This window comes from Spinacia oleracea, chromosome 1 (assembly GCF_020520425.1).
Source record: "Spinacia oleracea cultivar Varoflay chromosome 1, BTI_SOV_V1, whole genome shotgun sequence".
NCBI lineage: Eukaryota > Viridiplantae > Streptophyta > Magnoliopsida > Caryophyllales > Amaranthaceae > Spinacia > Spinacia oleracea.
The window spans coordinates 133,071,060-133,142,025 of NC_079487.1; the positions used below are offsets into that span (position 1 = coordinate 133,071,060).

General features: G+C 35.3%; 8 protein-coding genes, 2 long non-coding RNA genes and 1 other non-coding gene across 15 annotated transcripts in view; 3 read left to right on the forward strand and 8 right to left on the reverse strand.

Moving 5' to 3' along the window:
* Positions 1-298: 298 nt before the first annotated feature.
* Positions 299-1,628, reverse strand: LOC130461518 (uncharacterized). The gene is made up of 2 exons (XR_008921757.1): positions 980-1,628; positions 299-885 (listed from the first exon to the last, which is right to left on the reverse strand). It is a non-coding gene; the product is annotated as an uncharacterized lncRNA (long non-coding RNA).
* Positions 1,629-6,274: 4,646 nt separating this feature from the next.
* On the forward strand, positions 6,275-25,285 carry LOC110785541 (polygalacturonase At1g48100). 4 transcript variants are annotated; one of them, XR_008921754.1, is made up of 16 exons: positions 6,275-6,938; positions 7,130-7,258; positions 7,504-7,671; positions 7,819-7,860; positions 8,020-8,227; positions 9,509-9,590; positions 9,866-9,974; positions 10,078-10,122; positions 11,418-11,680; positions 11,774-11,938; positions 15,058-15,197; positions 16,549-16,637; positions 18,522-18,578; positions 18,652-18,767; positions 19,651-19,693; positions 24,906-25,285. XR_008921754.1 is itself a non-coding variant. In XM_021989993.2 (8 exons), exons 1-8 carry the CDS (start codon positions 6,639-6,641, stop codon positions 10,492-10,494), a joined length of 1,455 nt encoding a protein of 484 aa, XP_021845685.1. In that variant the 5' UTR covers positions 6,394-6,638; the 3' UTR covers positions 10,495-10,712. The 4 variants fall into 4 exon arrangements, 1 of the variants encoding a protein (XP_021845685.1); XR_008921756.1 differs by lacking the exons at positions 19,651-19,693; positions 24,906-25,285 and having other exon boundaries at positions 6,278-6,938; positions 11,451-11,680; positions 18,652-18,889; XR_008921755.1 differs by lacking the exons at positions 18,522-18,578; positions 18,652-18,767; positions 19,651-19,693 and having other exon boundaries at positions 24,906-25,280.
* On the reverse strand, positions 11,962-14,150 carry LOC110785542 (high affinity nitrate transporter 2.5-like). Its single transcript, XM_021989994.2, has 2 exons — positions 12,739-14,150; positions 11,962-12,617 (listed from the first exon to the last, which is right to left on the reverse strand). The coding sequence occupies exons 1-2, from the start codon at positions 13,875-13,877 to the stop codon at positions 12,254-12,256; spliced, it is 1,503 nt and encodes a 500-aa protein (XP_021845686.1). The 5' UTR covers positions 13,878-14,150; the 3' UTR covers positions 11,962-12,253.
* On the reverse strand, positions 16,291-18,512 carry LOC110785543 (high affinity nitrate transporter 2.5-like). The gene is made up of 2 exons (XM_021989995.2): positions 17,054-18,512; positions 16,291-16,969 (listed from the first exon to the last, which is right to left on the reverse strand). The coding sequence occupies exons 1-2, from the start codon at positions 18,190-18,192 to the stop codon at positions 16,606-16,608; spliced, it is 1,503 nt and encodes a 500-aa protein (XP_021845687.1). The 5' UTR covers positions 18,193-18,512; the 3' UTR covers positions 16,291-16,605.
* On the reverse strand, positions 21,773-24,053 carry LOC110785545 (high affinity nitrate transporter 2.5). The gene is made up of 2 exons (XM_021989996.2): positions 22,909-24,053; positions 21,773-22,157 (listed from the first exon to the last, which is right to left on the reverse strand). Exons 1-2 carry the CDS (start codon positions 24,051-24,053, stop codon positions 21,794-21,796), a joined length of 1,509 nt encoding a protein of 502 aa, XP_021845688.1. The 3' UTR covers positions 21,773-21,793.
* A 1,104-nt stretch (positions 25,286-26,389) lies between the features above and the next one.
* On the forward strand, positions 26,390-30,530 carry LOC130461522 (uncharacterized). The gene is made up of 4 exons (XR_008921758.1): positions 26,390-26,756; positions 28,996-29,424; positions 29,507-30,135; positions 30,391-30,530. It is a non-coding gene; the product is annotated as an uncharacterized lncRNA (long non-coding RNA).
* LOC110785626 (high affinity nitrate transporter 2.5) lies at positions 27,778-30,397 on the reverse strand. 2 transcript variants are annotated; one of them, XM_021990114.2, is made up of 2 exons: positions 29,038-30,397; positions 27,778-28,352 (listed from the first exon to the last, which is right to left on the reverse strand). In XM_021990114.2, the coding sequence occupies exons 1-2, from the start codon at positions 30,183-30,185 to the stop codon at positions 27,989-27,991; spliced, it is 1,512 nt and encodes a 503-aa protein (XP_021845806.1). In that variant the 5' UTR covers positions 30,186-30,397; the 3' UTR covers positions 27,778-27,988. The 2 variants fall into 2 exon arrangements, with proteins under 2 accessions (XP_021845806.1, XP_056685633.1); XM_056829655.1 differs by having other exon boundaries at positions 28,004-28,323.
* Positions 30,531-33,546: 3,016 nt separating the features above from the next.
* On the forward strand, positions 33,547-33,620 carry TRNAN-GUU (transfer RNA asparagine (anticodon GUU)). The gene has a single exon. It is a non-coding gene; the product is annotated as a tRNA-Asn (tRNA).
* Positions 33,621-37,882: 4,262 nt separating this feature from the next.
* On the reverse strand, positions 37,883-38,982 carry LOC110785642 (21 kDa seed protein-like). Its single transcript, XM_021990129.2, has one exon. The coding sequence runs from the start codon at positions 38,921-38,923 to the stop codon at positions 38,204-38,206; it is 720 nt and encodes a 239-aa protein (XP_021845821.1). The 5' UTR covers positions 38,924-38,982; the 3' UTR covers positions 37,883-38,203.
* A 13,363-nt stretch (positions 38,983-52,345) lies between these two features.
* LOC110785627 (21 kDa seed protein-like) lies at positions 52,346-53,104 on the reverse strand. Its single transcript, XM_021990115.2, has one exon. The coding sequence runs from the start codon at positions 53,102-53,104 to the stop codon at positions 52,346-52,348; it is 759 nt and encodes a 252-aa protein (XP_021845807.2).
* A 17,743-nt stretch (positions 53,105-70,847) lies between these two features.
* LOC110799226 (21 kDa seed protein-like) overlaps positions 70,848-70,966 on the reverse strand; it is a 687-nt gene continuing 568 nt past the window's right edge. The window contains exon 1 of the mRNA XM_022004444.2: positions 70,848-70,966. This exon is cut by the window's right edge and continues 568 nt beyond it. Coding sequence (XP_021860136.2) covers positions 70,848-70,966 — 119 coding nt within the window.

Genomic DNA, 70,966 nt, shown 5'->3' on the forward strand with positions numbered 1-70,966 from the left:
GCATTTAATTCTACACAGAGGGAGCTGGGAGTTATCGCTACACCTGATTATATAGCTTTGAATTACTTATAGTGTGCCTGCAATGGAAGTACTGATGTGGCTTTTATCTTCTTCAGAAGTTCTGGCCAACCCAAAATAAGCAATTTTTGCTGTAAATCATGCTTTTATGTCTCTGTGGATAGTTCTTGTAGTTGCATTTTAGTGAAGATATGCCAAACCTTCAGCAGTTCCAATACCAGTTCAGTGTTTTACATAATAAGGGTTCTGGTGATGTACATTCAAGAATTTAAACATGAGATAAAAGAGAAAGACAAGTCTAAGTTCATGTAAGTTGAAAAGATCATAGTGATGACAAAAGACGAAGTGATCAGGACTCTTGTTGGGAAAACACTCATAGACAAGCAGATGTTCAGGTCCTGAGTAGCTGCAACCCAACAATATGACCAAATTATTTTGTTGCAGGCTGCTGATTATGTTATCTTCATTATACAAGTCTGCTACTTCATGTTTATTGTTGAGGAAGAATCTCGTAACAGCAATTCCCCTTCCATCAGCAAGGACTCTTTGAAGAGACACCTTTAGTCATTTAGATTAAATATTTAGATAAACATAGAGCTGCGTTAAGAATTTTGATCAAAATGAGGCAGCTTCTTTCAGACATTTGAGAAGAGTTTCTTTGTTGCCTTATGTTTTCCTTGAGAGATTGTTTAAAGAACTATGGTTGGGCTAGAATAACCATGTAGGTTTGTACACTGTTCCAAATCCTCCTTGCCCGAGCTTATTTGCTTCTGCAAAAGACTCAGTGGCCTTCTCAAGGTGTTGAGTACTTGAACTCCAAGCTAATATCATGAAGGATCTGTACTAAATCTTCTGCATTGTTTGATCCTGTTTGGCAAGGAGAAAAACAATGAGGACAGTGGAGACTTGCAAAACTCTGTTTTTATCTTAAAATGCCATATTTGTCAATTCATTATTGTACCTCTTTGTTTCTTCTTTATTCTCTTAAGCTTCCTGAAATGAATTCCAGCAGCTATCCCAATTGCAAGAAGAATAATGGAGCTCCAGTATTGTCTAGTGTCTACACTCTACAATCACTATGACAGTACCTGAAGAACACAAATGCAATCGGATTATTAAGCTGATTCACTGCACAACTGTAAGTTTCATTTGTTTATGATCTTCAAGATTTGCTGTCTCTGACTCTCGGTGCTATTACTATATGAAAGCAATTTGCACCAAGAAAACAACTTCAGAGCAAAATTACTACTGCCTCCATCCCTTAATATCTTCCTGTTTGCTTTTATTTTTATTTTATTTATTGGAGGTGAAGAACAGTGGTCAAATGAAAAAACTGGAATATATAGTGTTGGAGTTGTGAGAGAAAAAGCGTTGATGTGATGAATATATGTTTTTTCGCTTCAAAGGGAAACCGGAAGATTGTTTTGGGACAGCCAATAAAGACAAACAAAAATATTATGTAGGGGCGTAGAGGGTAACAGAGTATTGTGTTACCTTTTGAAACTCCCCTCTCGGAGTCTCAGGTTCATGGATTAAAAAAATTGATGTTTGAATACCTTATGAGTTATTAAGCACCTCGTACTCAAAGCTCGCCCCTCAGACAAGTGTTATAGTTCTCCTTACCATTGCTTGCGCATTTGTGCAAGGCCATAATTGGTGTAAGGAGTTGAGCCTGAGACTGATTCTCCAAATCTGATTCCTCCAGTTGATTTGACTGTCTGTATTCTTCAAAATCTGTTTCCCAGAGTCTTCTAAAACGTAAGGACTTGCATCATTTGATAACTAGAAGATTTGTAACAATGAAAAAGAAACTCAGGATGCCTCTTCTACTGAAGATTTTATTTTGTTTGTAATTTTAGGTTGTATCTATATCTATATTCACCCAGTAGAACTTGACAGCAACACACCTTGTTTCACATGAAGCTTCCTGGAGTTTTCTGCTAATAAGCAAGTAGTAAATACGAAGTAGTTATCCAACCTTGTGCAGTGCATGTCTTCACGAGTAGTGAAGATTCTTGGCACATGTAGCTTATTTTTTTACTGATTATTGTGCAACACACAAGAACTCTAATTTGGATAGTGCAGGTATGATAAACTGCTAAATGGTTTAACGATTTCCACAAACTGTTCTTTCAAGATGGAGCTATGTAATTATGTATCCTCTTGGTTGTTGCTACTATAATCCAAAATTTCTTACATCCACTAAAAATGCTCATTAATATTGGGGGTATTTTAATTTTTTATTTCATCCTCCACTAATATCTTCTTTGTGTCTCTCTGTATAATGTGTATTTGGTTGGTGTGTGAACTTTGAAGGGGGTTTCAACTAATAATTCTGTACTGAGCTTTTGTTGATCCAGTTACGGACTTACGGGTATGATGTATATATCATAAAGAAAGATTTAAGGTTCTAAATTCAGCATTTCTAGAAGTTTTCTTTAAATTCATAAATTGATCCTATTTGACATAAAGTTTTCATTTATAAACATTCAAGTAAATTTCTGCCTGCAGTAACGTGGCTAGAATCGTCTTGTCTTTCGAAATCAAGCTAGTAAGCCCAATATCAGTAGTCTTAGGTTTCAGGGCATGGTCTAGCATAATGCTGCACATTTTATCTCTCTGTGTATGATCCTCAGCTTTGCTTCTTCATGTAGATTGCTAGCCCCACTACCCAGATTTCTGGGCTAGAATCGTCTTGTCTTGCGAAATCAAGCTAATAAGCCCAATATCAGCAGTCTTAGGTTTCAGGGCACGGTCTAGCATAATACTGCTCAGTTTATCTTTCTGTGTATGATCCTCAGCTTTGCTTCTTCATGTAGATTGCTAGCCCTACTACCCCGATTTCTGCACTCATGGATGAAATCGTTGCATCTTTGAGAGTTTTATACGAGCAGTTCAGCAAGGAATTTGTTGACAACGTAAAAGCGTCCCTAGTTTTTATCCTTCTGCTAGCCATGATCACAGCAATGTTGTTTTAATCTCTGTATATAGGGGGTTGAGTGATTTATAACATATTTACCCTGCAGGCTCTTAAATTGTTTGAATATTATTTCTTCGCCTCTTAACATACCTCTTTCTTTCTACATAAATAGCAGCTGCAAGAAGAATTCCAAGAGATAGAACTAACAGGATTGCAGCAAGGACTCATGCTCTTGTTGAAAATGTACAGAATTGTCATAACAGTTCAAAATTAAACCATTTCTTAAACCTCCAGGTATTTTCTTGTCCTTGAAACTCAATACTTGTATACTACACCAAAATAAATTCCCATCCCTTAGCTGATGCCATTATTTGAAGTTCATATCTCTTGGAAAATATTATGTATCTGCAACAGTATGTTATACACAGCCGGGTGTATCTATATGGGCTATACCTAGGTACACTCATACACAAATTTTAGATGTCTCATTCACCTTTTAGAACATAGTTGTTATTAAGTCTGCGTCTTCAAGCTAAATTTTTAAATGTGAGTGTACGGATTTATGTTAAGAAGTTGCGATATTAGGCACACTACTAAAAACTAACTAGAGCAAAGTTTGGACTACTGTCATATTGTTAAGTTTCTCATCATCCACCTTCCAGTATATATTTCCATTCAGTAGGATAAATAATTCTTTAGCAGTAGACCAATTGTAGCATAATTTGCATCAGCAGCACCGTCCCATTTTAAAAATGGGCCCATGGCGTGCAAGGCATAAAGTGAGGCCTAATTTCAGGCATCATAATTCATAAACCCTTTCACTTTATTTTCACTATCCTTTAAACCCTTTTTACAACTCTATTGAAGTTGTATTTTAACATGCAAGCCACCTTCTGTTGAAATATTCTCTCATAAAGGTCCTCAAATGAAGGGTACCCCACCAACAAAGTAAAACTTGAGGGTATTGCTTACCAATTTTCACAGAGCTTAGGGTCCTATCTTGCTTGAATTTCTAGGAAGCTCATGTTGATACTTTTGCCTCTTTAACTTCATGCCCTTTGAGGACTTGTTTGTCAGAGTTTGTTCATTCTATCACGATGGGTAGCATAGCAATATAGCATAACTAGAAACCTCTCTCTTTGAAATTTGATTGTCGCATTGTCCCAAATCCTTATAGTTAAGGACATGACCAAATTTACGTACTAAATATATCCTTATACTCCGTAGTTAAGGACATGACCAAATTTACGTACTAAATATTATTTTATTAATAGTTGAACCTTTTTACCTCTCTCTTTTCTTCATGTGGCCTCTTGCTTGAAGTTCTATGAAGTTTATGTGACCCTTTTGCTTCTTTAGGGTGAGATTATTGCAAGTCTTGATGAGAGTCTTGAGGGAGTCCCATACTTTAATCTCAAGGAAATTTTTGCAAAGCCTGAAGTGGGGTTTTTGATACGAAAACCCGACTCAAGACTTGCAAGTGGAGGGAAGTTATTTGAACTTATTATTATCGCATATGTGAATTGAACTTTTGAAAACATATAGTATTAATTTATCAGCCTTAAACTTAACTTATTTAAACTAATATGAATTTAGCTTTTCTTGAAACAAATGAAAATAAGGTGAGAAGAACAAAGTCTTAGTATTTTGAATAATGCCTACTCATAACTACCCCCGTTCATCCGAGTTGGTCAAACTCTCTGCTGCTTTCATCCGTTCCTTTGAGTTGGTTATGCTTTCTGTTTTCGTTTGTTCCTCTGCTACTTTATCCTTTCGTTTGAGTTTTGTTCATGTGATTTTTTGTTACGTTCCTCTCTCAGCCATCTGATAGTTTTACCCCTACTTACCCCACATATAACACTCTACTTCCTATTTTTCCTTACGCAATCTCACTTGCAACATTCTCATTCATAATTACAACAATCTCTCTACATCAAATAAAAATAAAGAACAGCTATTCTCTCTCTTATTTTTCCTTGCACATGATCCAGTTGTTACCCCCTCCCTCCTCTTGCCATAATATGCACGCAAATAGTATCTTTAAGTCTGTAACCAAGTCAAAGGAACGGAGGGAGTATTATTTATTTATCAGCCTTTGAAACTCCTTTCTTAGTTACACCATGACCGGTTCTCTAAAGCCTCGGACAATTAATCACATCCCCATTTTTTGAATAATCAGTCAATGTAATTTTCAGAAAGGGGGACATTTTCTTTACTGTTTCCCTTCTAAAACCAGAGAAATAATGTATATCCAGCCCTAATATTGGACCATTTTACCCATTATTATATTAACATTCATAAAACTTTGTTCTATGTTACTCGGACTAGGGTACCATGTCGGACACGGGTAGTACGTGTCCAAGTGTCTGACTTGGCTATTTTGTGATTTTTTTTTCATGATTTTGGTCCAAAATGGCAGTATCCATACCCATGTTCGAGTGTCGATGATTTGACACGGGTATTTGAGATAAAATGAATAGTCCAAGTAATGTAGACTATCTGACTATGTCAGTGAATGTGAGAATTGGCTAAAAAATATGTAAAAATATTCTACAAATGAAAGCACTTTTTATGGTCAGCTAGCTTTGTTCATTTATTCTTTTCAACCTATTAATTTCAATAATAAAAGGTTGGATTAGGGCTGAGTTTTTCAATCTGTATAAAGAAGGTTAGGTTTTTGCTGCGGAATTTTTAATCGACACGAACATGAATCAATACATTTTATTTGATAGCTCTACTTTTTTCAAAGGCCAATTCGTCATTTCTAGTGGAGAAATTAAATGGTTATGTTGCATGGTGAAGTATTTGTTTTTCCTCGTTGTACTTGAGCTTTATCCTAAGAGACATTATGATTACTGATTAGTCGAAATTTATGTAAAATAGTTGAAGTGATTGCCCAATCATACACCAAGTCTTGTCTTAGTTAGGCTTAAAGAGCTGTGTTACTTCATAAATTAGGTTTGCATGCCATTATTGTTAATAATTAACCAATTAGTACAACTAAAGATGCATGCACCTTTTATCTTAGTTTACATGTTTTATCCTGGCTCAAAAAGTAGCAAATTTAAGCACCCAAATTCCACTAACTGTATTATCTAATAATTTTGCCCATCAACATTCATTTGTAGTATTATGTTTGACACAATACCAGCAAAGGTAACTACCAACTCATAAATTAAGACATAATTATGCTGCTTAATAACATATTATAGAGGCATATTATACTACTATGGCAATTTTGTGGTGTGTGTGGTTGGAGCGGAATGGTCGTATTTTTTAATGGTGTTGTTGCCCCACGTGATCTATTGTGGGATAAAGTAACTTTATTAGCTTCTTTGTGGGCTAACGCAGTGGGGGCTTTCCCACATTACTGCATTGGAGCTATACAAAGGAATTGGGCTAACTTTTAGTTCTGATTTTCGGTCTCTTTTAAGGACCCCTTGCCCTCTTGGTGTACTTATAATTTCGGTTGAGCAGTTTTAATAATACTTTTCTTCTTATAAAAAAATATTGTAGAAGACATAATCTTCTTTAAGTTTCTGGAATTAAGATATTAAACTAACTTAGGATAGCATTTATAAACTGTCCTCAACAACCAGTTGCTCCCCAGCCTCATGTTATAAGTCTTATAACCAGTGAAATACCAACCAAACTTACTCCAAAGTCCAAAACAAAAATATTCTGAAGAGAAGAAGAGAAAATGAAGGGTAACCAGTGCTTGTCAATTCTCTACTTGTTTCTTTTCTTAGCAAGTTTTTATGTCACATTTTTAGTCAGCTCAGTTGAGGCTAGGAAGAGCAGTGCTCTAAGTCATAAGAAACATCATAAACAAAAACACGGCAAAGGAAAATCTGGACGTTATTGTCCACCCCCAGCTACACCAACACCAACACCAACACCAACTACACCTCCTTCAGGTTCGACTTACCCAGTAATGTCAAATAACTTTAATGTCCTTTCCTTCGGGGCCAAAGGCAATGGAGCTACTGATGATTCCAAGGTATATTAACCTTTATTTGCTTCTTATAGAGAACGATTATGTTATCCAAGATGTTTTTATACGCTGTGTCATATAATGTAGTGGGTATACAGGCTAAATTTGGTTTGGTTTACTGATAATTGTTGATATCCTTTGATAATTTTATTTCTCTTGGTACATTTGTAGCTAAAATATTGTTGGTTGAATAATAGGCATTGCTAGAAGCATGGGAAGCTGCATGCAAAGTCCAAGGGGCAACAGTAGAAATTCCTTCAGGATACAAGTTCTTTATTAAACCAATAACCCTCCAAGGGCCTTGTATGCCACACCTTGTTCTTCAGGTTTGTCTCTTCCATAACTTTTTCCAGATAAAACTTATAGAAGAAGACTGAGGAACTTGTAATAAAACTTCTCTAATGGCCATAACCCTTTAAAAATAATTTCTTCATGATGGTATTACGTTGAGAATTCGTGACAAAGTAACGCTTTTCTTAGTATTTCTGTTATTAACTTCTTATTTGTAGCCTATGCGGCTTAACATTAATACTTCATGTTGCTGAACTTGTCACAAATTTGATGATCACAGATAGATGGGACGGTATTAGCTCCCCCAAAAGTAAGTTCCTGGCCAGAGTCTGGTCTTTTTCAATGGATTAATTTCAAATGGGTGCAAAACTTCACCATCCAAGGCAGTGGAACTGTTGATGGCCAGGGCTCGGAATGGTGGGTTTCCTCTCAGTCCACTACAAATAAGGTTAGTTGCGTGTTGCATATATAATAATTTCACATATTACTACGTTCTATATGTGTTTTTCTTCTATAACTCCGTGGTAATGTGGTATGTATTTCGCTCTAAAAGTCTAAACTAACAATTATTTTAATTCTCTTTTTGATTTTGCAGAAGAGTTATCAGCCTGCAAAAATTCCAAATATGAAACCAAGTGTAAGACTTTTTTCCGCTTATGCTCTCTTTTCAGCTTCTGCTATAGTGCTATCTACTTCATTTGCTTTTTTTTTTTTCTTGTTACTAAGTTTCATGTCACAAAATTTCTGTTTTCTACATACCATTGATATTTGCTTCTAAATAATGTTATGCATGCAGGCATTAAGATTCTACGGCAGCAATAGCATAACAGTTCGTGATATTACAATAACAAACAGTCCATTGTGCCATCTGAAATTCGATAATTCTATCGGTGTTCAGGTCCATAATGTTACCATTTCATCTCCAGAAGATAGTCCTAATACTGATGGCATTCATCTCCAGAACAGTAGAGATGTTGAAATACATCACTCCAATATTGGCTGTGGTAAGTCCAATCCCATATTTGTCTAAGGATTTTGCAGCTTTAATAAGGTTACAATTTCCATCTTTGGTCGAAATTCCACCAATTGATTTGCTTTGTTAAACCCATTTACTATTAATGATATCTTTCACTAAAAATTCTAAAAAAGACTACATGGCATGTTATGGACGTAAAAAGTCACTTAGGGACTAATGTAAATTATGATTTCAATGTAAATCCTTAAACATAACCCTCCAGTCAAATGTGACCTTTATATTGGATAGGTATAAATATTTTCCCTTTATGTCTACTCAGAAATATGTTAATACACCCTATGTCCCGCAAAAGAACTCTCATTATTTCTAAATGTTTGTCCCACAAAAACCTTCTCATTTTCCTTTGAGTTAGGTCCGCTTAATAAAATATCCTTTATATATTCTACTTTTTCTTTTTGTTATTCTATACTCCTTTAAGGCATTATGGTCCCCAAATTCTAAACTCGATTGTAAACTCATTACATCATTTTTATTCACTTACATTCAACAGAACCTACCACCAATCCATACTATTTTAAAACTATGTGTCCAACTGTCCATAGGAAATAAGAAGTTTATGTTGGATGGAGGGAGTAGCTGAAAAACCTTACAACTTACCAGTGAAAAAAAAAAACTAGAGCCTAAATGTAAGCCCTTTCCGATTTACCTAAATTTCATTTAACTTTTCTCCCCTAAATAAAGCCTCAATTTTAAATAGAATGTGTCAGATCTTTTTCTAGTTGCTCATAAAAAAGGCCATATTTACTAGAATATTATTGTTTTACTAGTTGTTAATACCCTAATTTATCTATTCAATCTTTATGGATAAATGAACTTGACAGTGATTCAACTTCCTTTTTGTTGTGGACCTAAATTGACCATCCTTATTTGTATGGAGTGATTTACCTTTTGTCATTTATAAGCTTCCACTGAATCCTCAACTTTCTTGAAAAACGGTTAGCGGTTTGTTTAAAAACGGTCACCTTTAACTAACTTTTAAAAAGTGGGCGCTGAAAAAGAAACCACCAACAACTCCAGCTACTTTACGTTTACCCCCACTAACTTCTAAAAATATTCTGTTATAAGTGTGTGGATTCCTCAGACTGGAACCTTAAAACTAAACTACAATTTGCAAGTTTAACTACAATATTTCTGATCGGAATCTAAACTATACTATAATAATGGTTTATGTCATATGTAGACCAGCTTTCATTGTTTGCCTTTGGTTATTAACTTTTAGTATTGGTGGTTAATTCTTTTATACGAGCAGGAGATGACTGTGTATCCATTCAAACTGGTTGCTCTAACATTCATCTACACCACATAACCTGCGGTCCTGGTCATGGTATAAGGTAACGTCCTATATATATCTTCGTCTGAAAGTAGTTGTCACATTTTAACAATCTGTCATATTGAAATGCCGTAATTGCTTTGTTGTCCTGGCCTTTTGATTAAACGTACATATGACAAGATTTCACTAACAAGGCCTTTATATTAATTGTGTCATTCTCATGCACTCACCATCATCATGACTAGAAAGATCATTACCACTAAATCTGTAAATCATTCTCTGGAAAAAATAAGTTTTGGAGAACTTTTTGTTGATTAAACACCATTTTTGTTGTAGTTTGGGAGGATTAGGAAAAGATAGAAGTGTCGCTTGTGTCTCAGATATCGTCGTTGAGAACATCATCATGCAAAACACGTTGTTTGGAGCGAGGATCAAGACATGGCCGGTAAGAAATCAAAACATCGATTTATTACAACTACCACCAAATAAACATGCTATAATATGATCAATCAGTTATATGACTTGAATCTTTGTAAATCTATTTCCAGGGTGGTATTGGATCAGTGAAGAACGTATCATTTTCCAACATACAAGTGAGTGATGTTAAGGTCCCTCTTATAATTGATCAATTCTACTGCGAAAGTCATGTTCATTGCAAAAATCAGACAGGGGCAATAGCAATCTCCAATATCCAGTATAGTAAAATAGTAGGGACTTACTCTGCTCAACCTATTCATCTTGCTTGTAGCAATGATATTCCTTGTTCTGATGTTGATCTAATTGACATTCAACTGACACCATCACCAAGAAATCGAGGTCTTCAACAAGCTTTGTGTTTGAACTCTTATGGAACAACAAAAGCTCCTTTAGTTCCTCGAAGCATAGATTATTGCTTAAGGGAGAGTCATAGATTGGTCCGTAGGGTGCAAAGCTCACATGAGAGGATATGCCAGCTAGGGTACTGAAGTGTAGTTTTTCCTTCATTTTTCATATTTTTACTTTTTTTCCACCTGTAAATTTTTCGTAGTTTGCTGCTTTGCTCATCCATTTTTTTTTTACCATTTTTGAGTAATGCTCATCTTAAGAACTAGTAAAAAAAATTGAGTTGTAAATGGTGAATAAACTTTTGCCTGGGTGTACTTTTTCTTTTATCTCAGTAGTGAAAGGGATACAGGTTTTGTTAGTTTTGTTTTCAAACGCTATTAACTTGGAAGTAGTAGGATTCCGTATGGCAGCTAGTAGGCATCCAAGTCTTGATTTTCTGTACCCCTTCCCGGCTTCCATACGATTCTCTTTTTCTCAGAGCTTGTTGTTGTATACTTTATGTTGTGTGGCTGATTCAGGCATACAAAGAGTAAATATATGAAGCTCAAATCTTCATAAAGCACCCGTTCCCTTAAGACCTCTTGTTGTATTCACTTGCCTTAATTGCTCTGCAGAATCCTGTTTAGTTCTCCTGTAGTCCTGTATCTGTAGAGGTGTCTGTTGCAGAGTGTAAAATTTGCTGCTTTTTCATAGGTAAATAGCGCTTGCTATGTACGTGCTTAAAATCAACATATCATTGTTCAGTGCAAACATAGATACAACTTTGATTTAATGGTATGTTTTTTCAGATGGTGTTCAAGTTTTCATGTAAACATAGATCACAGTCTCACATCCAAACTTATCTAAAAAGCTTCACCAGAATTTTCAGAACTCTGAGTTTAGAGCTTATGAGAAGTAAAAAAAAAAAGAAAAACAAGTAATACAGACAGAAAGCCAGTACAGAATTTTCAGAACTCTGAGTTTAGAGCTTATATCTTTTTGTCCGTTTGATTGTCTGTTTCTTAGGCTATGACTTGGCAAGTTGTGTCTCAATCATATTTACTTTTTGTTTATGTACAAGCAGCTCAATGACTTTTTCACAATGTCGCAATCACAGTCCTATGTTATGATGCCAAGGTTTCCGTACAACGTTGATTCCTTGTCAGAAAATCCGGAATTATACAGATCATTCTGCGAGCAAGTTCCTTTCAGGTTATGCGAGTAAGTTATTTATCAGTCTATGACTTGGAGGATCACGTGTGTTCTTTGCATGGCTCTTTGTCAATAAAAAGCTCAATGAATATTCACAATCTCGCCGCCCAACAACATATGCAGAGTATTCTTCAAGTAAGTTGCAATTCTATAATCCTTTTTTAATTTCCTGCTGATTGAGGTGGTTTAATTGGAGATCACTTGTTAATGCAAGTAATGATGGTATAGGTGGTGGATACTGGAAACGGAAGCCTGACTTAGTATCTTTCCAAGATGGTGGATGAGGTACCTAGTACCTTCAGTTGTTTGTTTCCAACAAATCATCCCATGAACATTTCTTATGAAGATGCAACAAAGAATTCCATGAATGTTTCTTTCGAAGATCTATCAAAAGTAAGTGCAAATCTGACGATGAATTTAAGACGCTTTGATAGGAGTATATAATTTTTTTTGTCCGAAAAACCCACAAGAGCATTACAAATTACAAATTAGACTAAGTACACAGGCCCTCAGTCCGTGCCACTAGGCCAAGACCTCATTGGTAGTATAATTGTATATAAACAAGTATGTGAACAGCTGCATAGAGGCAGAAGGATACTGCCAGGGGTTTGGGAAGATACTGTGAGAAAAAAATTCCCCCCTTTTGACAGAAAATTCTGAACAGGGAAATATAAGAAAAGACAGTAGTAATTTGGAGACTGATGGCGATCAGACACGAGTTTCAGTCATTTCTGCTTCTGGTACCGACTTTCCTTTGTTGCATCTCTCGTTCCTGCTGCCTTCTGCAAATTTCATGCTTACATGATGGAGTCCTTGCTCTTGCTCCTTTGAATCCCATTCCCTTAAGTAGTAGTCTTCTTCTGTAAAATCCGCTTTAGGACCCCAAAACATACCTCCCCATTGTGGGAAGTATATGGAAGTTATGCCAAAGCTGCATGCTATGATCATAATACCCATGTATTGTATTCCCTTCTCTGTCGTGTACTGAGATCCTCTGAAGAAAAGCACTTGGGTTATGACTGCACCCACATTACCTCCGGCTCCAGTCATACCAGAAACCACTCCCAAAGATCTGAAGAAAAAAAATGCATGACATATATCAGAAGTTAATAACATATTGCTAGCATATATAAAGATTTATTTGGTTTTTGAATGGGTTAGTTTAAGCGAAAGAAACATGTTCTAAGTATTACCTTCTGGAGACGAAGGGGACAACTCCAAATGTGAGACCTTCGGCTGCTTGCACAAACACAGAGAAGATGATCATTACTGCAATTGATGCGCCTAAGGTGTCTATCAGCCCTAGACAAATACACAGTACACCACTAAGGGCTTGCACAATCCACCAGCTCCATATTCTTCCTCTCATTCCAAACTTTTTGGCCATGAAATCTGATAAGCCACCACCTATAGGCCTGGAGAAAAGATTGACCATCCCAAAACTGGCAGCAACCATTCCTGAAATATATAGGTTTAGATTAAACCTGTCATAGAAGTAGTACGCGATGATGTTATTTACTGCTAGCTCCACCCCAAAACAGAACCCATAACCCAGAGCAGTGATCCAGCTCCTATAATTGGTGACTCCATGATACAAAACCTTGGACGCGCTGTCCTTGTACATATCACCTGACTTCTGCAGCTGGTGGAAATTTCCATCAGGCAGATCTTGGCCGAAAAGCATTACTGCAAATGCTGAGGACATTTGGAATAGTGCAGGAATAAAGAATGCAATCCTCCAAGCTGCAAATGGTGTAGCTCCTATCTTAAGGATGACACTGTACACAAGGGGCATTACGAGCTGAGCTACACCGCCTCCTAGATTTCCCCACCCTGCTGCTTGGCCATTGGCTTGGCCAACAACTCTTGGGGCGAACATGGAGCTCATCCAGTACTGAGTTGAGACAAAGGTGGCCAAAGCAAAGCCAGTGAAAAACCTCATAAGAAAGAAGCCTGTTGCCGAGTCTGCAACAGCAGATAGGTAGACTGCAGGTGCAGTGAGGAGTGTGAGGGTGGCAGAGGCTAGTCGAGGACCAACTATGTCACATGCAGCACCCATTGCAACACGGGCAAAGATCGCCCCTGAAACTGATGCAATCCCTGCATTACCAATGTCATTGGCTGTCAGGTTAAGGTTATCACGAATGATAGGAAGCAGAGGTGGTGCTGCGAATGTGGATAAAAAACAGGCGAAAAATTGTATCCAGCATAGATGAAATGCTCGCATATGAGGCTTTGCCACTGAAAACAGAGGAAAGTCTATGGACTTATTCTCTGCATCAACTGGAAGAGCAAACTTTTTTGATTGAAACTCTCCATCTCTTGGTGCCATTACTCTTTTTTTTAAGGTGTTTGTATTACATTACGGTTCACGGACTACGCTTATATACTGCGAAATGCTATCAAGGTGAAATTCAAAAGTAACTTCTCTGAGGATTTTAGAGGCCATTTATTTTATGGCGTCTCTTTGACTTTGTTTGGTATGTGACTTGGTGAATCCACGAATGTGTATGCTGTTTGCATAATTGCATTGCTCATATTAGTCATATGTTTATGATTTGTTAAGGATTTGGAGTTCATGGTTAGAAGTTCCTAGTATTTTTGTTGTTGTTAATTGGTGGTTATGTTGCTGCTTGTATGATACTAAAGAGCAAGTTTATATGATTTTATATGAATATTTTCTTGCTGGCTGTTAGCTACTTTGATTGCGAAAGCCTGTTTCTGTGATTGTGGAGATGGGGCCGGGGATTGAATTTGTGTAACTTTAAGTATATTCATAGAATCCAGCTACTTCCCTTTTTGACTTTGTCAATTACAAATTTACAAGTAATATTTTATTTAGATGACTGTCTTGTGCCTCTTCATGAAATTGAATATACTTAAAAGTTAGTCAATGTCAATGGAACTTCACCCGTATCCATCAGTCATCCACTTAACCCATCACCTGCATCCATCTATCCTTTATAAGCGGATGAAACCGGTGGGTTGGAGGACGAATGTATCAAAAGGTAATTTATGATTTTTATGTCAACCCTTTTTTTTTCTTGGTAAACAAATTTTTTGTATTCCTCAAACAAATAGCATGTACAACGTAAGCATAAGGTGCCAAGACGAACCTTATAGGAAGGACCCCTAAAACATCTTATCTTTAGCTACAAACTAGGCCTAACAAAGGCCAAAAGCAACAAGAACTACTCAAAAGAACAGAAAATTATAAAGCACATAACCATTGTCTATCTTGTGCTCTTACATTTTCTCCCATTATGCTAAGTATTCTATTTTTTTACAATGAATTTTGATGTCCTTACAGTTTTACATCCTTGTATTAGACAGAGCATGATCTATTTCGTACAAAAAGAGAAATTAGATAAAGTTTATTAGTATTACTACAGTTGAATATATTTTTCCCTCTGATTCTTTTATGTTATACTCGTACATTGGTTGCATTTGATTTCTACTAACTTAATGGTTCATATATTATGAGAATAACATACGTGTTTTTCTTGACACAGAGAGAGACACCCGTATTTCGGCACGAATGTCAGTGTAATGCTCTTAGGTAAGCAGCTATTTATATTGTATATTTTCCAGATACAACACTAATGAAGACGGATCATAAACCCCAAGTGAGCTTTTGCAAGGCAACCAAAAGGTATCTACTTAATTTGACCCTCTAAATTCATTTTGATACTACGACTTTTATTAGGTCAACAGTACAATGTCAGTCACAAATCCAATTGCTCTTCTTTTTTCCTAAAAAATTGCTCATGTTTAATTTTTTTTTAAATTAAACTGATTAATGAGATAAATTGATTGTGTCAATGAGCAATACCGGAAATAATTTACAATAAGATGATTGAATTCATAATAATTTGTTTAGTATGTGTAGTGTTTTACTAAAATTAATCAACGGAATATGAAACCAATTTATAAATGTCATGTACATAATTAGTACTACCTCCATTTCAAAAAGTTCTTTACAGTTACTATTTGCACGGCCTCCAATGCAGTATTTAACTACTAATATATTCAATTTCGTATGTGGAAATATTATAAAAAGTTGATATTTTGAAAATACATACCGAGACCAATCTAACAATATCTTACCTGTAACATTTTGATGTATATAATAGTAAGAATTTACGGTCAAAATTTTTATATTTTGGACACATATTCCAAAGCGTAAAGAAATTTCAGAAACGGAGAAAGTATGAATCTAATGAATAATATACTTCGTTTTATAGTGTAATCACACATCACGATCAAAATAAACCTAGTGGTCGGTCACTCTTAGCTAGCTTTGCCCAAGCATTGGGCCGTGCTTGTCTGGTGCTAACACGGTCTCACTTTTCGGCTCAACCCATGTGTGCTTATTCGGTTTGATCTATACTTATGTGTGCAACAAATAGGATTAGTTTAGATCGATCTTGCTAATAGATAGCAGTTTCAACCTGAGTTAAACATATCGATTACTTAACTAATTAATCGTCAATATGTGACCAAAAAGAGTAAATGTTTAGGTTATTACATTTATTCTATTTTAAATTAAATTGTATGTGAACTTTCTCTGTTCACTTCTTCACATAGTATTAAAAAAACGAAGGAAGTGTAGTTTAGAGCAATGCACCATGATTGAAGGCATACTTTCAACAATCTCCCACTTATGCCTTAATACAAGTGTGCATTTCAATTGCTTTATCAGTTAGTGTGTTCAGTTGAATATAAAGTAAGATTAGACTCATCCTTATCAAGTTCAAATGTATTTCTCAAATTCATGAGTTCAATCGTCAAGACAAATGATTATTTCATAATCCATTTGAGCAAGACAACGGTCCTAAAATAGGAGGACAATCATGATCTTGTACATGCAATTCTATCTACTTAATCTACTAGATTCATACAGCACCCTGAAGCGCCCTTATTCTCTCCTTTTCCGGTGTGGTGTTTAAAATGTCAAAGCATTACTATAATCCAATAGTTTAATGACATTTTCTTATGAACAGAAATATACGACTGAAGACACTCAAGACAGTACTAATTTTGGAGTCTAAGATGGCGGTTCAGACGTGAGTTTCGGTCATCTCTGCTTCTGGTACGGACTTTCCTTTGTTGCTTCTTTCGTTCCTGCTGCCTGCTGCAAATTTCATGCTTACATGATGAAGTCCTTGCTCTTGTTCTTTCGAATCCCATTCCCTTAAATAGTAGTCTTCTTCTGTAAAATCTTCTTTAGGACCCCAAAACATACCTCCCCATTGTGGAAAGTATATGGAAGTTATGCCAAAGCTGCATGCTATGATCATAAAACCCATGTATGTTATTCCCTTTTCTGTCGAGTATTGCGATCCTCTGAAGAAAAGGACTTGAGTAATGACTGCACCTACATTACCTCCTGCTCCAGTCATACCAGAAACCACTCCCAAAGATCTGAAGAAAAAGATGCATCACATCAGAACTCAGAGTTAATAACATAATGCTAGAAAGAAATACTGAGTATGCTCAAAGTATTACCTTCTTGAGACGAATGGGACAACCCCAAATGTGAGCCCCTCGGCTGCTTGCACAAACAAAGAGAAGATGATCATCACTGCAATTGCTGCGCCTAAGGTGTCAATCAGTCCCAGACCGATACACAGTACACCACTTAGGGCTTGCACAATCCACCAGCCCCATAATCTTCCTCTCATTCCAAACTTTTTTGCCATAAGATCTGACAGACCACCACCTATAGGCCTGGAGAAAATATTGACCATACCAAAACTGGCAGCAATCATTCCTGAAATATATAGGTTTAGATTAAACCTGTCATAGAAGTAGTAGGCAATGATATTATTTACTGTCAGCTCTACTCCTAAACAGAACCCATAACCCAGAGTAGTGATCCAGCTCCTGTAATTGGTCATTCCATGGTACAAAACCTTTGACGCGGTATCCTTGTACATATCACCTGACTTCTGCAGCTGGTGAAAATTCCCATCAGGCAAGTCTTGCCCGAAGAGCATTACTGCAAATGCTGAGGTCATCTGGAAAAAAGCAGGGATGAAGAATGCAAGCCTCCAAGCTGCAAATGGTGTAGCTCCTATCTTAAGGATTACGCTATATACAAGGGGCATTACTAGCTGAGCTACACCGCCTCCTAAGTTCCCCCACCCGGCTGCCTGCCCGTTGGCCATACCCACAACTCTTGGAGAAAACATGGAGCTCATCCAGTACTGAGTTGAGACAAAGGTGGCCAAACCAAAGCCAGTGAAAAACCTTATAAGGAAAAACCCTGTTGCTGAGTCTGCAACAGCAGATAGGTACACTGCAGGTGCAGTGAGGAGGGTGAGGGTGGCAGAGGCTAGTCGAGGACCAACTATGTCACATGCCGTACCCATGGCAACACGGGCAAAGATTGCCCCTGAAACTGATGCAATCCCTGCATTACCAATGTCATTGGCGGTCAAGTTAAGGTTATCACGAATGATTGGAAGCAGAGGTGGAGCTGCGAATGTGGACAGAAAGCATGAAAAGAACTGTATCCAGCATAAATGAAATGCTCGCATATGAGGCTTTGCTACTGAAAAGAGTGGGAAATTTATAGACTTATTCTCTGCATCAACAGGAAGAGCAAACTTTTTTGTTTGAAACTCTCCATTTCTTGATGCCATTATTACTCCTTTTAAGTTATTTGTGTTACTTATTTGTGCTGCATTACGTCTCGTTGAAGTGTGCTTATATAGTGCTAAATCCTATGAAGGTGATATCAAGATTATCTTCTTTGAGGATTCGAGAGGCCGTTTATTTTTGGTGTCTCTTTGACTTTGTTTGGTCTGTTACCTGGTGAATCTTGTATGCTGATTGCATTGCTCTTAATTATGTTATGATTTGTTAAGGATGTTGAGTTGATGGTCAGAAGTTCCTAGGTTTTTATTGCTGTTAATTGGTTGGTAAGTTGCTGTTTGTAAGATACATCGTACTGAAGAGTATTTTGTTGCAGGCTGATGCGCTAGTTTGATTGAGATTGTTTCTGCTATTGTGTAGGAGATGGGGCCAGGTGGTTGACATTCTGAAACTTTTTAAATATTCATAGTGTCCAACTACTTATGTTTTGACTTTGTTAATTGCAGAATATTGTGTTTAGATGACTGTGTTCTGCCCCTGCAACACACAGAGTATATTTTCGGGTGAGTAGTTGTAGACATGGTTATTGGACGGGTTGGGTACGGCCAGATTATATTTCCGGGTGAGTAGTTGTAGACCTACTTATTTTTTGACTTTGTTAGCTATGTAGGGGAAAATATGAGGACCATTGCACTCCCGTAAAGATGGTTGTGGGCCGGGCCAACCCCTTATGGTGGGGGGGGGGGGGGGGGTCGTAGCATGCTTAGGCCATAATAATAATGCCTCACCTCAGCACAAGGGCATTACAAGTGAATTATAAAGTTGAGTACTTTTCCCCTTAAAAAATCAGTTCTATGTCTAATAAGTTCAGATAAGGTGTAATTAGGTCCTATAAGTTATTCTCTTAAGTTTACTCTTTTGTAATCATGTATGATCAATCTGGTTTAATTAGGTCCTATAAATTTAAATAAGTTTAGATTTTATAAGATGAAGACTAAAAAGAATGGCAAAATACGCCTTAAATATAGAGGAAGGGAGACTAAAATGTACGGAGTATGATCCATCATAATAAGTCCTCAAACTACTCCCTCTGTCCCTTAATACTCGCACCGGTTTGACCGGTGCGGAGTTTAAGACACTTGAATTGACTTATTAATTTAATTGGTGATAGTTGATAGTGAGTTATTTTTTTAATATAGTTAGTGGGAAATGTGTAAGATGGTAGTGGGTGTGAATTTTTAAATGATTGTTTGTATGGAGTGGGTTAGTAGTGATGTTTGAGAAATAATATAATATTGGTAAAAAAAAATTCATTTATAGAAGCGATGCAAGTATTAAGGGACAACTCGAAAAAAAAGCGGTGCAAGTATTAAGGGACGGAGGGAGTATATCATTAGGCCAAAACATCGTTGATAAACGCCCACGCAACGATGAAACATCATGAATGTACGTACTTCCTATTTCTTAATAGAGTCATAGTCCCTCATTTGAAATTTTAATTGTAGATTCTCCACATACTCACCTGAGCTCTTGCAAGGCAACCAAAAGGTATCAACTTAATTCGACCTCTGAATTTCATTTAATTTAGATACCACGATTTATCAGACCAACAGTACACGTTAGTTGTTACAATTTGATTGGTTTGCAATAAATACTTTAATCAAAGTAATTAATGACGTACTGTAATTTGATTGGTGAATGATGGAAAATGATTTATAATGCTATTATCGCATTCATAAGAAGTATATTTAATCCAATTACTCCTGTGTATTTGGTTGGTCTAAAATTTTAATCAGAAGTTAATTAATTAAGGACATAATAATTTGATTGGGTCAATGAAGAAAATAAGAAATAATTTGTAGTTCTATGATTGAATTCATAATAGTTAGACTATGATAATCATTTAAAATGATTTTTTAATAGGTTTCTCATTCTCCTCTAGTACGGACGTACTCTCATAAATGTTACGGAGTAGTCTTTTACGCTTATTATCATAGGATGTTTTTGAAGAGTCGAAAAGACATTTTTTGTATGAGAGTCGAAGATATAATTGTAGTCTGTCTTCAAATTATACAAGACTTTTGAATAAAACAATTTATGCACTTTTAATTTATAAGATTATTAAGACTCAATCGTTGTCTACCTCTTCGATTTTCAAGTTTAAGATCACAAGGTCGGGTAAATTCCGATCAAACAAGTTCAAAAAATTAAGGTCATCCAAGTTATGTTTACAACTAAAATTTAATAAAGTATGATGCGTTGAGATAAGTGAAAATCAGGTGAATGAATAAAACACACTATTATGATTTATGACCTTATTCTCCCCCTCTTAGATTAGGCCTTCTCCATGTAAAAGTAATAAAACAATTTTTATTAGGCTAATTTAAGATTTATAAAATTGGAAGTAGAATCATTACCATTATATAAACATAAATAAAAATGATAAACTTTTTCATGTTCGGTAAATTAATAAGAAATTTCATTTGAGAACACAATTTAAATGTTATGGTGTACTACATCCGTTTTAAAATGACCTTTACAATTTTTTGTTTCATTCGTTTCATAATGTTTTTTACACTTTGCTTTATTTTATTTTTAGACATGAAAATTTACTACCTTGCCCTTATTACCCCACGATATTTATAATTTTTCACTCATTTTTTCTTACTTTATTAATTTTGTTCTTACACTCACCCACCTTCTTACACATTTATATTATTTTATTCATATTTTTAATATATCCAACCAACTTTCCTACTTTTATCTTAATGTTTGTGCAAAATAGTAACCTTAAAAATCTTTATGATACGGAGATAGTAATAGTTATCTCCAGTGTTGTACCCTTATACATCCAAAAGTTGTACTTTTCCCCTTAAAATTGTAATTCAACCTCTGTGAGGGGTCTAGTGACGGGTATAAACCGAATTTATTTGCGTCCAAATAGATACACACTATAAAGACCATATTGCCACACTGCTTCATATGGAGTCTGCATGGATTGTGTGAATGTGTGATCATGTTTGGTTCGTCGGGTATTTTGGTTGGACTGAAAGTTCGTTTAGGGTGACATTCTTCAGACGTTTCCCCTCAACTTTATTACAAACAGAACCATAGAAGGGGCTTTTCATGTACGATTCTCGTGTAGTCGTGTATTATTGATTGCATTTTTAATTCTACTTGTTGTCCACTATTGGATTTTGGCTTTTGCTTGGTGAATTATCTAATGAAATATTTGTGGTGAATTGTTGTTGTATTATTCGGTTGATTGTCTTGGATTAATCCTCGTGGGTACTGTTACTCGCGTCTTACACACCCTACACTTAAAAATCCCGTCTCTCATTTGTGTCGTCATTTTTACTGTATTAAGTACTTGCGTTGTTTTATGAACTCATCTATATCTATCAAAGGTTATGTTCCGTTTGTCCAACCTTAGAACACAAGAGAACAAAAAATTGATACTTTACATTAAAAAAAAAGACTAAATGAATGGCATATATGCAGAACGAAACCATTTAGGAAAAGGAAAATGCTGGGAGTTGCTGCAGGAAACAATTGTGCTCCGTAGCTCGATCATTTTACATGATTCAAAGTGTAAACTATGACATGATCTGATATTCTGATGTGTTCTCTTCTGTTATTTAATTGCAATTAGGCATGAACTGGTGTGTTCTCTTCTGTTGGTACTGACTTTGTCTTTCTACTTCTTTCATTTCTGCTACCTTCAGCGAATTTCATGCTCGCCTCGTGGAGTCCTTGCTCTTGTTCCTTTGAATCCCATTCCCTTAAGTAGTACTCTTCTTCTGTAAAGTTTTCTTTAGGGCCGCAGAAGAGACCTCCCCATTGTGGGAAATATATGGAAGTTATGCCAAGGCTGCATGCTATGATCATAATTCCCATGTATGTTATTCCCTTCTCTGTTGTGTATTCTGAGCCTCTGAAGAAAATTACTTGGGTTATGAGCGCGCCCACGTTTCCACCAGCTCCTGTCATGCCAGAAACAACTCCCATTGATCTGAAAATGAAATGAAAAATCACTTGAGTTATAACTTATAAGTGGGTAACTTGTAACTGGTAAGTAGAGATGGCCAATGAGTGGGATCGGGTGGGTAATGGGTGAATTTGGTGAGTCGTGGGTCGAGGATAGTAGACAAACGATATGAACAATATAGGTTAGGATGGGTCGGGTTATGGGTTGTGTCGAGGAAAATGGACACAATACATGTTGGGTCATGGGTTGATCGAGTTGGGTTGAATTGGTGGGTTTAGATGACGGGTATGGGGGGGGGGGGTTGATGTTGGTTGAGCGGGTTGGGTGGGTTTGAAGCTTTGTTTTTGGGGATAATGTGGGTTGTGCGGATCTAGTGGGCTTGAACGGGTCAGATGGATTTTGATGATTATTTAAGCGTACAAAAATTTACAACATTCACATGAACTAAATATTATTTTTATATTATTGATCTACTCACCTAAATATAGTTAATGTATAATTTAAATTATGATGGTAGGTTGGGTGGGTCAAAGGGTCTGATGGCTTGTATTTTGTGGATTCAGTTGGGTTTGGTGGGTCAGGTGTGCCGTAGCGGGTTATATCTGGTGGAAATGGGTTGTGTTGGAAAAAAAGATATTCAGGTTGGGCGGGTTGTATCATGGTTCTGAGTGAGACCGACCCATGTGATCTGCTGTGTCAGACTCGGCCTACTTGCCATCTCTACTTGTAAGGAGTAGTCAGAAATTTAAAATTATAAAGCTAAGTGAAAGTTTACCTTCTGGAGATAAAAGGAACAACCCCAAATGTAAGTCCTTCAGACGCTTGAACAAACACAGAGAAGATAATCATCACTGCAATCGACGCACTTAATGTATCAATCAATCCCAGAGCAATGCACAATACACCACTTAAAGTCTGCACAATCCACCAACTCCACAATCTTCCCCTCATCCCGAACTTTGTAGCCATGAAATCTGATAACCCACCACCTATAGGCCTAGAGAATAGATTCACCATCCCAAAACTAGCCGCAATAATTCCTGAAATATTAAGGTTCAGATTAAACCTGTCATAGAAGTAGTACGCAATGATGTTGTTTACTGCTAACTCCACCCCGAAACAGAACCCATAACCCAAAGCAGTGATCCAGCTCCTGTAATTGGTCATTCCATGGTACAAAACCTTTGACGCGCTATCCTTGTACATGTCACCAGACTTCTGCAACTGGTGGAAATTCCCGTCTGGCAAATCTTGCCCGAAAAGCATCACTGCAAATGCTGATGTCATTTGGAGTATAGCAGGTATAAAGAAAGCAATCCTCCATGCCGAGAACGGTGTTGCCCTTGTTTTAAGTATAATGCTGTAAACAAGAGGCATAACAAACTGGGCAACACCGCCGCCTAGGTTCCCCCACCCGGCCGCCTGCCCGTTAGCCATACCCACAACTCGTGGAGAAAACATGGAGCTCATCCAGTACTGAGTTGACACAAAAGTAGCCAAAGCAAACCCGGTGAAAAACCGCATAAGAAAAAACCCTGTTGCTGAGTCTGCAACAGCAGATAAGTACACTGCAGGTGCAGTGAGGAGGGTGAGGGTTGCAGAGGCTAGTCGAGGACCGACTAAGTCACAGGCGGCACCCATTGCAACACGTGCGAATACTGCACCGGAAACTGATGCAACCCCTGCATTACCAATATCATTTGCTGTCAGGTTAAGGTTGTCACGAATGATGGGAAGCAGAGGTGGTGCTGCAAATGTGGATAAAAAACAGGCGAAAAATTGTATCCAACATAGATGAAATGCTCGCATATGAGGCTTTGCTACTGAAAATAGTGGAAAGTTTATGGATTTATTCTCTGAATCCACTGGTAGAGCGAACTTTTTTTGTTTACACTCACTCTCTATGTCTAGTGATTCCATCACTCAACTTTTTCTTTGTTTCTGCTAATGTTTGGCGACTTCTTTGTAGCTAAATATACAGTGCCACTATACTTAGCTAATTAGAGTAGATGCAAAATTATTTTTATGTTATGGAGTGTTCTTCTACTGAGGTTTTATAGTGCGAAACTGCCTACCGAAAAATAATGTTAAGGACATGGATGTAGCTGTTCTTGTGACTCTTATCTAGTTCGAAGGGGAAAGAATCCTCAAAAAAAATTCGCCGAGTCTCATTATTCCCGATCGTGAATCCGAGATTTATTGAGATTTTTTTAATATATAGTATATTCTGGTATGATGTTTCTTGTAGGGTGGTTAGATTAATTAATTATCTGTCTGTATTTTTGTGGAAGGCTAATTATATCATACAGCTTAAGTTTAGGGGTTCGACTTCTATCATTTAAATATGTTCATAGAATATTCCAATTGTGAGGTTAAAGTAAAGTAATTAGCGGTTTTAAATAGAGTAATTTTGTTAGATTTGGTTCATGTTAATATCAATGTCTAATTGTCTGTGGAATGTTCTTCAATGCCACAAGTTTCCATTTCTAGTTATGTAAATGGAGTTGTGAAAGACCCTTGATTGGGGAACAAGCGTAAATATTTATTTTCCTTTGATTCCAAATTACACATTTGATTAGAGCGTGCCTCATTCTCTAACGGGCCATGTTTAGAACGGGCCAAGAGAAAGTCGTGTTGGGCTAGTACCTCTCTTCCATAAATGAGGCATGTGAACAACTCGTCCTATGTGTTGCGTTGGGCTGGATCACGCTGCTCTAGCGGGCTACACAAGTTTTTATGTTAATTACTCACAAAATATCTGTCGACGTGCAGGTCAGCCCGTTGTGCTCGTACCAAATTTCTAACATGACATCAATACATGCACAACCTATGGCCATCGACATGCTCATGCCATGTTGGGTTTACAGCAAGCTTGTTTCATGTAGTACCAACTTCGTTTCCAAGCCCGTATGCTGACCAGACCCCTGCACTTCTACATTTGATTATTAATATCTTACAAAATAAATTATGAGTTATCCTTGAGGTTTGAAATAACACAAGTAATGTGTTTGTTGTTCGTCCTTCTTCCTAACAAATGTTCATTGTATTTGGTGTTCATCGTGGTGACTCGTGAGATATATATCCGTCCATATTAACCAGAAATTACTTAATTTTATCATTAAAGAATTACTGTAACATTGTAGTAAGTGATTTATGAAATTTCACGATCAATAGTACATTTTTTTTTTTTGAGTTGAAACGACTCCCCATTTCTTGTAGATAAATGTACGTCTACAAACAATTAGATCATTAAGAAGACTTGAAAGTTAGACGTGTTTAGAGGTTGCTATATTAGTATATTCTTAAATAAATTACTTGGTTGGAATATTTCCATCATTCATGGCATGTGCTGAAATTGAGAACCCGAATGTTCTGCAATCAAGCTAACCTGGAGGAATCAATTTCATAAGATTCAAGTAATCATGGAGAAGCTAGGTCAATAAACCATGTTACTTATCACTAAATCACTAATCCCTTATCAGTTGACTTTTTAACAGGTGTGTTTAGGTTGTTGTTTCGGATAATACACTTCACTCTATATGTTACGGAGTATATCGAAGTTTCCTTATCCATTTTCAGGTTGAATTTAATCAATAATTCTTATCAAAACTTCAAAAGTGACGTATTGAAAGAATTTAAAGTACGATTCTAACAATATGAACTAATTTTAAATTTTTAATCCAAATTTAAGCATTATGGAGAATGATTTCAAATATCAATCATTAGGTTCTCTAAATGGGTGCATTAGTAGAAAAATTAAAGGAGCTTTGTGTTTTGGGATTTGCCACCTCATCATGGAAGGTAATAATTTGTGCGTCATCAATGTAATAGGCAATGGAAAATTCATTCTTATACTTCCGTCTTCATTAACCATTGTTATTATAAAGCAAATCAAACTGCGGATTTTAGGCCCAATCTTGCTCGCTTTGGCTTCTCCAATAACATCCATTTGGCCAACTTCTTGTAACAATGAGTTACTTATGTTGCTCCTCAGTTAAAGAAAGGTCTAGTTTTGATTTGAAATAACAACTTTGTGAAAGATGAGGTATTTAACAAATACATTAGATACCCGTAATTTTCCAAGTTATAAAAAGATATGCATAGTATTAAACTTATTTTTCTAACTTGGTCGGAACTTTTCTAATGTAATTTGGTTTAGTTGATCCTAAATCAGCAGAATAAAACATAACTATTCCTTTTTTTTTTAGGAGGAAAGATATATTGCCTCAACCATCACGATTTCTTCATTCCATTATTTACGGGTTAGACACTTAAGAGTAGAGGGGAGCCGGGATGGGTGTGGGGATCTTTCATCCCTTGGGCTAAGCCACCTCACTTTGGGGTAAGGGTACTCTTGGAAATGAAATTTAAAGTGTCTAGTCTGCTAATTAATCCGGATTTAGTGAACTTGATATGGGTTTAGGCCTAGTTAGGACAGTTTGTCACTTTATCTTGCCCAAAAAAACCCGGCAAAATTGTGTTTCAGTAATTTCCCATTTTCAATCGTGCATGTTCTCATCAATCACCTGCACAGTGCAGTAGTGCACACAGAGAGTCCCAGCTGCAGCCACGACGTGCCCACGTCTGACTCTGAGCCGGTAACCAGTCATCTTGTCATGTCAGGTATTAAATTCTTGGTTTTTCCTTTAATTTTGAACATCAATTGAATTTGATTAATGTGTTTTTCTTGTTTCATGTTTGCTTTATGTGTGGTTTATTTTCCTCTTCAAAATCGACCAAGTGTTGTAATCTGTGGAACCTAAAACTAAAGAACACATTGCAATGATTGATTTTATGTACAGTTTATTTTTCTCTTCAAAATCGACCAAGTGTTGTAATCTGTGGAACCTAAAACTCAAGAACACATTGCAAAGAATTTGACAAGTTGAAATTCATAGAAATTGAATGAATTTATGGATCTTTTATTGATATGAAATACAATACTGTAGTATTAGCGGTTTTAAATTCTGAATTTGGAAGATTTTGAGTTGAAATTAAAGGGTCCGGAAATTTGGAAGATTTTTATTTGGATTTCAATTAGATTGTGTGGATTTAAAATGGGGATTTTTTTGGGTAGGGAAGGAGCCTACCGCACCGGAACCTCACAACTCACAAGGATCAACCCAGTCAAAGGGTTTAACTGAATTTTGAGTTCTGAACTTTAGTTGCCTGGTGAGTTGTGATTAAAGATTGGAATTATAACTGTATCATTGCAAATTTGCAAAGTCACCATGTGTATAGATGAGAAGATGACATACATTAGGTTTTGGCTGAATTCTGATTACCTCTAATAATGTAATGTCATTACTCTTGGGTATTGTGGAAGCTAATCTCAAAAAATGTTGCAATTTACTCTAAATACTTCTTTACATGTGGCTTTACAAGTACATATATGCACATTTGCTTGTTAAAACTCCTAACTCGAACCCATTTGTAAGAATACATCCCACACCTCTCTCCCCTACCAAAATACCGAGTATGGTTCAAGATTATTGAGTTGTGGAGACGAAAATTGACGTGTTGCATAAGGATTTCAGATCCTTGTGCGAATTTGTACTGCTCGGCATGGGTATTTAACAATAGGCGAAAAGTATAAGTAGCATAGGAAGATACTAAGATAGGCTTTCATTATATTACCAAATAGTGTAACTAATTAAGAGGATAAGAGGCTAAATGACTGTTCTTGCCTGGAGGCGAAATTGATCTGTATTGCATAAGGATTTCAGACCCTTATGTGAGTGTCAAACTATTTGACATGGTATTTTACATAATACGAAGAGTATAAGTACCGTAGACTTTCAACACATCATCAGATAGTGTAACAAATAAAGAAGCTAAGGGCAGTATATTAGACATTACACAGGCTTGCTTGCTGGGGGTGCAGAGACTGCACATTGATCTTTTTTGCTTCTTTCACTCTTGCTACTTTCCGCAAACCTCAAACTTGCCTGATGATGTCCTTCCTGCTTCTCCTTTGAATCCCATTCCTCTTTATAATAGTCATCTTCTGAAAATTCTGATTTAGGACCACAAAACATACCTCCCCACTGTGGGAAGTATATGGCAGATATGGGAAGAGTACATGCTACAATCATAGCGCCCATATAAGTTATTCCCCTTTCTGTTGTGTATTGAGATCCTTTGAAGAATATCAATTGAGTTAAGACCGCACCCACATTTCCACCGGCTCCTGTCATACCAGAAATCACACCCAATGCTCTGACATTGATAAAACAGACAGTGTTTAGGTTCAAAAACATATTTTCCTGTAAGCCTACTGGTATGCATTATAAACTCATTTTACCTACTTTTTTTCTTGAGAACGATCTCGAATATCTTTCCCCCCTATCCTGAACTTATAAAGCTTCAAATGTCTTGGCTTAGTAGTTTATTACCCATCATGTTCAAGATTGCATATATCTTTATGTTATTCTCTCATATGTGTTCTTGGATACTGTGGCTTATGATTGATTTATCCATGTGATGTTTTGGTGAGAATTATTCAAAAATCCTTTCTAAATTACCTCTTTGTAGAGCTTCATGCTTGATAAAAAAATGATTATGACTGATTTTTCGTTCTACTCGATCTTATTCTGCATGCTTTCCCTCGATCTTGTATCTTAGGAAGAGCCAAAATGTGTTTCGTTTAATGCAGGATGTTCTACTTTCTATCATTTGCGTAGGGGGACTAGGTAAATTAACTAGGATAACTACTTCCTACATCGGTTCCATTTTGTGGCAAGTTATTGTTAACCAAACAACTGCATATGTTTCTACTGTGGCCGAACTTTAACCTCCTATGTTAGCTGTGTATTTACATGCACATGCCAACCAAACAACCACTAAGATAAATGGTTTGCAGGAAACAATGATAAACTGCAAGACATAAGTTGGAAAAAACTACCTTCTGGAGACAAAAGGAACAACCCCAAATGCAAGGCCACAGGCTGCTTGAACAAACACAGAGAAGACAAGCATCACTGCAATTGATCCACTTAAAGAGTTCATCAATCCAAGAAGAATGCATAATAATCCACCTACAGTCTGGATAATCCACCAGCCCCAGAGTCTTCCCCTCATTCCGAACTTCTTTGCTAGAAGATCTGACACCAATCCACCTCCTGGCCTGGCAAAAAAATTAGCCAGACCAAAACAAGCTGCTATAAGCCCTGCTGTATGAAGATTGAGATTGAATCGATCAAAAAAGTACTCAGCAATGATATTATCCACTGTTAACTCCACCCCGAAACAGTACCCGTAACACAGAGCAGTAATCCATCCCCTGTAATTGGTGAGTCCATGATATACAACCTTTGAAAACTTATCTTTATGCTTTGTACCTGACTTATGCAACTGCTGGAAATTACCGTCAGGCATGTCTTGTCCGAATATCAACACTGCAAATGCCAACACAGTCTGTAAAACAGCAGGAATGAAGAATGCTATTCTCCATGCTGTAAAATTTGCAGATCCCATCCTAAGAATGATAGTGTACACAAGAGGCATGATCATCTGGGTTGCTCCACCTCCAAGGTTGCCCCACCCGGCTGCAATACCGTTAGCCCGGCCAACTACTGGTGAAGAAAACATGGAACTCATCCAGAATTGGGTTGATACAAAAGTGGCTAAAGAAAAGCCTGTGAAAAACCGGACTAGCAAAAAGGCGGTGGGTGACTCTGCTATAGCAGATAGGTAAACTGCTGGTGCAGTGAGGAGGGTGAGTGCTGCAGAAGCAACTCGAGGCCCAACTAAATCACAGGCGGTTCCCATGGCTAACCGAGCAAACACAGCACCGGAAACTGATGCAATTCCTGCATTACCAATATCAGTAGCAGTAAGATTAAGATTGTCGCGGATGATAGGAAGAAGAGGTGGAGCAGCAAAGGTTGAAAGAAAGCAGGCAAAGAATTGAAGCCAAGATAGATGAAATGCGCGCATATGAGGCTTTGCTACTGATAATAAGTGAATGGTTGTAGCCTTGTGCTCTGCATCAACTGGAAGAGTAAAGTTTTTTGTTTCAAACTCTTTCATAGTTTCAGTTGATGCCATCATAATTTTTGATACTTTCGCCAATTTAATTTATTACTCCGTAAAATGTTTGATAAGATACGAACAAATTCCCCTAGGGATTGATTAAACAGGTTGAGTGACTGGAGAGAATCTTGATTCGTGTTATAGCCGTCAAGGAATGAATATTCTCATTTGAAGTGAATCTTTCATCCGGAGAATTTTGGCTGAGTGTGGATTTTTCTTGCAGGATGAGCTGGTTGGGAGGACTTTGAAGCAGTGAACTTGGAAAAAATAGGTGGAGGATTGACTGATCTATAAAGTGTGTTTATACTCCACAATCAAACTTCTACTTGAATTTTGACTTTATCAAACATTTTGTACCCTATAATTATAGCTGTGACAATAATCAGCTAAAATCTAGGGAAGGATCCAGAATTTTAAGGCTGCTAAAACAAAAAAAAACTACTTTCATAAAAAAATGTATTGATAATTATCCTTTACAAAGTTACTAAGTACGGTCCTTAAAACAAAAGAAAACAAAAAAAATTACTCCCTCCATCTTTTTTTTTTTTTTCTTTGCGTTTGGTATTGTACACGCGTTTTAACGACTAATTAATGTGAATTAGATTCCTCTATTTTTTTTAACAAAGGCAAATTACGTTTATTTATAATGATTTCACTTTTATCAAAATTATGATATTGGAAAAATGAGAAAAATTTAATGTTCCAATGGAAAGGTGTGAGAGATTAAATGACCCAATAAATTTAATTGGTTAAAATAATCATTATTTTGATAGAATATTAAAATATTTATGTGGTTATATAAAAGGAAATGTAAATAACATTTTAGGACACCCAACAAGGAAAACGTGAAGAACAAAAGGAGACAGAGGGAGTGTATATCTTTGTAATTTCCAAATAATTTCATGGTGTGATTGATCGGAAAAGTGCAAAACTTGCGAGGACGGTAGAGTATTTTATGTACTACAATTGAAGTTATCAAAGTGAAAATTAATACAATTTTTTTGGTGTGAATGAGCCATAATGGCAGGCCAATATATTATTGGTAAATTACGTTGTATTATAAAAGCGACAATTATTTAGGAATGAAGGAAGTTAGTTAAAGGTTTAGTTGTTTAAAGCGACAATTATTTAGCAACGGAGGAGCTAGTTGTAGTTTTCAAAAGTTTTTATATTGAGATTAATGAACAAATAAAATCCAAACTATATTACATCAATACCAATATATTAAAAAGCGTTTGAATAATGTCTATGTGCCACGTAGTACCATTTTCTTTACGCCACGTCATCCACTCACCAAGTGTTACGTTACGTTACGTTACGTTACGTTACGTTATGTCATAGACCACCAAAATCAATACAATGAGGTTCGAACACCAAACCTCGTGCATAGAAGATAACTCTCATTACCATTTTAACCAACCACCAATTTTGGTTTATCTCTTCACATTAATTTATAAATGAATGCATGTTAAAATGAAGTCTAAAACAACTAAATTTTTATGTAACTTTATTTTCTATGATTATTTTGAAATAAAAATAATAATGAAAGCATTAGGACAACCATGAAGAAACATGATGTCATAAGTCTCATAAGCATCAATTATAGAAATGTCTTGCATATATCTAATTTGGGGTACCAATTGTGTGTTGGTTCAGTGGTGATTAGGGCTGAACTTGGTAGGGAGGACCCGTGTTCGATCTCCTGCAACAACAATTGGGAGGGGACTGGAACCTATCCACCCAGAACTCACCCCGAATCCGGATTAGGCCTAAGGGTGAACCGAGTGCTAACACCAAAAAATATATCTAATTTGGGTTTATTTATTACGCTTAGTTACACTAGAAAAATGAATGTACAAACCTAATTGAAAGATTGCTTGGTATAACAAATGATGTAGTGTGTTTGTGCAGTTGACAAATTTAATGAATCTTTTTCACTTTGTGGAATACACGTATTTTGGACAAATATTAAGCTTAAGAAGAATCTATAATTTTGCTATTCAATGTAGCAAACGGAGCATCGTCTGGACCATACACTAGTTATATTTAAAATATGTTTATAAAGAAGTTATGCCCCACGTGGCACTTTGTTTATGAGTATTGATCTATTCCATGTAAACTTCATATACAAAGTAGTTAAATTTTAGAAATGGAGCATGTATAAGACTTGAATCCGTAACCTCACATTTAAACAATAAATTGTTTATCTTTAAGTTATAACACATTACATGTCGTCATTGAAAAAACAAAAAAAATTATTCATAAATGTAAAGTAAGGGAATTGAATTTTATTATAAAAATAATACGGAGTATAAATGTTACTGATGAGTTATGCTGTAAAACGGGGTGTCACTTTGGAGTAGTGTGGATAATATATCCCGTTTAAAAAGCGATGGGATACTGAAAACTATGTACAAGGAAACAAATTTGGGAGTTTGTGAGCATTAATTGTATTTGCATTTATTTTGACATCTTGGGATTCAGCAGTTTGCGTTTGCTAAAAACATGAACAAGAGGAAATAGATAAGGAGAAAATCGAATATTTGATTAAATAATAAGTTCATTTAATTACAAATTTACAATCATTGAATCAGCCCTCTTAGAGTCTTAGGTAGACCAATATTCTGTTTTTTCTTTTTTTTTTTAAGTTTTTGCCTTCAGTTTAATTCCAATAACCTAAGTAAGCTTTGTTTGATTCAATTTAACATTACAACTTATTTTATTTTAGGTCCAATAAAATAATTTCACTTCAAATTCATTCAGTTCAAATTAAAGAACATATTACGAGAATAAAGTCCGGTTTTAAGGGTAAAAGAAAGTCAGGCAAACAATATATGTACTAATTTCAATTCAAAATGTGAAAATACTTGTTCAATACATTGTTGTTGTTTTTTTTAGTTCAACTGATTTAGTGCATGTAGTCACACTTGCCCCAATAATCCTTACTGTCTTACGGAGTACTAATTTCTATTCAAAATGTGAAAATACTTGTTTAATACATTGATGTTGTTTTTTTAGTTCAACGCTTCAACTGATTTAGTGCATGTAGTCGCACTTGCCCCAAGTTAAATGATAGTTTGACCTCTTTCCAACTTGTAACACTAAAAGCTCTTATTAACAAGGAAAAAGAAATTCATATACGACTAACATCGATAAAATAACATGAAAAGTAAATTACTTTTTCAGGAGAATATAATCATCATATGAAGTACGTGGAGTAATAATACTTTGTAAATAACAACCGATAAAGTTAACAACTACAGATTACTATCTATGGAACAGTTTGTTTTGAAATTTTTGATGAAGAAGTGATTTAGATTTATAGAAATCACATTTTTCGTAAAATGTGATACCGTCTATGCAGTCATTGGACATCGTTGCTGGAATAGCTCAGTTGGTTAGAGCGTGTGGCTGTTAACCACAAGGTCGGAGGTTCGACCCCTCCTTCTAGCGACTGTTGAAACATTTTTTTTCCGGTATGATCTTTCCCTCTTACAAAGTCGGAGGTTCGATTCCTCCTTCTAGCGAATATTGAACTCCTTTTTTTTTTTTTTTTTTTCCGCTATGGTCATTCCCTCTTAACTTTCTATTACACTTGTTCATTTTTCACAATAAAATCTCTCATAAGTCATAACAGAGAAATTAGAGCACAAACGATAGTCAGTCACAAAGTTAGTGTTTTCAATTTCCACAAAACTTGCTTGGTTAATAGAGTATATTGTTAGGTGTAGCTCATATTTTTCTTTTCTTTTTTATTTAAATGACAAGGATATGTAGTAATTAGACCTGGTTATTTGACAGGGTAGTCCAATGGATATAGGGTTAGGGTCAAGTTAATAGGGCTTTTATTGGGCATGACTCTTATTGGACAGGGCATTTATTGGACAGGGTCATTATAGGGTCAAATTTATACTACAATTATTTTGAAAATTAAAATAGTAATGATACAAAAAATTACGTGTATAGCTTCGTATTCACTTGTACTTGCGCATGACTCTTTTGTTTTTCATTTTTCATTGCTCGTTTATTGACCCGCCCACTAATGACCCACTATTGACCCCGACCCGCTTTTGACCCGCCTATTATCGACCCGCTAAAAATGACCCTTTCAATACCCGACCCTTTTTTGACCCGCACCGACCCTGATTCGACCCGCCCGATAACCAGGTCTAGTAGTAATATAGCCCGTAATTTGATATTGACCTGATCAGAATACGAGTCGGGTCGAGTTGTGGACTGGTCATGGCTTAAAAATTATGTCATTATGTCAGGATGGGCCAAATCTTGGGCCGAATTTTCATGCCCAAAACCTATTTTGGGCCAAAATAGCAGGATATAATACTTATATTTATTAAACTTTCTTAAATTATCCTTAACAATACATTAATAATTTAATTCAATAGGTACTAATTGTACCACTACTAGTAGTGGTAACTAGTAATACGTACTAGTAACCTTCTTGAATACAAAGCCAGAGAAGGAGAGAGGATTATGAATGGGTACAAGAGTTAACCACTTTAAGTCCAAACCCGGCGGCCCGGGTGCAACAGCATCTAACTGTCGACACTCCTCACCGCCGCTCCGACGGTTGCTAGCACTAGCAGGAACAGGCGGTAAGACGGAACAATACACAAATTTGTATGATCCCGGTCTAGACGACGACACTTGCTCAATCTTGAACCAGTTGTTGAAGGTGGCGGCGTCACCCGGTTTTCCGATAACTCCATTGGTAGTTACGTAGAATATTAAGCCAGTTGTAGTACCCAACTGCCACACCCCTTGGTTTCCGCAATCGGGATTTGGGCCGAAAAGCAATGTTGACGTCTGAACCTTGAGTGATGTTTCTCTGTGAAGTGTCTGCAGGGTAGAAATTTACAGGGCTGCCTTGTTCAATCCAGCTCTTGTATTGACCTACGTAGAAAGGACAAATGCCGTCGTATAGATCGGGCCCAGACATTAACCCGCCACGGCCCGCTGACCCACTGACCGAGGTGAGGACGTAGTATTGTGAGCCTGCTTCAACTGGGTTCCCATCCACGTCTAGGACTACCGAGTCCGCGGCCGTGACGGTGGAAAGAGAGAGAATGAGGAGGATGATTGCTGCGGCTGATGGAAAGAGAATGTGATGTCCCATTGTTGCTCTTTGCAGATCTATATTACTCGGTATATACTGAGTGGATTTGTACTGTTCTTGAATTGATCGATAGATAAAATGAGTGGTATGGGACTATAGGTGAGATTTGCAATGGATAACTACTTCTTGACTTCTTGTAATACGTGTTTAGGGGGCGTTTGATTGGGGTAATAATCAAAGGGAAAGGGAATCAAATGATATCATTCTCTTTGTTGTTGTTTGTTAGACCTATTTAATCATTCCCTTTACCTTTTTCATTTTTGAGTTTACCCTAAAACCCTCTACACTCATTCCCCACCCCCCAGACTTTTCCATTCCCTTTACCCCTTTCACTTCTCCAGCCCCTATCTCCCTCCTCTTAACACTAGATCTTCAACCCACAACCATTCTTGCCACCTGCAAAACCGTCCATCGCCACTCATTCTTCGCCACCTGCTCCGGCTTCCTCCACCACCTCCGTCCATCGACCCTCTCTCCGCCATCCACCGGAAAGAATTGACTCTGATTCTCCGGCGAATCTATCCGACAGTGTTGATGATTTCGTCAACATTCAAAATCCGGCGAATGAGGTATCACATTCGTCAATTCACGGCAAAAGGCTCTAATTTGATCGCAATTGGTGGTGATGAATTGATGATAGGTCTGCTGATGGAGGAGAAAGAATTAGTGGAAGGGAAAGGGAGAGTGAAGGTGACGGTAAAATCCAATTCAAGAAATGTTGTTGTTTTGTCATGCAACAATGACAACCACGAAATTTATCTGTGCACGGAATTGGAGTTGCTAATTCAATGGGATGATAACCCAAACAATATTTTAAATCAAAGGGAATTATTCCCATTCTCTTAAGAAAATTCCTAAAGAAAATTCTTTTTATTCTTTAGGTTTGATTCCTAAAGAAAATTTGATTCCTTTATTTTTTTTATATTTTAAATAAATAATAAACATTTTGGTTTTTGATTCCTTTTTTTTTTTTTTATGTTTTAAATAAATACGAAGTAATAAACATTTTGGTTCTCTAATAAAATAAGAAACCTAAAAGGTTAAAACAAAATACGTTGTACATGGAAAGTAAAAAGGCACGGAGGGAACAATATCACGGGCTTTGGGCTGCACATACATCTCAATTGTTTCTTTGGGCCGAACTGTGTAGGAAATTACATGCACAATTGCACATGCACCTTTAATATTATCATGGGCTTTATGTCAAAAAAAATATACGAAGTATATATTATCAGGGGCTCCCAGCTTAATTCCATGCTCTCTTTTGGTATTAAGTTATTAACAACTACCCAAATTCTTATATGAGACTATCCTCACCATCAACTAATGGTGAGATCAGTTCACACTTACTTCTATAATTTAGACATGTTATTTTTTTTTATAATTTTAGAGGAGGTATTTTTTTTAGTTTAGGTATGTTACTTCTATAGTTTATACATGTTACTTTTTTTATACGGAGTAGTTTTAGGGGAGATACCTTCTTAACTTAGATATGTTACTTCTATATTTTAGACATGTTACTTTTTTTTATATAATTTTAGAGGAAGTACTTTTTTTAGTTTAGGTATGTTACTTCTATAGTTTAGACATGTTACTTTTTTTTATATATAATTTTAGAGGAGGTACTTTTTTAGTTTAGTTATGTTACTTCTATAGTTTAGATCTGTTACTTTTTTTTATATAGTTTTAGAGGAGGTACGCTATTGGTTTCGCGCTCGTCACACCATCAAGTTGATGGTGTGACTGGTCTCACAGGAGACGCGCTGTAACAACTAATGTCACTCGAATATTTTGCGGGGAACTATTATCATTTATAAATAGTGATTTTGAAAATAATTATTTTTTTTATTAAGTTTATTTGGAAGGGTGATGATAAAGGTGTCAAGTTGTGAAAATATTTAGTTCTCGTAATCTTACGTGTCGGATTCTAAATGGTATATATGGGCACCATATAGGGTATGCGTCATCAAAATATTTTTACTATCAACGCAATATTTTTTACAAAGAAAATATGTAAATAAGTTAGTCGATACAAAGAGGAAACAAATTAATATTTCCTATACAAATCATAAATTTTTTAAAAAAATAAAAAATTACATTATTCAATTTGTAAATTTAAATATGAATATTTTTCTACCTTTTATATAACATGCATGTATAATAAGGTATATAAGTTAAATATTTTAATTAGTTTCCAATTTAAATTAATCATGACACATAAGTATGTCATATCATCGTTGTGACACAGTTTAAAGCTTATAAGGGGAGTTGATAAATCCAAGGAAATTTTTATTTCGTCAAAGGAAATCAACATTTTTTCAAAGTTGATTTCCTTGGAAGAAGTGAATTCTTCCTTAGATTTATCATTTCCCCTTGTAAGTTGCGACCTTTATCATTTTCGTATTTGAAAAACTATCCATTATCTTCATTTTTTAATTGTTGGCGGCTCTACCATTTTTCATCCAAAATTCAGTCCAAGGGGCCTACCAATAATGATTTACTTTCAATTATAGGTAATTTATGACTACAATGTGATAATATGGGGTCAACTAGCATTAACGTACATGGAAACGAACGTAAATTTACATACAAATTAAAGCATCTTCATTGACACCCTTTATGACCAGCTACCAAACGAACAATAATACATACTACTGCTCTAAACAAAGAAAACTACCCCATAATACAAAAGGAGAGAGAGATAGAACCATTATTAATTACTCCGTATATGAGTAGATAAAACTCAATAATTGGATAAAAGAAACTCTCCATAATAATGGAGATTTATTGTACTTAAACATAAAATAAAAACACATAAAACGAAAAGAAAATAGGGCTTACCACCTGTTGGTGGTAGCCCTACAACAGAGGAAATTTTAGGGCATCAGGACATAAGGGATCTCTAGTAGCTATGATTGGCAGTAGTGTTAACCTTCTTGAATACAAAGCCAAAGAAGGGTAGAGGATTATCAATGGGTACCGGAGTTAACAACGACAAACCCATCGGCGGCACGGGTACAGTAGCATCCAACTGTTCACAATACTCAGTATCAGGTTCAGGACCAGTACGACGACGACTATCAGGAACAACAGGTTCAGGACCAGTACTTGGTACGGCGAAACAATACACTATCTTGTATGCTCCTGGTAACCCTCCTGCTTGTTCGATCTTGAACCAATTGGCGAATGTGTCGACATCTTCTTGCTTTCCAATAACTCCATTTGTGGTTATGTAGAATGAAATGCCATTGTAACCCAGCTGCCAAACCCCTTGGTTTCTGCAGATTGGGTTTGGGGCGAAAGCAATGTTGACGTCTGAACTTTGTGTGATGTGTTTTTGTGAAGGGTTGGAAGGGTAGAATGTTACTGGGCTGCCCTTTTGAACCCATAGCCTATATTGACCTACGTATAAAGGGCACGGGCCACCGAGTGATGCAGCGGTTAGGCCACCACGGCCTGCTCCACCCCATCCAGAAGTGAGGACGTAGTATTGTGAGCCTGCTTCTACTGGGTTCCCGTCCACGTCTAGGACTACCGAGTCCTTGGCCGTGGCCGTGGGAGGAGAGAGAAAGAGGAGGGTTAAGAGGAGGGTTGCAGCTGGAAGAAGAAGGTGGTGAGCCATTATTATTGTTTGGTTTATATTTAGGGTTGTTGGTTTTTGAGTTGGTGCATGGAAATGGTTTGGGTAGGATGGCCTTTTATAGTACAACAACTGTGTACGTGTCTAGTAATATGATGGAAATGATGTAAAAAAAAGTTCTCTAATATGGACAAGTAGGATAAGAAAATATTTTTACGGTTGCCAAAGAAACCATTCATCTAATGAGGAAGTCTTTGTCACAAGTGACTTGTGTCCATATTGGACACAAGTGAGTACCAATACAGAATTTGGAGTACCAATACAGAATAAGTTAGTACTAATACAAATTATGTGAATACCAATAATAACACATATGACTTATATTGGTGGTATTTCTAAGTAATTTTGCATTTTGGTACTGATATATTATGTGTTGGTACTCAAGATGATTGTATTTGGATCACTTGTGTCCATGTGGACACAAGTCACTTGAGGTTTAGAAACCCTCTTCATCTAATATACTACGTAAATGGTTATTTATAAAATGAGCATATTCGAAGAATACTTAAAGATACCTTTTTTCGAAAACCCTATATTCCAATAAAGAAAATCAATTTTTTAAGATAATTAGTTTTTTTATTACCTCTTATTTTATAAAAGATGTCTATTAATTATATTACAAAAAGGTCTCTTATTAGTGATTCTTTTGGCAGATTTTGAGGTTGTATTAGGTTATTGTATGTCCTTCGCTCATTCATTATTTCATCATCGTAGCAAGGTATACATATATTGTTTAATTATGGAGTACTGTTTAAGATTCATATTTATAATTATAGATATTAATGTTTAAAGTATGGTATTGATAACCGCATAAAATGCAATAATATGAAGAATTGAAGACCATTATTATGAAATTGAGAGAGTGCATAAAATTTTCAAAATGTTCTTACCTACAGAGTATATGGTTATTTGAGATGTTTATATATAATTGTAACTCTTCTCAATTTGAGATGTTGTTGATGTTAAAAGCAAACAAGCTAGCTAGCAACAACACCTTATATATCTTGTAGGCTGATTAATATGCTTAGGGGTATGCCTTTAGGGATGGCTGACTTTTTTACGATTGAAGGTCTTGCTCATAGTAATTTTAGAAACATTACCGATTGAACCAAGCGAGTAATGAAGATTGGAATGAAATACGTAGGATTAACAACAAACAAATTTCACAAAAATATATCTCATTGATTGATAGAAAAATAAACTGGACAAATATTAAATCACGAGAATGTTAACTCTATGGTTAAATGTTTGGACAGTACAATACCGCTTAAACTCATGACGCTTCAATACATGTACATGATTACGGACTAATTTGTTCTACACTACAAAAAATTGTACCATTAACGACGGGAAATCCCATCACTAAAGGCCAATAATCGTTGATTAACGACGGTATTTCCTGTCGCGAACTCGTCATAAAAGGGGGTCATCATTAATGGAAAATCTCTTCGTTAACACATCGTAAAAGACATTTGTGACGGTTGTTCCCGTCTTTGTTTGGTTGTTAGCTCCGTCACAAAAGGCTTTTGCTACGCGATTTTTGACCCATCGTTATTAGGTTGTCATTAAAGATACAAATTCTTATAGTGCTACTATCAAGCTACTAAGCCTAGTACTATACTATATTACGCACTTAGTCTAAGAGAAAACTAGAAAATGATTTACTCCATATGTTTGTTGATGGATCTCTTTTGCTCGATTTATTGTTTGCTATTTACAGCGCTTCCAGCCCCTTTGTCTGTTGGAGGGAAATAGAGATGGGGTTATCGAAAGATGGACGTGGACCGGGCCGATCCGAGGCCTGATCCGACCCGCTATGAAAAAAGCCCTATCTGACACGGGCACGAAAAAAGCACGGTTTAGCACGAGCACGAGTAGGCGTGGGCCATGGGTCGGGCTCGGACCATTTTTTTGGAAATGTACGGTAAGGCACGACACGACTCAACCCCGCACGATAAAACACGCTAAATTTAGTAAAATTAGGCTTAGACACGCGGTCCGGCCCAGCCTGGCCCCTTGGGCCTAGACCCTGTTTTGAACTTTTCAGCCCGACCCGTCCTGGCACGGTGGAGAGGGGACCTAACATTGGCCCGACCCGTTTTGGCCCACTGCCATCTTTAGGGTTATCTCTATAATATTTGTCATAAGAGTTATGTATTGACAAACGTGAAAATTTGGAGGTTGTTTTTTGGCATATTAGATATGTGTGGAAACACACATATCAACTAAAAGACAAATAGCTAAAAGACAAAAAAGGAAGTACCATTCATGTTAAAAAAAGTATCATTCTGTAAAAAAAAAGTACCATTTTTGTTTAAAAATGTACTTCTTCCGTCTTTTAATACTCGCAACGTTTGTTAGTTTCACGCATGCTAATGCACAACTTTGATCATTTATATCTTAAATTCTCTTTATGCAAAAATTATAAAAAGTTGATATTTTAAAAATACACATTGAGACGAATCTAACAAGATCCCACATGACTATATTTTATCTTATACAAAAAACACTATGAATAGTCAAAGTAGATTATATGAATAGTGGCAAAAGCCCAAACGTTGCGAGTATTAAAAGACGGAGGAAGTATCATTTAGTTTCTTTTTTGTCCTTTTTTCCTATTTTGTCTTTTGTTCTGATATGTATATGCCCATACATATCTGATATGCTTGTACTTCCTTGAAAATTTGAGGGTTGTAAGAGCAGTCCCACCAATGGGCAAAAAAAATGCTCACGAGCATAAAATGACGAGAAAAAAAAATACACGTACTACATTAGTGGGGACATGCAAAGTCACTCACCAGGAAAATTAAAAATGCACGCAAGGCATGGAAGAACTACTATTTTGCTCGCCCAAAATAAAGGGCCCACACACGCACGAGAATTTGGAATTGTTGCTGTATTTTTTGCATTCCAACGTGCATTTTGCACAACAATCCAAGAGTGTAATTAAAGCAACTGACATGGCAGCAAGTGGTCCAACCACAGCTTGCCATGTGTCGCTTTGTAAATCAGAGATTTACTTGTTTAAGCAAACGGCTATATTTTTGTTAACGGCTAATTTTGCTGTAAATAATTTAAAAAAAAAAAATTATACCAACGGTCAAAAAATTTCAAGATCTATAAATAGAGACCAAATTTGCTATATTTTGACACACTTTCAAAAATCATTTTTCTCTCTCTAAAATCATCAAAATCATTTTTCATACTAAGTATTACTATAATTTGTGTTATTTTTTGGAATTTACTGAACATTCCAATAGCATATATTTTCGAAAATTTTATTTCCGGTTGTTATTTATTAATTTTATTATTATTATTATTATTATTATTATTATTATTATTATTGTCATTATTATTATTATTGTCATTATTATTATTGTTACTGTCATTATTATTATTAGTGTGCTTGCGTATTTTTTAATGATATAAAAATAACGTAAATAAAATGATTAACGTAAATTAAATAATTTATCTTAACTAATTGTTAAAATTCATTTAAGTTATTAATATAATTGAATAAATACAAAAAGGATGGAGTATGTGGGAAATAGAAAGTGTGGTGGGGTTTAGTGAATAGTAAAAGTAAAAGTGGTGAGGAGTTTTTTATTTTGCTCATTGGTGGGATGAGTTTGTTGTAACAAAATTTGTATGTGAGGAAAGTGATGTGCAGGAGTAAGAAAGTGGTAGAGAGATAGTGGTGAGGAGCTTTTTTTTCCATTGATGGGAGTGGTCTAAGCAAAAACGGCATATTAATTCTGTACATAATCCAAAAAACACGTGAGAGGAATGCAGCTTCAATAATTCGTTCCTCAAAGACAAGGATTAAGGACCGCCAGTGATAGATGTGAGTCATGCGACAACTCATATAAATAGCCAGCCCCACTAATTTGTTTCTATTCGTTATCTTGAATTCATCCAAGCTAATGGAGGACCATTAAATAATTTAAATTGGTTAGTGTACTATTATTCATTATCTTCCATATATATTCATCCAACCAAGCTAGCCTTAGTAAGGAGTAAGGACCGCCATTGATGCGACTTCTCTTACAAATCGAAGGACAGCTCCTCTAATTTAAGTAGCCTTCATTATCTCCTATCAGTTCATCATGGAGTAGCTAACTATGGACCACCAACGCCATTGATGATTGATCGTATACAACTTCGCTTACAGAGGAGTGAGGACCATTCAATAATTTAATTTGGTTACTGTACTAATGTACTACTTCCTCCGTTTCGGAAAGTTCTTTACGCTTAGAAATATGTGTCCAAAATATGAAAACTTTGACCGTAAATTCTCACTATTATATACATCAAAACGTTACATGTAAGATCTTGTTAGATTGGTCTCGGTATATATTTTCAGAATATCAACTTTTTATATTTTTTTCACATACAAAATTGGATATATTAGTAGTTAAATATTGCATTGGAGTCCGTGCAAATAGTAACTGTAAAGAACTTTCTGAAACGGAGGTAGTATGTATTACTCCGATTCATTATCTTCCATATATATTCTAATATTCATCAACCAAGCTAGGCAGCTAGCTAACTACCGCCAACGCCATTGATGCGTTCACGGAATACTACGTAATTACGTATTCCCTCTGAACCTAAATGTTTTTCCCCGTTTGTCACTTTACGCGGTTATTAAGGAAAAAGAAACATTGTAAGATTAACTATTATTAATGTAGTTTTATGGGGAATTGTTGCTTTTTTTTATTCCTTTTTCACAAGAAAATAAAATAGTTGAGGCCAATAGAATTTGAGGAATAAAATGTCAACTCATTAATCCATCCAAACTTAAACCAACCAATGAGATTACAAAGTTTTTTATTGATAAACCAATAAAATTACAAAGTTAAAATTACAAGAAAGAGATTAGAAAGGAAAGAAAATAAATGGGAAGATCATTTTGTGACACTTTAAAAGGAAATGGGAAAAACATTTAAATTCGAATGGAGTATATCTTAGCTTATTAATTAATGTGTAACGAAATACGGAGTAGTATATTAATTAGAATGAAAAATTACCAAATGAACCAAGCAAGTAATGAAGATTGATCGAAATGAAATATAATTAACGACAAACAAATTTCATACTAAAAATATCATTGATTGATATATACCGATATACGTAGTAGAAAAACAAAATAGACAAATATTAAATCAAGATTGGGCATCGCCGCATCGGTCCTTTGTCAATGAACCTTTAGAGAAGCCAGATGTACGTCCCTTCGACCTAATGGCAAAATTAAAATTACATATGTTTATTTGCTTTTTATATTTAATTTAATTGCATGTATAGGTTTTTATCTTTCAATTTCCCTTTTCTCTCCTCTTCTAGATTAATATCTAAACCTAGCTGAGTGTTGTCATTTTAACAAAACAAACGAAGTACGTAGTATTTCATTTCTATACATTTTTCCTTTTGGGAAACGCTAGGCAGACATTATTGCAAATTAAGGTCCAAAGTAGCGATATTTTGGAGAAAAGTGTTGGTACTAATAATAATGACATTAATTTGTACATCTTAATAATTAAACGTGATCAGAATCAATACTCATATGTTTAAATCGTGTAAATTCAAAACGATACATCTATTGAGATAAACGATAAGCTTTAAATTAAAAATGTATACTCTACCAATATATATTCCATATATGTATTAATTCTGCATATAATCCAAATAACATGCGAAAAGAATGCAGCTTCAATAATTCATTCCTCTAAGATTGGATTAAGGACAGCCAATATGATGCGACAAATCTTATAAATTGGCAGCCCCTCTAAGATTGGATTAAGGACCGCCATTGATGCGACTTCTCTTACAAATTAATTGCCAGCTCCTCTTATTTGAGTACCATACATTCATTATCTTCTATCAGTTCATCATGGGTAGCTAACTATGGACCACCAACGCCATTCATTGATGCAACTTTACTTACGGACTACTAGCTCCATATACTAGCTAATTAATTAATGTGTAACGAAGTACATAGTACGTAGTATATTAATTGTTAGAGCGTGTATTATTGATTTATTGTCGATTTATTGTCTTGTAACGAAGGGAAAACGAGCTTGAACAAGAATTTAATTAATTAACAGGACACGCAATTAATCACGTGTGTTTTGTTAAAAGATAGACAGATACTACGTACGTAGTAGTACTTCTTATCAACAAATGAAAACTTTATTCAAAAGTTATCAAATTTGATACTCACTCCGTTCCACTATAATCGTCACACCAATAAAAATATCTTATACGTAGTAATACGAAGTACTCCGTATTGTGTTATAAGAAGAGTATGCACATACGTTTCATTGTTTTCTTTCGGACCGAACTGTTTAGGAATCACATGCACAAATCAGTAAGTAAACATCATTAATCTGAAATTCGAATAACAACCCATTGTTTTGTTACCTTAAACAAGATGCATTTAGTCATTTCTTAAAAGGAATTTAATTAGAAATAAATTGAAGTTTTGTTTGTTAGAAAAACTCAAGTATGACTTTGGTTAAAAGAAGTCGGCACTTTACAATTTCACGTGATAAGTTTCAAGGTCTCTTTAAACTACGACCTCATAAAATCCGATGGAGTAATCAGTAATATCATCCAACAACAACAATTTAAAATCTAGGGATAAAACAAAACCAAAGAAGCAAAAGTTAAGCCGTCCGTACTAGTAGACCCAATATAAAGGTCCCCGTTTTTGGATTTCTTTCTCCTCAACAATTTTCACGTGAGAACCTCAACACTACTTAACCTGGAGGCTGGAGCATTAATACCAACGGTGTGCAAATTCGCATTCTCGGTTTTCCTTTAGAAATTTACTAGATTAGGTCCCGTGCACGCACGGTTATTTGAAAATTATTAATTGACCATCTTTTTTAACTGAAATATTTATCCCTTAAATCTATTGCGTAATTACTAAATCTCGAACATACTCATTTTATCATATAATATACAATTTTCGCTCTATTACGTATTACGAAGTATATATTTTATATGTTTAATATGATGATTTGACCAAATTAAATACTCCGTATTTGATATGCTTAATATGAATAAAGTATTGAGTAAGAATGTTTTTTATTATTGACATGACTATATGACTAAATATTATCAAAATTGTCTAATAATGTCATATTTAATAATCCTATAATTTTTTCTATGTATAACCATCACTACAAGAATTTGTATCTTTAACGACAACCTAATTACGACGGGTCAAAAATCCCGTCGCAAAAGGCTTTTGCGACGGGGCTAACAACCAAACAATGACGGGAATAACCGTCGCAAATGTCTTTTACGACGGGTTTACGACGGATTTACGACGGGATTTTCTATTAACGACGGCCCCCTTTTATGACGGGTTCGCGACAGGAAATCCCGTCGTTAATCAACGATTATTGACCTTTCGCGACGGGATTTTCCGTCGTTAATAGTACAATTTCTTGTAGTGCATTTATATAAAAGGAGAGAAAATAAAAATAGAATAAAGTAAAAAAAATTAGGAAAGGGTTTTTGGCGGGAAAAAATCGCACCAGGAATTGACACATGTCACTCCTGGTGTCTCTTTTAGTATATAGTAATAGATTTTGAGTACCCATTACTTTGGGTCGCATGTTTGAGATACACCTAGTAAAGTCAAAATCCGAAATCTTGAATTAATGTTATAATCCAGTCAAAGTTAAAATTTTACAACATGAAATTTTTATAAGGTACGTAGTAGTTAATTACTACCTCCGTTTCAAAAAGATCTTTACAGTTACTATTTACACGGATTCCAATGCAATATTTAACTACTAATATATCTAATATTGTATGTGAAAAAATTATAAAAATTTGATATTATGAAAATACATCCCGAGACCAATCTAACAAGATCTTACATGTAGGGGTGTAAATTGGATGGACTGGATTGGACTTTGCCAAGTCCAAATCCAATCCAAAATTTTTTGGACTTGGATAATTGAGTCCAAGTTCGATCCAAACTTTTTTCGAGTCCGATCCAATCCGATCCATAAAAAAATTATTGAGTCCGAATCCAGTCCAATCCGATCCAATCCAATTTATTTTTTGAAAAAAAAAATGATTTAAGTTTAATTTTTTAATTTTTTTTTTTTAACTCAAACGGTTCGAAAATAAATGTAAATAATTCTGTTACCGGGTAACTTTTCTAACACATAAAATAAAATACTCCGTACACGAGTATGAAATAGTGGGTATTAAATGATTTAACACCTATACTATAAGTCACTCCTTTATAAAGGAAAAATAAATAGCCATTAAGCAATAGATATAATTGTAAATAACAATATGTTATACACATTAAACACTTAGCCAAAAAAAGGTTTCAGTTCTTAAAAAAACATAACTTTAAATATATTAAAACTCAATAATCAACCATCACAGCCGACGAGAGAAAGCGGAAGAGAAAGAGGTTGACATGATATTTTTTGGGTTATGAGTTTTATATGGAGTGTAATATTTTGTTGTTTTTTGTTCCCCATAGTAAATAAGGCCCAAAAATCACATATTTCACAATAGTTTTTAAATTACAAATATTTATCTATAAATAAAATCTTAAAACTTTGGACTTAATTGGATTTTTGGACTCCAAAAGGTTGAGTCCAAGTCCAGTCCAAAAATAATTGGATTTGGTAATTTGAGTCCGAGTCCGATCCAAAAAATTTCAAGTCCGATCCAGTCCGACAAATTTGGACTGGACTGGATTGGACTTTGGACTTTTCTCAATCCACTTACACCCCTACTTACATGTAACGTTTTGATGTATATAATGGTGAGAATTTACGGTCAAAGTTTTTATAATTTGGACACATTTTCCAAAGCGTAAAGAACTTTCTGAAACGGAGGTAGTACAACATTTTTTTATAAGGTATTTTTTCACAAAAAATCAATTTTATAAGGTAGTTTTTTGACAAATGTACCTTAATTAAATTAGTGCCTGAAAGCCCTGACTTAGGTATTTACTTAGGATTCCCCTTGACCGATAAAAGACCGACTGCAAGCCAAGTTAGCCACATAGCTAGGAAAATTCGCAGTAAGTTGACTACATGGAAGGCTAATTGCCTTTCCAAGGCGGGGAGACTTGTACTAATCAAGTCAACTCTCTCCTCCATTGCCAACTATAGTATGCAATCCTTAGCTTTGCCAAAAAAAATCCTCAATGATATAGACAGTCTTTGTGCAAACTTTTTATGGGACTCCAATGCTGAAAATCGTAGAACTCATCTTGTGTCTTGGGATAGAGTGTGTGCCCCGTCTGCCTTAGGTGGCCTAGGAGTGAGGAAAGCCACGATTCTAAACAAACTTGCAATGATCAAACTGTGTTGGAGACTTAATAATTCTAAAAATCTGGCTGCAACCCTAATTAAAGAAAAATACATAGCAAATAGGTGCTACCCAAAGAGCTTTAAACTGGGGTCCCATGTTTGGCAAGATGTGGGCAAAGGGTGGTTTTATTATTCTAATCTGTCGGTTTGGTGTATTGGCAATGGGGAACACATTAATCTGTGGGAGGATAACTGGACCGGGAAGGGAAAATTAAGAGACATCATCCATGGTCCTCTAATAGAGAATGAGAGCAACCTTACTGTGAGTAATATAATTGTTAATAATGCATGGTGTCTTGATAACCTCTCTGTGCCCATTCCCCCTCATCTTCACCAGTGGATCCAGGCTATCCCAATTACGGCCAAAGGGTGTGACTTTCCGGTGTGTTCCTTGGGGGAGGGGAAGTTCTTTGACTCTAAATCTGGCTACTCCCTCCTATGGGAAAAAGATCTCCAAAATCTGCAGGGGAAAAGTGGGGATTGGGCAATCCCGTGGAAAGTGGAATGTACCCCTAAACTTCAAATATTTCTGTGGCTAATTATGTGGGGGAGAATTCCTTGTGCGGCCCATTTGGCCCATAGACACATTATTCCTAACCCTAACTGCTCGTTTTGCCCAAGTATTGAAGAAGATATGAACCACTTGTTTAGGGACTGTCCTAGGGCAACAGAATTTTGGGACGAGACTAGTAAGGACAACCATCACAATCTAGGATCCTCCCTTTCCTTCAAAGAGTGGTTTGAGAGCAACATAAATAGAAAAGATCCACCTAATCATGCTTCGAGCCCCCTGTTTCAGTGTGGAGGAAAACTCTTTGGCTTGCTAAGGAGTTCTCTACTGCTGCCTCTATTATAAGAAAAAAACCCAAATCTGTCGTCTTGGAACTGGTTACTTCTAACCTTCATGTCCAGGTTGATGCGTCATTTTGTTAAACATCTCTTGCAGTAGGTTATGCAGCAATATGCAGGTACAAAAATGGGCTATGGAAAGAGGCTATGACGGGCAAAACCACGGCAACAGATGCATTAAGTGCAGAATCGCTGGCGATATTCCATACTCTAAAGTGGTGTAGTGATAACAACTGGAATAATATCACAATTTCATCGGATTGTGAAAGAGCATTGCTAGGAATCAATAACGAAGACCACCCAAAGGACAAGATGACTAATATTTATTCAATGTGCAGGGAGTACCTCGGGAGAATTCAATCAGGGTCCCTAAGGAGCGTGCCGAGACAAGGAGTGAAGGATGCGGATCATGTGGCTAGGAAAGCAAGGCTGTTAAACTGCCCCCCCTTTAATTATGTAAACATTAACCCCCCAGTAGATGTTTATGCTAGTATTTGCAAAGACAATGATGTTATTTGTGTAGGCCCTTCATCTGTCAGTGATGGAGCGGCGGGTAACGATAACCCGTATTTCTGTAATTTCGTAGGTTAATCTAATGCATGGTACTCTATTCTAACCAAAAAAAAAAAAAAAATTAAGTACTACTTACGGAATAAAACAAAGAAAAGTAATGCAAAAGTAAATAAAAAAAAAACCTTGTCTTTAAGGCACGCCTAGAGTAACTGAATTGGTCATCTCAAAATATATAAGCGTAAAATATTTACTTCACAAGTCGAGTCACTAACAGGTTATGTAGTTAAAATCGGGTTAAGGTCATTGTCGGGTATCGAATCGGGTTGAGATCATGTTCAGTCCGGTCTGTTTGGTTTTCGGTCCTCTTTCAGTCGGGTACGGGGTCGGGATCGTATCATACAACATCGGGTTAAAATCGATTATCGATTATTTCGGATCGGATTTTGGGTTACTTGTTTTACGAAAATTTTGAATCATGATCGGTTACAAGTTCGATCGATTCAGGTCGGAATTTTGGACCGGATCAATTTTTAACAGCTATACCTGGAACACTAATACACCACGGTGTGCAAATTCGCATCTTTTTGAATCCTAAACCGTATTCACAACCTCTAGTACCCACTTGTACATTTTCTTAATCATATTCATTGGGGGTGAAAATGATGAATACCTATTAACATAAATACCATTTCTAATATTTGAGTAACCAAAAAGCTCCACTAACTAGGAACGCCGCTCCTCTCTCCCTCTCCTTTTTCTCTCTTCTCTCTCATCTTTTAGGGTTTTAATTTTCTTGGCCGTTTAGGCCGGAAGTAGTCTAATTTCTTCGGAAATTAGACTATTTCCGACCCTTCTTCTTGCTTTTCATTGTTTTCTTTTCATGTTTTTTCTTGTTTTTGGTTTCTTTTCTGTTGATTTGTTCCCAATTTATTATTGGGTTGTTCCCAATTTATTTTGGTTTTTCCTGGAGTTTTCTAGGTTCTTGATTCCCATTCATGGATGAGAATTTTTTTAGGGTTTCAATAATTGGGAAGGAGATTTGGATTCATACAGGTTTAGGGTTTATCATCAACTCGTCGATCAGAATAATTCGTGCGCAGATTGCGAAGGGCTCTACTTGGAAAGATGTGAAATCATCGAAAATCACTGCTCGCGTCAAGCTAGAAGCGGTGGAGTACGAGATGTGCTTTAGGATGCAGAATAGTAATTGTTTTGATTGTAACAGTTATGTATTTTCTTTGAATCTGTGGTATGCAGATACTTTTTATCATTGTAGATGCCGTATGGCTTATTATTAATGGATATTGTTCTTCCCCGTCCAAAAAAAAAAAAGCTCCACTAACTAGAGTGACTACTAAAGCTACTGAATCACTGACAAAAATCCATAGACCACTGTTAGTTATTAATTCTAATACTAATATATTAAAAATCGTTCATAAGAATGTCTATGGGTGATGTACCCACGTGTAATCCTCCTCTTTACCCATGTCAATATATATGTCATTCACTCACCTAGTATTATGTCGTGTTATGGACAATCAAAAATCAAATTAAATGAAATTTTAAGACTTGACCTTAAGTGTCGAAGATAACATTCAATGTCATCTAAATCGACCACCAATTATGGTTTGTTGCTTCACATTAGTTATACATACTCATGAAATTAAATGAAGTCTAAACAACTAATTTTATGTGACTTTTTATTTTCAAAGGACTATTTTGGAATTAAGAAAATTGAAGCATTAGATATTTAGATCAAACAACCATAAAGAGACATGTTTTTCACGATTCTCTTAAGCATCAATGCCCCCGACATATCTAATTTGCTACTCCCTCAATCTATCCCTTTTTATTCTTTTGTTTGGTATTGTACACGCGGTTTAACAACAAATTAATATTGATAAAAATTTCACTTTTTTTATTAAACAGTCCAAATTATGTTTATTGATAATGTTTTGACTTTTATCCAAGATATGACATTGAATAAGTGAGAGAGATTTAACTTCTCAATGGGAAAATGTAAAAGGTTTAGTGTACTAATGATTTTAATTAATTAAAATAATAAATTGCACGATTTTTTATAGAATAGTAAGGACATTTATGATACAATATATTTCGTAAAAGAAAAGATTCTAAATAAAAAAAATCTAAAATGGGACACTAAAAACAAAAAACGTAAAGAATAAAAAGTAATGGAGGAAGTATATATATTAATTTAAAGCATTATGTTCCTGTATACAACAAATTAAACTTATTTTAAGATGGTCTAATTAGAAAATTAATTATTTGGCATGACCTTTTCCCCGTGAAGAGTCTTTTGATCTTTTGTAGAATTGAAATTGAACTAAATTTGATGAATTGATTATACATCGATCTACCACAACAAGACAAAAATTCATCAACAAACTTTATTTGTTCCATCAAAATAAAAACACATATCCCTCAACTCTCACAATGAGAGAGACAATTAACACCATTACTCCATTGGCATAAAACCCAATAATTAGGTAAATGAAACGGTCCATGCCATGACGGATATTTATTACGCGTAAACATGAAATAAGAAAAGAGGGGATTACCACCGACAAGCCGGTGATAGCTAGCCCCGACCCTAGATCAAACGGAAACACTTATTACTTCGAAGGGACGAAGGCCCTTAATACGGAGTAAGGTACGTACTCCGTAGCTAGTAGCTACTACTGGCAGTAGTAGTACTAGCAGTAGTAGTAGTAGTAGTGACCTTCTTGAATACAAAACCAAAGAAGGGAAGAGGGTTATCAATTGGTACAAGACTTAACATCGACAAATCCCAAGGGCCGGGTAGAGTAGCATCCAACTGTTGACAATACTCAGTAGGAACAACAGATTCAGGACCAGTACGACGACTATCAGGAACAACATGTACAGGTTCAGGACCAGGTTTAGGTACTGCGAAACAATACACTATCCTATATGAATTAGATTTAGGAAACGGTAGTTTCTCGATCTTGAACCAGTTGGTGAAGGTTTCAGCACCGGGGTTTCCGATTTCTCCATTGGTAGTTATGTAGAATACCCCAAGCTCATTTGAACTTAGCTGCCACACCCCTTGGTTCCTGCACATGGCGCTTAGCCCGAAAGCAATGTTGACGTCTGAACTTAGTGTGATGTTTTTCTGTGAAAGGTCGGCAGGGTAGAAACTTACGGGGCTGCCTCGATTATTCCAGCTCCTATGTTGACCTACGTATAAAGGGCAAATGCCACCCAAGGGTACAGCGTTTAAGCCGCCACGGCCTGCTCCCCTGGATCCCGAAGTGAGGACGTAGTATTGTGAGCCTGCTTCTAATGGGTTACCATCGATGTCAACGACTACGGAGTCGGCGGCCGTGGCCGTGGCCGTGGCAGGAGAGAGAAAAAGGAGGGTTAGGAAAATGGTTGCAGCTGGAAGAAGAAGGTGATTAGCCATTGTATATTATTGTTTGGTTTATGTTTAGGGTTTGTAGTTTTTGAGTTGGTGCATAGAAATGGTTAGGGTAGGATGGCCTTTTATAGTACTAGAACTGTGTACGTGTCTGGTAACATGATGGAAATGATGTAAAACAAAAATAAAGGTACGTTCTCTAATACGGACAAGTAGGATAAGAAGGTATTTTTTAGGTAATTAAATGTCCTCCACTCAAATCACTTATTGAGTTATTTCATCATCTTAGTAAGGTACTTCCTCGGTTTCATACGGAGTAACATTTTCAGATTTATTGTTCATATTTGGAGTATCGTTTACCATTCATATTTAATTACTACGGATTGAGTATTTATAACTATAAATGTTAATTGTTAATGTTCAAAGTATATATGGTATTGGTGACCGCACAAAGTGCAATAATATGAAGACTATTATTATGAAATAGAGAGAGTACATTGAAAATCAAAATGTATTTGCCTACAGAGTAATACCCCCTCCTTTCCAAAATTGTATTGATGTTTTCTATTTCAAGCGTCCCAAATTTATAGTAATGTTTTTTTTTTTGGCATTATTTTTTCCAATTTTCATACACTATATTTCAATTTTGGGGCAGAGAGAGTATTTGGTTATTTGAGATGTACATAGATAATTGTAACTCCTCTCTATTTGAGATGTTGTTGATGCTTCCAAGTTCCAACCCCTTTGTTTGTTGGAGGGAAATTGTGGAGAGATTGGGGGTGTGTGTGTGTTATCTCTATGACTGTCGTCATGGACGGACCTATGTGTCCCCCAAGGGGTCCAAAGGGACGACCCCCATTATTTTCAAAAAAATTTGTTAAACTTAACTGGTGTTGGGGTAATTAATTGCACTTTACGTAATTTAAATATATATAATTAAGTTACAATTATGACAATTAAATACCTTTGGCATGGTGGTTGCTTGACTAGTGTTTTATGTAGGCAGTCTGGGTTCGAATCCCTAAGAGGTTATTAAACATGATTTTTTAATTTCATAGTTTTTTGTTTTTCATTTTTCCTTGGTAAGTCGTTTTTTCTTCCATCACTTTTTATTTTTAATTTTGTTGTTCTATAATAATTCATGATTTTTATTTACAAAAATACAAAAAAATAATAATGTTATTTTTTCCTTCAAAAGATTTTGTAATTTCTATAATATATATACTTCTAGTAATATATTTTTAATACTCTACTTTAATAGACTTATAATTGTCTGTTACTTTGAAATTTGTAGATGTCTAATTGATTACTTCAATTATATTCATATATAGATTTATAATGCCCCACAAGCTAATGTCTTTGTGTGTTATTTGTTCAGTGACAACTATTGTAATAAAGTAAATTTCATTCAAAGTATGAAAATATTATTTTTTACATTTTAAATTGATATCGCGCCAAGTTAGTGTTGTAATTTGGACTAGGTATTGAGTTTTACTGTTATAAAAATCCAAAATTAAAGTTCCTTAATTTTCCACATATTTTATTACGACGTTTATAATATTTGGACAATTCCCCTTTCAACTTTAACAACCCACTAAAAAGAAAGTAAATCATAATTTTTTTGGACCCCCAAATATAAATTCCTGGGTCCGCCCCTGACTGTCGTCATGGGAGATTGGGAGGATAATTTTCTGGATGAAGAATTTATGACCATGTCATATATCTATAACTGCTTTCTTCCTCGCTCTGTCTCCCTCTCTTGTTGGTTGGCGCTCCGCTTCTAAACCTAGCTTGGGCTCTTTGCTCCTTAATTTGTCAGCTTTGGGTTTTTCCAATTCATGGCGTCGGAGTCATTGTACCCAAAATTGGGCATTGGTCTTTTGTCTTTTTTTTTGGTTGACATAGGCTTAATTTTGCATAAATAAACGAAGTTTATAAATTACAATAACTAACTTACATAACAAACTAAAAATAAACTATTGAACATTACAAGGATAGCTAATTCTTCTTTGATGGCTCCCGGTTGTTGACTTGACTTTGTTTACATTGCCAAACTTCTTTGTAGAAACCTGAGATGCTGGGATAATAAACTGGAGGCTCCCTTAAGAACCTGAAACACTTGAGACACAAAGAAAGAAGTAGAAAAGTAGTGATGATACGACCCGGTTGCAAGGGACTTGTGATTTGCTCACAAGCGGCATGAATCACTAAAAGTGAATAAAAAAGAATGATATGAATCCCCATAAAACGGGGAGCAGCGTTAAAATATAAGGTTTTGAAAGCGACAAACACATTTATCGCTAAGCTAAAATGAGAATTAACGTTAGTTATCCATAAACGACCTGGCAACCATGACCAGAGTAAACTCAAACCCCCACCCACACATATACCCTTCCCTTGACATGGCACCCAAAACATAACCTCCAGCGTTGCTTATACCACAAAAGGACAATCGTCCACCTAATGAACAAAATTGCCAAACCAGAAAATGGTATTAACACACATTACCTCCACAAACTTAACAACTAATCCCAACATTCATATCCCAAAGTTTCTGAATTAGGAACTCCCATATAAAAGTCCCTGAAACTTTAACCAATCCTACAACAACCTCATATGGGAAAACAACCAAACTAAACACAGAGAAATTAACAACACCAAGCTACTCAAAAAAAGTTGACCCAAAACATATTACCAATGAGCCAACAACTAAGCCAACGAACAAACTAAGCAGGGACATAACTATGGTCATCCCTAAACCCAAAACCAACCAATTAAACTAAGCATCGGTCTTTTGTCGATGAACCTTTAGAGACGCCAGAAGTCCCTTCGAAGTAAGGACATAATTAAAATTGTGTATAACATACTATCTTTGCAAATGATCTTTATACTTTTCATTTTAGCCGTTTCATAATGTTCTTTACGCTTTGTTTTTTTCTACAGCGCGTCTCCTGTGAGACCAGTCACACCATCAACTTGATGGTGTGACGAGCGCGAAACCAATAGCGTACCTCCCCTAAAACTATATAAAAAAAAGTAACAGATCTAAACTATAGAAGTAACATACCTAAACTAAAAAAGTACCTCCTCTAAAATTATATATAAAAAAAAGTAACATGTCTAAACTATAGAGGTAACATGCCTAAATTAAAAATGTACCACCCCTAAAACTATTCCGTATAAAAAAAAGTAACATGTCTAAACTATAGAAGTAACATACCTAAACTAAAAAAGTACCTCATCTAAAATTATATAAAAAAGTACTCCGTAACATGTCTAAACTATAGAAGTAACATACCTAAACTAAAAAAAATACCTCCTCTAAAATTATTAAAAAAAAGTAACATGTCTAAACTATAGAAGTAACATACCTAAACTAAGAAGGTATCTCGATCCCCTAAAACTACTCCGTATAAAAAAAGTAACATGTATAAACTATAGAAATAACATACCTAAACTAAAAAAAGTACTTCCTCTAAAATTATATAAAAAAAAGTAACATGTCTAAACTATAGAAGTAACATACCTAAACTAAGAAGGTATCTCCCCTAAAACTACTCCGTATAAAAAAAAGTAACATGTATAAACTATAGAAGTAACATACCTAAATTAAAAAAAGTACCTCCTCTAAAATTATAAAAAAAAATAACATGTCTAAACTATAGAAGTAACATACCTAAATTCGCAAGTGCGAACTGGTCTCACCATCAGTTAATGGTGAGGACAGTCTCGTATAAGAATTTGGGTTTATTCTATATTTGGACATGAAAATTTACCACCTTATACTTCTTACCCCACAAATCCACAATATTTACAATTTCTCATTTACTTTCCCTTACTTTATTCATTTGTTTCTTACACTCACCCATCTTTTTACACATTTCTCTTACTTTATCTATATTTTATTATATTTACCTAACTTTTCTATTTTTATCTTAATAATACGTTGTGTAAATAATAACTGTAAATATCTTTATGAAACAAAGGTATTATTTTATTTGTTTATTTATTTATTTAATGGCATGTATAGGTTTTTATCTTTCAATATCCCTTTTCTCTCCTCTTGTAATATCTAATCCTAGCTAAGTGCCTGTTGTCATTTTAACAAAACAAAAGAAGTACGTGCGTAGTATTTCATTTCCTTAAGTTTCATGTCCATACTTTTTTGTCCCTTATGGGAAACGCTAGGCAGACATTATTGCAAATTAAGGTCTCAAAGTATTGATATTTCGGAGAAAAGTGTTCGTACTAATAATAATGATATTAATTTTTACATATTAATAATTAAACATGATCATAATTAATACTCGTAATATTTGAATCATATAAATTCAAATTGATGCATCTATTAAGAAAACTAAAATGTACTCCATATATTCTACCAATGTATATTAGTCCGTATACTCCATGATATTCATTCCGCATGTAATCCAAATAACATGTGAAAAAAATGCAGCTTCAATAATTCATTCCTACGTAGTACTTTGTACTCCGTACAAGACAAGGAAGGATTGAGGACCGGACCACCATGATGCGACAACTCTTATAAATAGCCAGCCCCACAAATTTGAGGACCATTCACGTACTAATTTAATTTGCATGGTTACTGTACTACGAGTATTATTCATTATCTTCCATATATATATTCATCCAACCAAGCTAGCTAAGGAGTAAGGACCGCCATTGATGCGACTTCTCTTACAAAATTAATTGGCAGCTACTCTAATTTGAGTACTATTCATTATCTCCTAACAATTCATCATGGAGTAGCTAACTATGGACCACCAACGCCATTCATTGATGCAACTTCACTTACGGAGTACTAGCTCCATATGCTAGCCCATTTAATCGCCAAATTAAGATTTTCATAGAGTTTTACGATAAATTGTTGGATGTTTATCTATTACTATGTATGAATCATAGTTTAATAGAAAAGTAGTTGTGGTGGCTGGTGGGAGATGGTGGAATGATTATTTTAATTGAATGTGAGAGAACAAGGGGTCATAATTTTATGTTGGAAAAGAGAGAGTTAATAAAATATTAGTGGGTCCATGTCATAAAAGAAAATGTAACAACTATATAGAAACGGACATAAATAGAAAATATGACAATTAAATTGAGACGGATGGTGTGAACTGTTTAGGATGCACATGTACAAATCCGTAAGTAAACATCATTAATATGAAATTCAATAACAACCCATACATTGTTTTATTACCTTAAACAAGAAGGTAGTCATCTTAAAAGGAATTTAAGTAGAAATAAATTGAAGTTTTGTTTGTTATAAAAACTCAAGTATATATGATTTTGATTAAAAGAAGTCGACAGACTCGACACCGTTACAATTTCACGTGATAAACTTCAAGGTCTCTTTAAACTACGACCTCATAAAATCAGATGGAGTAATCAGTAATATCATCCAACAACAACTTAAAATCTAGGAATAAAACAAAATTAAAGAAGCAAAAGTTAAGCCGTCCGTACTAGTAGACCCAATATAAAGGTCCCCACTTTTTGGATTTCCTTTGTCCTCAACCATTTTCACGTGAGAACTTCAACACTGCCTGGAGTTCCTTTGGGTCGCATCTTTTTCGATTCTAAACCGTATTCACAAGTTCTAATACCCACTTATTCGGGTATAGGGGTTTTCGGTTTGGTTTGTTTAGTTCGGTTAGGTTAGATCAACTTGTACATTTTCTTAATCATATTCATTGGAGGAAAAGATGATGAATACCTATTAACACAAATACTATTTTTATTTATATTTGATATTCATATTCGTGTAACTAAAAAGCTCCACTAACTAGAGTGACTACTAAAGCTATTGAAAGACTGACAAAAATCCTAAGACCAATGCTTAATTAGTTATTACTTCTAATACTAATATATTAAAAATCGTTCATAAGAATGTCTATAAGTCACGTACTCACATGTAATCCTTCTCTTTAAGTGTTAAGTATATTATTGATGCGGAAAATATAATGTTGTGTGTTGTGGGCATACATTTCTATTTATAATATAATACAAATTAAACTAGATCTCCTATTATTCGTAGGTTTCCTAATTCATATAGACTTGTATATTATATGACCATATAGCTTAGTTATAACATAACTCTACTACACATTATATTCTATCATATAGGATAACTGCGTTATCCTCAATACCCTCCCGCAATCGGAACGACAGTTTCACGAACGTTGTGATTGGAGAAATAAAAAATACATGTCATATGCTTATCCTGTCGTGTCAAGGAGTAATGTCCTTACTGTCGTTGTAAGGAGTCTTGTCGTTACTGTCGTTTCAAGGAGTCATGTCGTTTCGTACAAGGAAAAAATTGTCATATGATTGTCTTGTCGTGTCAAGGAGTCATGTCGTTACTGTCGTTTCAAGGAGTCATGTCGTTACTGTCGTTTCAAGGAGTCCTGTCGTTACTGTCGTTTCAAGGAGTCATGTCGTTTCGTACAAGGAAACAAATGTCATATGATTGTCTTGTCGTGTCAAGGAGTCCTGTCGTTACTGTCGTTTCAAGAAGTCATGTCGTTTCGTACAAGAAAAAAAATGTTATATGACTATCTTTTCGTGTCAAGGAGTCATGTCGTTGGTGTCGTGTCAAGGAGTCCTGTCATTTCGTACAAGAAAAAAATGTTATAAGGATGTCGTTACTGTCGTTTCAAAGAGTCATATCGTTTCGTACAAGGAAAAAATGCCAGATGCATGTCTTGCCGTTTCAAGGAGTCATGTCGTTTCGTACAAGGAAAAAAAAAAATCATATGTCTGCCTTGTCGTGTCTGGGATTCCTGTAGTTCCTGTCTTTTCAAGGAGTCATGTCGTTTTGTACAAGAAAAAAAATGACATATGTTTGTCTTGCGGCACAAGGGAACCAAAATAACCCTGTCTCAGCTCACGACATAAGGAGAGTCGAAACCTTGTCTCACGGCACAAAGAGAACCGTCCATGTCTGACGACACATGGAGAACCGATAAATCATAACAACCTACTAATTAAACACCAACTTCATGCCAATTCCACGTGAAGCTAAGATACAAGACAAAACAATATCACATAATGAAACTCCAAAATACACGAACAAATTGAAATCTTCTTCTTTTTTTTAATGAAAAAATAGATATCAAACTTTATAATGAAACGTACAAATCACAGCGGAAGTATAATGATCGGGAAAAAATTCTTTAATTTTGAGTATTGTTTATGAGTCCCGCCGGTGAGTTTAGTTTTCTAATCCACCGGCAGGGAAATTTTTGTAAATCGATTCCAAGATCTATAAGTATATTATTGATGGAAAAAATATAAATTTGTGTTGTGTGTTGTGGGCATACGCCTCTATTTATAATACAAACTAGATCTCGATCCGGCCTACTCTTCGTAGGTTTCCTTATTCATATAGGCTTCTATCTTATATCATATAGCTTAGTTATAACATAACTCTACTACACACTATATTCAATCCTATAGGATAAATGCGTTATCCTCAACACCCTACCCCAAAAATTTGGCTTTCTTCAATCCTATTCGGACTATTCTTTATTCACCTACACTAAAGGAACTGTTCAAATTAATGTGTTGGTTGATGTTGATGATCTCATTATCTCTGGGAATAAATCCGCTGCAATTGCTACTTTCAAATCATATTTAAGTGACTGCTTCAAAATGAAGGATTTGGGATCGTTAAAATATTTCCTTGGTATTGAAGTGGCCTGTGTAGTGCTTCAGGATTATTTTTATGCCAACGCAAGTATACTTTGGATATTATCACAGAAACAGGATTGTCTGGCGCTAAGCCTTGTGGAATCCCGATAGAACAAAATCATCGTTTGGCTCTTACAGATGGTCTTCGTAGGTTTCCTAATTCATATAGACTTCTATATTATATCATATAGCTTAGTTATAACATAATTCTACAGCTCTACTACACACTATATTCTACTCCGTATCATATAGGATAACTGTGTTATCCTCAATATTACGCCATGTCAATGTATATGACTATATGTCATCCACTCACCTAGCGTTATATATGTCATGTTGTGGACAACCAAAAATCAAATAAAATGAAATTTAAACACTTGACCTCAAGTGTGAAAGATAACACTCCATGCATCTTAATAGACCACCGATTATGATTTATTGCTTCAGATTAATTTATACATACTCATGAAGTTAAATGAAGTACGTCTAAACAACTACTTTTTAATGTGAATTTTTATTTTCTATGGACTATTTTGGAATTAAGAAAAATGAAGCATTAGATCAAACAACCATAAAGAGACATGTTTTTACGAGTCTTTTAAACATCAATTATAGAAATGCCCCGCACATATCTAATTTGGTACTCCCTCAGTCCCTTTTTAATCTTTTTTTGTTTGGTATTATACACACAATTTAATGTTGATAAAGATTCCACCTTTTTTTATTAAACAATGCAAATTACATTTATTGATAATATTTTCACTTTTATCCAATAAATGACATTGTAAAAGTGTGAGAAATTTAACATCTCAATGAAAAATGTAAAAGGTTTAGTGTCCTAATAATTTTAATTAATTAAAATAATCAACTTCACAATTTTAGACAAAATATTAATGACATTTAACGTCTCCGTAAAAGAAAAGATTCTAATTATAAAATCTAAATTGGGACACTAAAAATAAAAAGCTTAAAAAATAAAAAGGGATGGAGGGAGTATACATTAATACTATAAAGCATTTATTTCCTCTATAAAACAAATTAAACATATTTTAAGATGGTCTAATTGAAAAATTAATTATTTGGCATGATATGTGACGTACATAATATTGTGTTTGATGACCTTTTTCCCATGAAGAATCTTCTGATCTTTTGAGATTTGAAATTGAACTAAATTTGATAAATAGATTATACATCGATCTACCACAACAACGCAAATATTCATCAACAAACTTTATTTTTTCCATTAAAATTAAAAAACCCTCAACTCTTGCACAACCAGAGAGATAACACCATTACTCAATGGGCAAATAAAACCCAATAATTGAGTAAAAGAAACTCTCAATGCCATGACGGAGATTTATTATTCGTAAAGATGAAATAAGAAAAGAGGGAATTACCACCAACAGGCCGGTGGTTGCCCCGACCCTATACGATCAAACGAAAACTTATGACTACGAAGGGACCTTAACACGGAGTACGTACGTACGTACTCCGTATCTAGTAGCTACTAGTGGCAGTAGTAGTAGTGACCTTCTTGAATACAAAACCAAAGAAGGGAAGAGGATTATCAATTGGTACCAAACTTAACAACGACAAATCCAGAGGCCGTACGGGTATAGTAGCATCCAATTGTTCACAATACTCAGCAGGACGATTCTTACCATTTTCAGGAGGATTGGGTATAGGCCAAGGACCAGGACTAGGTACAAGGAAACAAAACACAATCTTGTATGAATGAGGTTCAGACGACGCTTGTTCGATCTTGAACCAGTTGATGAAGGTTTCAGCACCTGGGTTTCCGATTTCTCCATTAGTAGTTACATAGAATACTCCATCCCCATTTGAAGTCAGTTGCCACACCCCTTGGTTCCTGCACATGGCGCTTAGACCGAAAGCAATGTTGACGTCTGAACTTAGTGTTATGTTTTTCTGTGAAGTGTCAGCTGGGTAGTGAACCACGTTAAATCTCTGTGTTCTTTATTACATTATTTAATACTCCGTATTTATTTTCATCCGTTATAACAACACTACAAGAAATTGTACTATTAACGACGGGAAATCCCGTCGCTAAAGGCCATTATAATTGTTGATTAACGACGGGATTTTCCGTCGTGAACCCGTCATAAAAGGGGGCCGTCGTTAATGGAAAATCCCGTCATTAACCCGTCGTAAAAGACATTTGCGACGGTTGTTCCCTCTTTGTTGGGTCGTTATCCCCGTCACAAAAGCCCTTTTGCGACGGGATTTTACCCATCGTTATTAGGTTGTCATAAAAGATACAAATTTTTGTAGTGCAATTTTATTTCCTTAAGTTTCATTTCCATACTTTTTTCCTTTTGGGAAACGCTAGGTAGACTTTATTGCAAATTAAGGTCTCAAAGTAGTGATATTTTGGAGAAAAGTGTTTGTACTAATTAATAATATTGACATTAATTATTACATATTGCGGAGTAATAATCAAACGTGATTAGAATTAATACTTATAATATTTAAATTATGTAATTTTTTTTTTTTTGACGGGAACCATGTAAATTTAAAACGATGCATCTATTAAGAAAAACGATAAGTTTTAAACTAAAATGTATACTCTACCAATATAGTCCGTATACTCCATATATTCATTCAATCATTCCGCATGTAATCCAAATAACATGTGAAAAAAATGCAGCTCCAATAATTCATTCCTCCAAGATGAAGAAGGATTAAGGACCGCCAATGATGCGACAACTCTTATAAATTGGCAGCCCCACTAATTTGTATCTATTCGTTATTATCTTGAATTCATCCAAGCTAATGGAGGACCATTAAATAATTTAAATTGGTTAGTGTAGTATTATTCATTATCTTCCATATATACTCCCTCCGTCTCGGAATACTCGACCCGGTTTGACCGGCACAGAGTTTAAGGGACTTGAATTGACTTATTTAATTTAATAGGTAATAGTTGATAGTGGGGTATTATTTTAATATAGTTAGTGGGAGATGGGTTAAGAGGTGGGGTTGGGGGAGAGTAGGGGTTGAATTTTTAATTATTTTTTGTATGGGGTAAGGGGTAGGTGGGTTAATAGGGGTGGAGTGAGAAATAATATAATATTGTTAGAATATTTCCATTTTTAGAAACAGGTCAAGTATTAAGGGACGGCCCGATAAGAAAAACAGGTCAAGTATTCCGGGACGGAGGGAGTATTCATCCAACCAAGCTAGCCTTAGTAAGGAGTAAGGACCGCCATTGATGCGACTTCTCTTACAAATTGAAGGACAACTCCTCTAATTTGAGTGGCCTTCATTATCTCCTATCAGTCATCATGGAGTAGCTAACTATGGACCACCAACGCCATTGGCCATTGTAACGAAGTACATAGTACGTAGTATCACTACAAGAAATTGTACTATTAACGACGGGAAATCCCGTCGCGAAAGGCCAATAATCGTTGATTAACAACGGGATTTCCTGTCGCGAACCCGTCATAAAAGGGGGTCGTCGTTAATAGAAATTCCATCGTAAATCCGTCGTAAACCCGTCGTAAAAGACATTTGCGACGGTTATTCCCGTCATTGTTTGGTTGTTAGCCCCGTCGCAAAAGCCTTTTGCGACGGGATTTTTGACCCGTTGTAATTAGGTTGTCGTTAAAGATACAAATTCTTGTAGTGTATATTAATTATTAGAGTGTGTATTTATTGATTTATTGACTTGTAACAAAGGGAAAAACAAGCTTAAACAGGAACTTAATTAATTAAGAGGACACACGTACAATGTATCATGTGTGTTGTTAAAAGATAGACAGATACTTATCAAATTTGATACTCCCTTCATTTCAATTTAATCGTCGCACAAAAGAATATACTCCATCTGTTTCTTTTTGTTTGTTACGTTTGGACTTTTGCACGTTTATTAACGTATAAAAAAAAATTTATTTTTTATTAAAAAAATAAACTCAAATAAAACCTAAATCCACTAACCACTACAACAACCAATAACATTGTTTTATTTATCAAAATGAACCAATAATGGAAAAGTACAAAGATTGCTAACTTAACATACTTAGGAAACTAGTTATTGGACCGTGCGCTAGCGCGCACGATCCACCAAGGTATAAAAAAAATTGTTTCGTAAAAGGACATTTACAAATTTATGGCGAACTCTAGGAAAACAAAATTAAAGCTCGATTTGCTCGTAATTGATAATATGTGATTATAAAAACGTTTACAAGAGGTTTCATTGATATTTTAACATTCCACGTGCAACATTAAGCTCTCCGAAATTGTTATTGTAGTATTCTACATGGAACTTTAGCAACGTGCTTAGGTTGAAATGGAAGGGGGAGCATCTCATAGAAAAGCAAAGACATAAAGAAAGGTGAAAATAGTCATTACACTATTGATAAGAATAAGACAAAAGAAAAACAAAGAAGGAAATTAGGGATATGTAGGTAATTGCACTATTGGGTGAATAGTAATAGAAGTTCAAGGCTTTATAAGTGTTAGGATTGTCAATAAATTTAATGAGTTGAAAAAATTGGACCAATTAAAATTAAAAGTTTGCAAAAAATAATAATAATACAATAAGTTTATAAAAAAAAAAATTCTCCCATGTAACAAACATTGTGAAACATCTTAAAAGGAATACGTAACAAACAAAAAGAAACAGAGGGAGATTATAGTACGGAGAACTCCGTAGTGTTCTATAAGAAAAGTATGCACATACGTTTCATTGTACATACGTTTCATTGACATGTGTTCTTTCGGACGAACTATTTAGGAATCACATGCACATATCATTAATCAGAAATTCAATAACAACCCATTGTTTTGTTACGTTAAACAAGAAGTTAGTCATCATAAAAGAAATTTAATCTATTACTTTATATTAAAACAGACACCAGGAATGACACATGTCACTTTCTGATGCAAAATTTTCCCTTCAAAAAAAAATTCCTAAAAAAAATTTACTTTATTTATATTTTTAATTTTCTATCATTTTTATTAACAATTTATATATAGAAAAAAGAATATATGTTTATGGAAATAATAGATACTTGGTTATTTTTGGCAATAATTTAGTCAAATCAATATGTTAATAATGGAAAATATATTGACTTAATATTTTGGTCAAATTAGCATATTAATATATCGAATATTTTTGTCTAATTAGCAAATAAAATATGCAATATGTAATCGGACTGAAATTGTAAGATGGTTGAATGAGTAATATTCAAGATTTATTAATTATGCAGTAACGTATGGGAGAGAAATATTTCAGTCAAATCTATTACTTTATACTAAAACAGACACCAGGAATTACACATGTCATTTCCTGGTGCAAAATTTTCCCGCCAAAACACCTCTTTCCTAAAAAAATATATCACTTTATTTTATTTTATTTTTCTATCCTTTTTATAAACTATTTATGTATGGTAACAAATATTGGATTATAGTTTATAGAGCATCACAATAATAGATGACTTTGTTAATATTTTAGTCAAAAACTATATCAATAAATATTTATTATTTATACATTAGCTTTAAGGATAAATATTTCATTCAATTAATATATATTTTTAACGACATGGTCAAATAATAATTTTTGAATATCCGTGCATGCACGGGACTTAATCTAGTATGCTATAAAAAAATGGCTAAATAATTTTAGAAAATTCATGCGTGCACGGGACCTAATGTAGTTAGAAATAAATTGAAGTTTTGGTATGATTTTGGTTAAAAGAAGCGAAGTCGGCACTTTACAATTCCCCGTGATAAATTTCAAGGTCTCTTTAAACTAGGACCTCATAAAATCAGATGGAGTACGTAATATCATACAACAACTAGTGTGTGGCCCAAGCGTTGTTCTGGATTTTAGTTTTAATACAAGAATTTGTATCTTTAACGACAACCTAATTACGACGAGTCAAAAATCCCGTCGCAAAAGCCTTTTGCGACGGGGCTAGCAACCAAACAATGACGGGAATAACCGTCGCAAATGTCTTTTACGACGGGTTTACGACGGGATTTCTATTAACGACGGCCCCTTTTATGACGGATTCACGACAGGAAATCCCGTCGTTAATCAACGATTATTGGCCTTTCGCAACGGAATTTCCCGTCGTTAATAGTACAATTTATGTAGTGTACTATGCACATGGGTCTATTTAAAGACATCACAAACTTCATATTTATTCCATGTGGGAGAATACTCCCACACTCATAAATAGAAGACTATTATCTAACAGTCATCTAATCTAATAATGGTACAAAATACGCAAATTGAGCAAAGAAAACCAATCATGATCACCAAACAGATATATCATCAAAATAGGATCATAAAAAAGACAATAAAAGTGGACAAAATGTGAAAATTACTCCTGAACAAAAGTGGACAAATTTACAAATTTTCTTCTAAAATACTCACAATCAAGTCGGCAACTTCAAAGGGAAGTTTAATGGTTTTTCTTTTGTTAAGTGTGCCTGCAGTGTGAGTATTGTAAACACATTAAATAATTGTTGGCATTTTAATTCTGGATATTAACCTCTCCCAATAGATTTCATTTATTTATTTATTTTTATTTCTTTTTGGTTCGAAAGAGTTACTTAATCCATTACTTTAGCAAAAAATTTACAAGGCATCATAGTTTTAGATAGTTTCCACTCTTGGTGGAGCAAAATTACAGCCATCCACTTCATGTGGCACAAAAAAACAGCCATCTATGGCGCAACCGGGATTAGAGTTTAACGTTTCCAAAAAAGAGATATCATTGTTTTCAGAGATACTATCAGCTTTGTTAGGAGGGGGTGTAGACTAACTCCTTGATGCGACAGATTCAGCAGCCTCCTTGCCTTCCTTGCTACGTGATCCACTTCCTTCATCGAATCTCGCCTTCTTGTTTGCAAAAACAGGCTTCTTTGGCTTCTTATGAGTTCCCTGCATTTTCCATATATGTTAGAAAGCCATGTTGTTGGAGTTGTTTCCTCGCCTATGCTATCAACTGCCACCTTACAATCTGAGATTACCACAGTATCCTCCCACTTATTGACAGCAGCCCAAGAGAGAGCTAGCAAGATTGCTTGAGTTTCAGCAGTTGTAGCTGACACTGTTGTTGTGGTACCAGCAACTCCATCTATATACATGTTGTTCTTATCCCTGCAGATAATTGCATAGGAAGCAAGCAAAGAGGTAGAGCAAAAGGAAGCATCCACTTTAACTATATACCTTACAAAGGAAGGGCTTTGAACAATATGCATTGGTCTATTGGGGGTGGGCTTGGGTATTTCAGTTTTGGCAAACTCTTTGGTCAAGGAAATTGTTTGAGTGGCCCAGAATTCAATGGGCTTAGATTCTTTCTGGAAAACCCACATGTTTCTTCTCAACCACATTCTCCAAATACAGAAGATAAAAACAGTTGCTTGTTCTATATCTAACTCATCTACATTTTTACTTTCAGAAACATTTTCCATGAACCAATTTTGAAAATCTGAGTTGGAGCATCTAACTTTGGGGATAAACTTGACTTTTGACCAAAACTCAACTGCCCTAGTGCAGCTGTAGAAGATATGTTCTTGATCCTCTTAGACATTAGGACAAAATTTACATTGGGCATTGGGGATAATCTGTCTGCTAGCTAAATGGTATGCAGTGGGCAGCCTATCCCATATGCAGAGCTAAATAAACATTTTGATTTTTGGGGGACATCTAGCTTTCCATATTGCATTCCATTTTTTGCTTTGAACTGATCTGGGAAATTGGTTTTTCCAAATATGGTTGTAGGCTGTTTTTGAGTCAAAATGAAGGCCTTGGGATAATGTGCAAAAAGGGGTGTCACAACCAAAGCTAGTTAGAGGTATAGCCTGAATCCAGTTGGCTAAGTCAGTGGACAATAGAGCAGCTAGTTCATTCAATTTCCACTGGCCATTTTGGATAATTGAGTCAAGAGTTTGGTCCTCCTCACCTCTATTAAGGGGTCCAGCAATGATTGACCTCAGAGATCCTTTCCCAGTCCAGTTATCATTCCACAGATTAATCTGTTCCCATTTCCTATACACCACCCAGTTAGTTGGTTGTACAGGTTCCACCCTTTACCCACATTTTGCCATATATGGGACCCAGTCTTAAAGGAGGCAGGAAAAGCTCTATTGGACACATATTTTTATCTCACTAAGTTGATGGCTAAATTATCAGCACTATTCATTTTCCAACAGAGTTTAGTCATGGCTACTTGGTTCATGATTAAAGCAGATCTGATTTCTAAACCACCTACTTCTTTTGCACTACACACTTTGTCCCAAGCAACAAGGTGGACTTTCCTATTTTCTGACTCATTACCCTACAGAAATCTTGCACAGGTTTGGTCAATCTCATGGAGAGTTTTCTTGGGGAGGGACAACACCTGCATGGAGTAGCTAGCAATGGCAGATAGGGATGATCTAATCAGCACTAACCTACCAGCTTTTGACAAGGATTTGGTTTTCCAAGAGTTCAGTTTTCCTTTTATATTTCTACAAATGTGGGCTAGTTGGGTTTGGGTTGGCCTCTTATCAGTGAGGGGAAAACCTAAGTAAGTTCCAAGATCTGGGCTTTGCTCTACTTGTAATGCTAGAGTGAAAAGATCCTTTTGATCACCAGGGGTGTGTTGGGAAAAGTATAGTTTGCTTTTTGAATTGTTCATTTTCTGCCCTGAGCATTCCCAAAATTGGTCCAAAACCCTTTGCATGTTGGGAAAAGTATAGTTTGATTTCATTTATTTATTGAAAATATAAGTTTATTTAATGCTTATTTGCAGACCTAAGAGTTGTAAATATCATTTTCCATTAATTGATGTTGATAAAGAATTCACCCTTTTTTGCTTAAATGTACAATGCAAATTACGTTTAATTATATTGATAATGTTTTTATTTTTATCCAAAATATGACATTAGAAAAGTGTGAGAGATTTAATGTCCCAAAGATTTTAATTAAATAAAATAATCAATTACACGATTTTTGACATAATATTAAGGATATTTTTTATACAATATACTACGTATAAGGAAAGATTATAAATATAAATCTAACATGGGACATTAAATCCCTCATTTTCTGCTCTAACAGTGTAAGCCAAACCCTGGCATGTATTATTCACAATCAATGAAATACATGCAACCAATTATAAAAAAAAAAAAAACTAACATGGGACACTAAAAACAAAAGATGTAAAGAATAAAAAGGGATGGAGAGAGTATATATTAATTTAAAGCAATTTATTAGTTCCTCTATAAAACAAATTAACCATATTTTAAGATGGTCTAATTGAAAAATTAATTATTTCGCATGATATAAGATGTACACAATGTGTTTGTGTAGCTTTATGAACTTCATGGATTTTTTTTCAATTTGTGGACAACATATACTTTTGTCAAATATTAGGCTCCAAAACATTCTAGAATTTCAATATTCAAAGTAGTACATGTTGTAACGTCTGAGCCTCACACCAGTTAATACGTACTCCTAATTAATACTCCTAATTATATATAGCACGTACCATGCTTAATAGAGTTGGTTTCATTCTAAAGATTTTTTATTAGACAACATTAAAGTATTGGTTAATTTACTTGTATGCAGATTGAGGTTTTGTTCTTCTCATCTTATTTTCACTTATTTCTGATTTAATGCATGTGTTAAGATAAGGGTTAATAAATTGATTTTGATAAGTTCAGGAAAAAAAAGTTTAATGAGTTTGATTACCTTTTCCTCGTGAAGAGTTTTTTGATATTTTGTAGATTTGAAATTGAACTAAATCTGATATATTGATTATATATAGGAATAGAACTAACATTGAGAAAGATTCATTAACAAATTTTATATATCAAAATTAAAAAACATAACCCTTAATTCTCACAATGAGAAAGATAACACCATTACTCTATGGGTAAAAGAAACTCTCCATGTCATGACACGGAGATTTATTATACGTCGTAAACATGAAATAATTAAGAAAACAGGGGATTACCACCAACATGCTGGTGGTAGTCCCAACCCTAGGTCAAACGAAAACTTAATTATGACTTCGAAGGGACGACGACAACCCTTAATACAGAGTACGTACGGTGGCTAGTAGCTACTACTAGTGGCAGTAGTAGTACTGGTGACCTTCTTGAATACAAAACCAAAGAAGGGAAGAGGATTATCAATTGGTACCAAACTTAACAACGACAAATCCCAAGGCCCAG

What these genes read in the sequence shown, in the direction of transcription:
- LOC110785541 (XM_021989993.2), top strand. Translation starts at nt 6,639, where the DNA reads ATGAAGGGTAACCAGTGCTTGTCAATTCTCTACTTGTTTCTTTTCTTA. An exon ending in CTCAGTCCACTACAAATAAG is followed by an intron (nt 7,672 to 7,818) that starts GTTAGTTGCGTG and finishes TTGATTTTGCAG; the next exon opens with AAGAGTTATCAGCCTGCAAA. An exon ending in TCACTCCAATATTGGCTGTG is followed by an intron (nt 8,228 to 9,508) that starts GTAAGTCCAATC and finishes TTATACGAGCAG; the next exon opens with GAGATGACTGTGTATCCATT.
- LOC110785542 (XM_021989994.2), bottom strand. Translation starts at nt 13,877, where the DNA reads ATGGCACCAAGAGATGGAGAGTTTCAATCAAAAAAGTTTGCTCTTCCA. An exon ending in GTCCCCTTCGTCTCCAGAAG is followed by an intron (nt 12,618 to 12,738) that starts GTAATACTTAGA and finishes TTTTTTCTTCAG; the next exon opens with ATCTTTGGGAGTGGTTTCTG.
- LOC110785543 (XM_021989995.2), bottom strand. Translation starts at nt 18,192, where the DNA reads ATGGCATCAAGAAATGGAGAGTTTCAAACAAAAAAGTTTGCTCTTCCT. An exon ending in GTCCCATTCGTCTCAAGAAG is followed by an intron (nt 16,970 to 17,053) that starts GTAATACTTTGA and finishes CTTTTTCTTCAG; the next exon opens with ATCTTTGGGAGTGGTTTCTG.
- LOC110785545 (XM_021989996.2), bottom strand. Translation starts at nt 24,053, where the DNA reads ATGGAATCACTAGACATAGAGAGTGAGTGTAAACAAAAAAAGTTCGCT. An exon ending in GTTCCTTTTATCTCCAGAAG is followed by an intron (nt 22,158 to 22,908) that starts GTAAACTTTCAC and finishes TTTCATTTTCAG; the next exon opens with ATCAATGGGAGTTGTTTCTG.
- LOC110785626 (XM_021990114.2), bottom strand. Translation starts at nt 30,185, where the DNA reads ATGATGGCATCAACTGAAACTATGAAAGAGTTTGAAACAAAAAACTTT. An exon ending in GTTCCTTTTGTCTCCAGAAG is followed by an intron (nt 28,353 to 29,037) that starts GTAGTTTTTTCC and finishes TATCAATGTCAG; the next exon opens with AGCATTGGGTGTGATTTCTG.
- LOC110785642 (XM_021990129.2), bottom strand. Translation starts at nt 38,923, where the DNA reads ATGGCTCACCACCTTCTTCTTCCAGCTGCAACCCTCCTCTTAACCCTC.
- LOC110785627 (XM_021990115.2), bottom strand. Translation starts at nt 53,104, where the DNA reads ATGGCTAATCACCTTCTTCTTCCAGCTGCAACCATTTTCCTAACCCTC.